This window comes from Triturus cristatus, chromosome 10 (genome assembly GCF_964204655.1).
Source record: "Triturus cristatus chromosome 10, aTriCri1.1, whole genome shotgun sequence".
In the NCBI taxonomy this organism is placed as follows: domain Eukaryota; kingdom Metazoa; phylum Chordata; class Amphibia; order Caudata; family Salamandridae; genus Triturus; species Triturus cristatus.
The window spans coordinates 988850619-988920871 of NC_140593.1; positions in this window are offsets into that span (position 1 = coordinate 988850619).

Sequence of the window (70253 nt, forward strand, 5' to 3'; positions counted from 1 at the left end):
CCTTGAAGGCTTCTCTCCCCTGGTTCATCACGCTTTGTAGCATGGGGAGGAACTGGCTCCTAGTCTGGATGGGGAGCAGTGTTTCGACGAGAAAATCTGCTTTCGGCCTCTCCTCGTCGAGCTTGACTCCGAAGGCCATTGCTGCGCTCTTCACCACCATATTGTACACCCCGATGTCGTCTGGTGGCGAAGGCCTCGAGGGGTACGTGTCCACGGCCTCCTCCGGGTTTTCGGTGTCGAGATCTTGCCATTCGACGTCGTTGCCGGTAGATGTCGCCGATTCGAAGAACGATTGTTGGTCTTCTTCCTCGGCTTCTTCCTCATAATAGGGCTCCTCTTCCTCTTCGAGGTCCCTTGTCAGCCCTTCGGCGTCGAACTCCTCCTCGACTTCGACGACGTCCGCCGCTGAAACCGTTGGAATCTTGAATTCCTTCATCCTGGCGTCGAACTCCTTCTTCCTTTGAAGGATGTTCTCCATTTCGGCCTCGAGCCGCCTCTTCTTTTTCTCCATTTCGGAGATGCTTTCGGCGTCGACCGCGGGCCTTTTCGATGAAACTTGCGTCGACGTCGAACGTTCTTTCTGCGTCGATCGGCCCGTTTCATGGGATGATTTCGACGACCCTTGCCTTTCGGCGTCTTTCTGCGCCAGGGAGTCCTTTTGTAAGGATCCGCTGGGCCTTTTGTCCGAAGTTCCCCCTTTGGACGTCGAAGTTTTCGGCGCCGGGGCTCCCTTCGTGGACCTTGACTCAGTTTTTCTCGAGTCACCCTCGTGTTTTCGAGGTGTTTTTTGATTTGCGCTCGACGATTCTCTTACCTCGTCTTCTTTCTTCTTGTCGGTCTCTACGACCGTGAAGTTTTCGGCTGCCTCGGCGACGTTGTCCTCGTCGTCCGTGTCGAGGCCCAGCGCGTAGAGTGTCGGGGGTTTTCCTTGGCCCTCCATGTTGGCGTTGGCTCTCCTCTGCCTCTCTCTCACCCTGAGTGTCTTCGGCGCGAAGACTGAGCAGGCGTTGCAGTCGATACTCTGATGATCCACCGGTAGGCAGAGGTTGCAGACCGGATGCAGGTCTTTCTGCGCGAACTTGTGGTGGCAGTTTGGGCAGAACTTGAATGGCGTCTTGTCCATTTCGCTCAGGGTCTCTGAGCGTGCATTCTCCAAGGTTGTCGAAGAAAAAGACTCGCTGGTCTTCTTTCTTCGCGTTCCTGTCGAAATCTGTTCTTTCCTGATGTCTTCTCTTGATTCTATCGATGAATCTCGCTTTTCTTCCTTCTTCCTCCGAGTGAACTTCTGGAGCTTCCCGATGACGATCCAGACCCAACGGCGGAAAAAAGAATCTGAAGATGGCGCCCCAAAGGTGGGACTTCCGCAGGAAGCACGACGACGTCACGGGAGGTGCACCAAATGGTGGACGTCGACGCCCACCTGGGCTACAAAAAAAAAAAAAAAAAAAACAAAGAAAAGACTACGAATCCGGACCCAACCACAAGATCACGGAATAATGCACAGCATAGTGAATCCAGAAAGATTCACGCTGCAAAACATAGCTACACTACAGATGCATAGGCTCATACATCATTAAATGAACAGACTCACAACCCCATGCAGGACCACAACCCGAAGCAGAAGACCTACCCCTACAAAGACATAAAGACACCCACTATAGATAGACCCAAGCACTTCCTATTGACAAGCAGTGCCTAACATGAAAGGTTTGAATAACATGTGTCTAACTTGGTCCTGACTGTAGCAGAGATACTGCCTGCAAAGATATCCACGGATATTCAAAAAGGTTGGAAGAAGCCACTTCTTTTTCTATTCTAAGGAAGGACATTCTACAAATGGATAAGAAATACAAATGTATGTTGCAGAAGGGGAAGGATTCTAAGGCAGTTTGGGATTAGGTGGTAATGATGTCCAGCATAGGTCCATGAGGGGAGGCCAGAATCCATGGCGACTTTCAAAATTTCCACTGACTATTCAAATTAGTTCCAATGAGATTAAATTGTATGTTTGTTTATTTTATGATAATTCAGAAAATCTAGCATGGGTTTGATCCAGTAGACTGTCACTCATAAATACACTGAAATTACGGAAATGTCACACTTCAATGAAAAATCGGCAGCTATGAGCACCACATCACCCAAAAGGCCTTCAAAATGCTGGGCTAAGTGTGTCGCTAAAAGAGCCAAAACAATAATTCTTACATTTTACACACAAACTAAGACAATGTCAAATATAAATACCCTGAAAATATGAAACTGTAATGCCTAAGCACACTGAAAACTTGGCAGCGCATCTCCCAAACACAAGCTCACCTTTCAGCACCTCAATGAGAAGGTCTATGCCCTCCTGGCAGCAAATCGGGGTCTCTTGGAACTTGGAGCCACCGTCTAACTCCACTTCTCTCTGTAGCACAGCCGACTGCTTCAACCCTGGCAGAGCCGCCATGGCTGGAACAGGAGAGAATCTGAGCCAAACGGGAGCCTGCACACCAGATTTGACAGCCCTCTCCAGTGCTACCCACGCAGGTAAGGCTTGTAAATACAAACTCACTATCCTGCATGAGCAATCGTCGCCACACTTTCGATTTCTTTGGACAGCCGCACCACAGGAGAAAGAGAAAATGTCCAACAAAACGGACAGAAGACAGGAGTTGCTGTGCCTCAGCCCATTTTATATTGTGTCTTATATTATTGTGGCAATTAGTACAGAGGCGCAACTAGAACCAAATTTCGGGGGGGGGGGGGGGGTCTTCCAGCAACAGGCAGAGTGGAGATGAAGGTGTGAAGAAACAACAAAGCCTCGTTAACACGTAAATGGTCTTCTAAAGACCTGTGAAGTACTCTGGTGCAGCTGCGATAACCTCTGTGTGTGCCTGGGAATCTGTCTCAGCCCTTTGTACACTATGCGCCTGAATTAGTAAAAAAAACATACATACATACTGGCAGACATTACGCTCTCAAAGATCCCGCTCCTTGTTCAAACCAGTTTCGTTCTCTTTCTACCGCCTCTTTCCCCTACTTCGTAAGCTTGCAGGGCAAAAGGTCAATTTTTCAGCGCTAGCTACACAGACATTAGCTGCTAGGAGAACACAAAAGCTGTTTTTGAAATCCTAGCCGGCAAGGAAAATAAATTGTGCATTCGTTCTGTATTCGGCATCCCATGCTATCACGCATGCTATGGCATTAATAAATCAAGTAAGAGAGACTTGTGAGCAGTCATAGGCAGACCATTGCTCTTGTGTGCACTCGTAATACACAAAAGCTATGCCTGCATACAGAAGCTAAAACCAATATGAGAAGAGAGGTTACATCTGACGGAACACTACCGGCCACACACCGAGCCGATAGCTGTGGGGGCGGGGCCAAGTAGAGACATCCCCGTTTACTTTGATTTAATGTCTAGTTGTCCGTGGGACAAAATAGACATTAAATCTTCTTGCCCCTGACAGAAATCAACGTGTCTCGGGCGTCGGGCGATATAAATTCCCCACCCCTGCTTAAGGTACGATGGAATGGTACAAGGAGGTCTGGACTCAGGGGTCCCCTCGATTCTAGTCTCTTGGTTTGGGAAAGGGGGTAGCGGGACAGTCTGGTTACCAATCTGGTAGATGCGTTGATGGATGGCTCACAATCCTCGAGCTCGGTGTTCGGGCTTGGACGGGCCGCGGCAGCGCCAGCAGGTCCCGGTGAAGGTGGTCGTTACACGGTCCGCGGCAGCGCCAGCAGGTCCCGATGAAGGTGGTCGTTACACGGTCCGCGGCAGCGCCAGCAGGTCCCGACGAAGGTGGTAGTTCCAACGGGCCGCGGCAGCGCCAGCAGGTCCCAACGAAGGTGGTAGTCACAACGGTCCGCGGCAGCGCCAGCAGGTCCCGACGAGGATGAAGGTTGCAGAAGGCCGCGGCAGCGCCAGCAGGCAGGACGATAGTTCACAAGGCAGGGCTACGGCAGCGCCGGTAGTCCGTCAAGGATGAGTTCTTCTCGGTGTCTCTCCACTCCAGGATACAACTGCCTTCCTGCTCTGAAGCTGCCCTAGTTATAGGTCTGGCGCCCTTTGATGTCCGGACCCTCGCACTTGGAGGTCGGGAGGTCCGGGATGAGGGAGTCCAGACACCCAGCAGGGGGGTGGAGCCAGCGCCCGGGGGAGCTGGAGGGCGATCGGCACCTGGCGGGGGAGAGCCATCGATACTTCTTTCTCCCATCGACCTGCCAAGTGGTCCGTTCACCTCCTGGGTGGATGGTGGTGCCGGGATGTCGGGGCCTGGCCAGGCCCAGGGTTAGGGTCGAGCTGAGGCCACGCGGCCTCGTGGTGCAGTGTCCAAGATGGCGGCCGGGCCGGGCGAGGGAGCCGGTAGTGGTTCGGCCCCATGATACAGAGAGGTCCGGGGGCAGGAGTCCCGTCTGGGGACGGGGTGCGGGTTGTTTCTGTGGGCAACACCTGGAGGGCCAGGGCTCGGGCCCTGTTATGCGGGGAGGGAGCAAGCCCTTCATGTGGCCTGTCCAACAGGGAAGCTTCAGGCTCTGGAAAGGGGCGCTTTAATGCAGAGGGAAGCTGCAGGCTCTGGAAAGGGGCACTTTCATGCGGCACGAAGCTGCAGGCTCTGGAAAGGGGCGCTTTCATGCAGTGGGAAGCTGTAGGCTCTGGAAAAGGGCGCTTTAATGCAGCGGGAAGCTGCAGGCTCTAGAAAGGGGCCCTTTAATGCAGCGGGAAGCTCAGGCTCTGGAAAAGAGCACTTTTATGCGGCGGGAAGCTGCAGGCTCTGGAAAGGGGCACTTTCATGCAGCAGGTAGCTGCAGGCTCTGGAAAGGGGTGCTTTCATGCAGCGGGAAGCTCAGGCTCTGGAAAGGGGCGCTTTCATGCATCAGGAAGCTGAAGGCTCTGGAAAGGGGCACTTTTATGAAGCGGGAAGCTGTAGGCTCTGAAAAGGGGTGTGCGCATGCAGCAGGAAGGTGAAAGCTCCAGAAAGGGGCACTTTCATGCAGCGGGAAGCTGCAGGAACTGGAAAGGGGCGCTTTCGTGCAGCGGGAAGCTGCAGGCTCTAGAAAGGGCCGCATTCATGCAGCGGGAAGCTGCAGGCTCTGGAAAGGGCCGCATTCATGCAATGGGAAGCTGCAGGCTCTAGAAAGGGGCACTTTCATGCAGCAGGAAGCTCAGGCTCTGGAAAGGGGCGCTTTCATGCAGTGGGAAGCTGCAGGCTCTGGAAAGGGGCGCTTTCATGCAGCGGGAAGCTGCAGGCTCTGGAAAGGGCGCTTTCATGCAGCTGGAAGCTGCAGGCTCTGGAAAGAGGTGCTTTAATGCAGCGGGAAGCTGCAGGCTCTGGAAAGGGGCGCCTTCATGCAGATACAGGCTTTAGAAAGAGGTTCTTTCATGTAGCAGGAAGTTGAAGGCTCTAGAAGGAGGCGCTTTTGTGCAGCGGAAGCTGCAGGCTCTGGAAAGGGGCACGTTCAAGCAGCAGGAAGGTGAAAGCTCTAGAAACGGGCACTTTCCTGCAGCGGGAAGCTGCAGGAACTGGAAAAGGGAGCTTTCGTGCAGCGGGAAGCTGCAAGCTCTGGAAAGGGCCACATTCATAAAGCAGGAAGCTGCATGCTCTGGAAAGGGCCGCATTCATGCAATGGGAAGCTGCAGGCTCTAGAAAGGGACACTTTCACGCAGTAGGAAGCTCAGGCTCTGGAAAGGGGCGCTTTCATGCAGTGGGAAGCTGCAGGCTCTGGAAAGGGACGCTTTCATGCAGCTGGAAGCTCCAGGCTCTGGAAAGAGGCGCTTTAATGCAGCGGGAAGCTGCAGGCTCTGGAAAGGGGCGCTGTTAGACGGACCGGGAGGGTCGGCCGAGGACAAGGGGAGAGGTCTCCGGGGAGAGCCGTCTCCAGCGATCGTACAGATAAATAACTTCACCCCACAGACAGACACCACACAAGGAGAAGATTTAGCGTTCTTTATAGGCAATTTCTTACGGTACGATGGAAGGTACAAGGAGGTCTGGACTCAGGGGTCCCCTCGATTCAAGTCTCTCAAGATGGGGAAAGGGGGTAGCGGGACAGTCTGGTTACCAGTCTGGTAGTTGAGGTGGTACGGTGGATAGCTCACAATCCTCGAGCTCGGTGTTCTAGCTGGGACGGGCCGCGGCAGCGCCAGCAGGTCCCGGTGGAGATGGTTGATACACGGTCCGCGGCAGCGCCAGCAGGTCCCGGAGAGATGGTCGATGCACGGTCCGCGGCAGCGCCAGCAGGTCCCGGTGAGGATGGTCGTTACAACGGGCCGCGGCAGCGCCAGCAGGTCCCGACGAGGATGGATGTTGCAGAAGGCCGCGGCAGCGCCAGCAGGCAGGACGATAGTTCACAAGATAGGGCTACGGCAGCGCCAGTAGTCCGTCAAAGCTGAGTTCTCTCGGTGTCTCTCGACTCCAGGATACAACTGCCGTCCTGCTCCGGAGCTGCCCTAGTTATAGGTCTGGCGCCCTTTGATGTCCGGACCCTCGCACTTGGAGGTCGGAGGGTCCGGGATGAAGGTGTCCAGACACCCAGCAGGGGGTGGAGCCAGCGCCTGGGGGAGCTGGAGGCGATCGGCACCTGGCGGGGGAGAGCCCTTGACGCTTCGTTCTCCCATTGACCTGCCAAGTGGTCCGCTCACCTCCTGGGTGGATGGTGGTGCCGGGATGCCGGGGCCGGCCAGGCCCAGGGTTAGGGTCGGGTGGAGGCCACGCGGCCTCGTGGCGCAGGGCCCAAGATGGCGGCTTGATCCGGCCGGGGGAGCCGGTGGTGGCTCGGTCCCGTGATACATGGAGGTCCGGGGGCAGGAGTTCCGTCGGGAGACGGAGTGCGGGTGATTCGTGTGGGTCACGCCTGGCGGGCCGGGGCTTAGGCCCTGTCATGCGGGGAGGGAGCAAGCCCTTCGTGTGGCCTGTCCAACATGCGTCCCCCCCAGCTGAAGGCGGGGAGAGTCACCCATCTTCCTGGGGACTCTCCTCGTCGAGGCGGAAGAAGCGTGACAGGCCATCTGCGTTGGCGTGGTCTTGGCCCGGTCGGTGTTCCACGGTGAAGTCCATTCCCTGCAGGGAGATGGACCAGCGCAATAGTTTTGGGTTCTCCCCCCGCATCTGCATCAGCCACTGCAGGGGTCGATGGTCGGTTTGTACCCGGAAGTGGGTACCGAAGAGATAGGGCCGGAGCTTTTTGAGGGCCCACACCACTGCGAAGGCCTCCCTCTCGATTGTGCTCCAGCGCTGTTCTCGGGCCAGGAGACGTCTGCTGATGAAGGCCACCGGCTGGTCATGGCCCTCGGGGTTCAGTTGGGAAAGAACCGCTCCGATGCCGTGGTCGGAGGCGTCTGTCTGTACAATGAATTCCCGACTGTAATCGGGGGCCTGGAGCACAGGGGCGGTGCACAGGGCGGCCTTTTCGAAGGCCGCTTGACAGTCGGTGGTCCAGTTAATCCGCTTCGGCTGGTTTTTGGACGTGAGACCCGTGAGGGGCCCCACAATGCTGCCGTAGTCCCTCACGAACCGCCGGTAGTAGCCGGTGAGTCCCAAGAAGGCTCGGACCTCGGTCTGGGTGACGGGGGGCTGCCAGGACTGGATGGCAGCAATTTTAGGTTGCAGCGGGGCCACCAGCCCGCTTCCCACCTGGTGCCCGAGGTAGGTCACGGACCCTTGACCAATTTGGCATTTGCCAGCCTTAATCGTGAGGCCGGCCCGCTGGAGGGCCTGCAGGACCTCTTGGAGGTGGAGGAGGTGGTCGGACCAGTGGCGGCTGTACACCGCGATATCGTCCAGGTAGGCAGCGCTGAACTCCTCGAGCCCAGCCAAGACCTGGTTCACTAGACGTTGAAAAGTAGCGGGGGCATTCTTCATGCCGAAGGGCATGACCTTGAAGTGGTAGTGGCCATCGGGGGTAGAGAAGGCAGACCGTTCCTGAGCCCGGGGTGTGAGACCGATCTGCCAGTAGCCCGCTGTTAGGTCGAAGATGCTGAGATAGCGGGCGGCCCCCAGCCGGTCGATCAATTCATCTGCTCGGGGGATAGGATGAGCGTCGGTCCGGGTGACAGCGTTCAAGCCCCGGTAGTCGACGCAGAATCTCAGTTCAGGCGTGGTGCCGGGGGCAGCGGCTTTGGGGACCAGTACAACTGGGCTGGCCCAGGGGCTGTCCGAGGGCTCGATGACCCCGATCGTGAGCATTTTGGCCACTTCCTCTTGGATGCAGGCCCGTACCCGATCTGGCACGCGGTAGGCCCGGTGTCGGACAGGGGGACTGTCCCCGGTGTCCACGTCGTGCAAGCACCAAGGGGTGATCCCGGGGGTGAGGGAGAACAGTGTAGCGAACCGCAGTAGGAGGTCCCGGCAGCCCTGGCGTTGCTCTGGGGTGAGGGCATCGGAGAGCCGGACCCCGTCCACGGAACCGTCGTTCTCCTGAGTCTTCAGGAGATCCGGGAGGGGTTCGGAGTCTTCCTCCGCCCCACTGTCCGTAGCCATCAGGAGGCTGAGTTCTGAGCGCACAAAGTGTGGTTTGAGTCTGTTGGTGTGGAGGACCCGAAGGGGGTTCCGGGGGTCCCCATGTCGATGAGGTAAGTGACGGGGCTTTTGCGCTCGACCACTTTGAAGGGCCCCGTCCACTTATCTTGCAAGGCACATGGTTCGGTGGGGGACATCACCCACACTTGTTGACCAGGTTCGAACTCGACGGAGGAGGCATTGTGATCGTACCATTTTTTCATGTCCTCCTGACTGGCCTCGAGGTTCGCTTTTGCCATCTCCCTGAAGCGTCGGGTCTGATTGCGGAGGGCCAGGAGGTACTTGAAGACGTCTGGAGGGGTCTTTAGGGGGGCCATCTCCCAACCTTCTTTGACTAGGCTGAGGGGCCCTCGCACAGGGTGCCCGTACAGGAGTTCGAAAGGGCTAAAGCCGAGGGACTTCTGGGGAACTTCTCGATAGGCGAAGAGGAGGCACGGGAGTAGTACATCCCACTGGCGACGGAGGGGCTCTTCCAATCCCCCAATCATCCCCTTGAGGGTGCGGTTGAATCGCTCCACTAGTCCGTTCCCTTGGGGGTGATAGGGGGTCGTGAATCGGTAGGTGACCCCGCACTGTTGCCAGAGGGACTTCATATATTTCGAGATAAAGTTCGTGCCTCGGTCGCTGACGACTTCTCGGGGGAAGCCCACTCGGGAGAAGATCCCCATTAGGGCCCGGCCAACCACCGGGGCTGTTACAGTTCGTAGGGGCACCGCCTCGGGGTAGCGGGTGGCGTGGTCCACCAGTACCAGGATGAACCTATGTCCTTGTGCCGTGCGGGGGTCCAGGGGCCCCACAATGTCTATTCCTACCCTCTCGAACGGGGTGGTGACCACTGGGAAGGGTTGCAGAGGGGCTTTCAGCTTACGGCCGCTCTTCCCACTGGCTTGGCACGTGGGGCAGGACCGGCAGTGGTTAAGGACGTCGTTCCGCATCTTCGGCCAGAAAAAGTGAGTCACTAGGCGACTGTAGGTTTTGTCCTGGCCCAGGTGTCCAGCCAGGGGGACATCGTGGGCCAGAGTTAGTAGGAAGTCTCTGAAGCGGAGAGGCACCACCAGCACTCGACTGGCCCCTAGTTCTGCGATTCTTTGTTCGCTGTATAGCAGGTCGTTATCCCAATAGACCCAATGAGTTCCGGTGGAGTCCCCTGCGCTCTGGGCGCTGGCTTGCTGGCGGAGCCCCTCGAGGGAGGGGCAGGTCTTTTGCTCCTGGCGGAACTGCTCTTGGGTGGGCCCCCCTTCTTGACGCCACTGAGCCAGGCCGGGAAGGTCCTGGGGTTGCGCGACCCCTTCGGCCGTTGGTTCTGGGGGGTTGGTCTCGTCGTGGTCCTCTACGGGGGCGACCGGGGGCGGAGGTGCAGGCCATTCTGGATCTTCTGATCGGGGGACGGCACGGGCGGCCATGGACCGGGTGGTTACGCAGGCCCAGTCCGGGAGGCCCAGCATCCCCAGGTGCTCTCTTCTTTCGACGGTGGCCCACGGGGAACTCTCAAGGTCATTCCCCAGGAGGCAGTCCACGGGTGCATCATCCCGGACCGTCACCTTCAACAGGCCGGAGACCCCTCTCCATTCGAAGGGGACGCAGGCCATTTGACACAGACTCTCGGAATTGTCGGCTGAGCGGACGGGGCAGAGAATGTTCGGCAGGATCTGCTCGGGCTTCACCAGGTGACAGCGGACGGCCGTCACACTGGCGCCTGTGTCACGTAAGGCCTCGGCCCGACGTCCATTAATGGTCACCCATTGGCCATATTTCCGGGTGTTGGCGGGTAGGGGGGCCCGCGGAACCATGTCCTTTCCCCCTAGGCATGCTAGAACCATGGCGGCCGGTTCCCACTCTTGCTGGGCCGGCTCATATTCTTCCTGTTCCTCTGATAGTCGTTCTTCCCCCAGGGCGGCGGCCGCTACCTGGCGGGGCTTTGGTGTTTGGTTCTGCGGGCAGCTCGGGTCATTGGCGTAGTGGCCGACTCGCTGGCATCGGTGGCACGTGACGTTGGCTCGGAACCCCGGGCGCATCGGGGGGTTGCCCCGCCCGGCCGGGGGCGGGGTGCTGGCCACGGGTGTTGCCGGGATGGTGTCTCTCCCTCGCCCCTGGCCTCCTCCTCCTCCCCGGGGACGGTGCTGGCCTTGGTTGTTTCGGTTTTGCTCGTGCGGTCCTCTCCGGCCCACTCGGGTGCTTTCCCATCGGTCAGCTTCGGCGGCGAGTTGCCGGGGGTCAGTCAATTTACTGTCGAGGAGGTGCTGCCTGAGCTCGACGAAACAGTTGTTCAACAGGTGCTCCCATACCATAAGGTTAAAGAGTTGCTCGTAGGTCGTTACATGGCTCCCCTGGATCCAACCCTCGAAGGCTCGGCTGAAATAGTTGACGTACTCCACCCAAGTTGTACCCGGGATCCGGGTGCAGTCTCTGAACCTCTGGCGGTACATCTCGGGCGTGAGGCCGTAGCGGGTGAGGAGGGCAGCCTTCATGTGGTCGTAGGACGACATCTGGTGATCTGGGAGCTGCAATAGGGCATCGCGGCCTTCGTTGACGAACCTCCCCCATAGTCCGGCTCCCCAATCACTCCGGTCGATCCGGTGGGAGGTCATGGCGATCTCGTAGGCTTTGAACCACTGTTGTATGTCGTCCTCTCGGACATATTCTCGGACAACATCCTTGGGGATGTGGACTTTTCTCTCGGTTGCTCCCGGGGTGTGCGGTCGCTCAGGCACCCCCGGTTCTTTATTCTGTTTCCGGAGTTCTATTTCCGCCAGTTTGCGCTCGTGTTCGAGTGTTATTCTTTTTTCCTCGAGCTCTCTCTGTCTCTGTTTTTCTTCTCGCTCTTCTCGGAGCCGCAGATGTTCTAGATTTAGTTTCTGCTCGGCTAACTTTAGTTCACCGTCCATCTTGAGTCGTGCCATTTCCACTCATGTAATCTGGTTCTTTCTCTTTCTTGGATCTCCTCCTGCGAGAGGCCCGTTCCCCGCTCCTCGGGAGCCGTGGCGTTCCCCTCTGGTGCGACACTGTTTTGGTCGGGGGATCCGGTGACCCCAGTTTCCGCCCACGACTCAAGGGCGCGCTTTAAATCGTCTTTGGTACTCAGGCCGGTGGTAGCAATGCCTAGTTCCATGCAGAATTGTTTAGGTTCGCGGTGGCTATATTCTTCCAACTTATCCATTTGGAACTTTTCAGTGGAACCGCTATCTTTGGCTGACATCGTGGTTTTGTCGTGGGGTGAGCTACTCTCTGTACGATTACGCGTTGATTCGGATCGCACCGCTGGCCACCAATGTTAGACGGACCGGGAGGGTCGGCCGAGGACAAGGGGAGAGGTCTCCGGGGAGAGCCGTCTCCAGCGATCGTACAGATAAATAACTTCCCCCCCACAGACAGACACCACACAAGGAGAAGATTTAGCGTTCTTTATAGGCAATTTCTTACGGTACGATGGAAGGTACAAGGAGGTCTGGACTCAGGGGTCCCCTCGATTCAAGTCTCTCAAGATGGGGAAAGGGGGTAGCGGGACAGTCTGGTTACCAGTCTGGTAGTTGAGGTGGTACGGTGGATAGCTCACAATCCTCGAGCTCGGTGTTCTAGCTGGGACGGGCCGCGGCAGCGCCAGCAGGTCCCGGTGGAGATGGTTGATACACGGTCCGCGGCAGCGCCAGCAGGTCCCGGAGAGATGGTCGATGCACGGTCCGCGGCAGCGCCAGCAGGTCCCGGTGAGGATGGTCGATACAACGGGCCGCGGCAGCGCCAGCAGGTCCCGACGAGGATGGATGTTGCAGAAGGCCGCGGCAGCGCCAGCAGGCAGGACGATAGTTCACAAGATAGGGCTACGGCAGCGCCAGTAGTCCGTCAAGGCTGAGTTCTCTCGGTGTCTCTCGACTCCAGGATACAACTGCCGTCCTGCTCCGGAGCTGCTCTAGTTATAGGTCTGGCGCCCTTTGATGTCCGGACCCTCGCACTTGGAGGTCGGAGGGTCCGGGATGAAGGTGTCCAGACACCCAGCAGGGGGTGGAGCCAGCGCCTGGGGGAGCTGGAGGCGATCGGCACCTGGCGGGGGAGAGCCCTTGACGCTTCGTTCTCCCATTGACCTGCCAAGTGGTCCGCTCACCTCCTGGGTGGATGGTGGTGCCGGGATGCCGGGGCCGGCCAGGCCCAGGGTTAGGGTCGGGTGGAGGCCACGCGGCCTCGTGGCGCAGGGCCCAAGATGGCGGCTTGATCCGGCCGGGGGAGCCGGTGGTGGCTCGGTCCCGTGATACATGGAGGTCCGGGGGCAGGAGTTCCGTCGGGAGACGGAGTGCGGGTGATTCGTGTGGGTCACGCCTGGCGGGCCGGGGCTTAGGCCCTGTCATGCGGGGAGGGAGCAAGCCCTTCGTGTGGCCTGTCCAACAGGCGCCTTCATGCAGGTGCAGGTTTTAGAAAGAGGTTCTTTCATGTAGCAGGAAGTTGAAGGCTCTAGAAGGAGGCGCTTTCGTGCAGCGGGAAGCTGCAGGATCTGGAAAGGGGCGCGTTCAAGCAGCAGGAAGGTGAAAGCTCTAGAGAGGGGCACTTTCATGCAGCGGGAAGCTGCAGGAACTGGAAAGGGCAGATTTCGTGCAGCGGGAAGCTGCAGGCTCTGGAAAGGGCCGCATTCATGCAGCGGGAAGCTGCAGGCTCTGGAAAGGGCCGCATGCATGCAATGGGAAGCTGCAGGCTCTAGAAAGGAGCACTTTCATGCAGCAGGAAGCTCAGGCTCTGGAAAGGGGCGCTCTCATGCAGTGGGAAGCTGCAGGCTCTGGAAAGGGACGCTTTCATGCAGCGGGAAGCTCAGGCTCTGGAAAGGGGCGCTTTCATGCAGCTGGAAGCTGCAGGCTCTGGAAAGAGGCGCTTTAATGCAGCGGGAAGCTGCAGGCTCTGGAAAGGGGCGCCTTCATGCAGGTGCAGGCTTTAGAAAGAGGTTCTTTCATGTAGCGGGAAGTTGAAAGCTCTAGAAGGAAGTGCCTTCGTGCAGCGGGAAGCTGTAGGCTCTGGAAAGGGCTGCATTCATGCAGCGGGAAGCTGCAGGCTCTGGAAAGGGCCGCATTCATGCAGCGGGAAGCTGCAGGCTCTGGAAAGGGGTGCTTTCATGCAGCGGGAAGCTCAGGCTCTGGAAAGGGGCGCTTTCATGCATCAGGAAGCTGAAGGCTCTGGAAAGGGGCACTTTTATGAAGCGGGAAGCTGTAGGCTCTGAAAAGGGGTGTGTGCATGCAGCAGGAAGGTGAAAGCTCCAGAAAGGGGCGCTTTCATGCAGCGGGAAGCTGCAGGCTCTGGAAAGGGCCGCATTCATGCAGCGGGAAGCTGCAGGCTCTGGAAAGGGCCGCATTCATGCAATGGGAAGCTGCAGGCTCTAGAAAGGGGCACTTTCATGCAGCAGGAAGCTCAGGCTCTGGAAAGGGGCGCTTTCATGCAGTGGGAAGCTGCAGGCTCTGGAAAGGGGCGCTTTCATGCAGCGGGAAGCTGCAGGCTCTGGAAAGGGCGCTTTCATGCAGCTGGAAGCTGCAGGCTCTGGAAAGAGGCGCTTTAATGCAGTGGGAAGCTGCAGGCTCTGGAAAGGGGCGCTTTCATGCAGCGGGAAGCTGCAGGCTATGGAAAGGGCGCTTTCATGCAGCTGGAAGCTGCAGGCTCTGGAAAGAGGCGCTTTAATGCAGCGGGAAGCTGCAGGCTCTGGAAAGGGGCGCCTTCATGCAGGTACAGGCTTTAGAAAGAGGTTCTTTCATGTAGCAGGAAGTTGAAGGCTCTAGAAGGAGGCACTTTTGTGCAGCGGGAAGCTGCAGGCTCTGGAAAGGGGCACGTTCAAGCAGCAGGAAGGTGAAAGCTCTAGAAAGGGGCACTTTCCTGCAGCGGGAAGCTGCAGGAACTGGAAAAGGGAGCTTTCGTGCAGCGGGAAGCTGCAAGCTCTGGAAAGGGCCACATTCATAAAGCAGGAAGCTGCATGCTCTGGAAAGGGCCGCATTCATGCAATGGGAAGCTGCAGGCTCTAGAAAGGGACACTTTCACGCAGCAGGAAGCTCAGGCTCTGGAAAGGGGCGCTTTCATGCAGTGGGAAGCTGCAGGCTCTGGAAAGGGACGCTTTCATGCAGCTGGAAGCTCCAGGCTCTGGAAAGAGGCGCTTTAATGCAGCGGGAAGCTGCAGGCTCTGGAAAGGGGCGCCTTCATGCAGGTGCAGGTTTTAGAAAGAGGTTCTTTCATGTAGCAGGAAGTTGAAGGCTCTAGAAGGAGGCGCTTTCATGCAGCGGGAAGCTGCAGGATCTGGAAAGGGGCGCGTTCAAGCAGCAGGAAGGTGAAAGCTCTAGAAAGGGGCACTTTCATGCAGCGGGAAGCTGCAGGCTCTGGAAAGGGCCGCATTCATGCAGCGGGAAGCTGCAGGCTCTGGAAAGGGCCGCATGCATGCAATGGGAAGCTGCAGGCTCTAGAAAGGGGCACTTTCATGCAGCAGGAAGCTCAGGCTCTGGAAAGGGGCGCTCTCATGCAGTGGGAAGCTGCAGGCTCTGGAAAGGGACGCTTTCATGTAGCGGGAAGCTCAGGCTCTGGAAAGGGGCGCTTTCATGCAGCTGGAAGCTGCAGGCTCTGGAAAGAGGCGCTTTAATGCAGCGGGAAGCTGCAGGCTCTGGAAAGAGGAGCTTTAATGCAGGGGGAAGCTGCAGGCTCTGGAAAGGGGCGCCTTCATGCAGGTGCAGGCTTTAGAAAGAGGTTCTTTCATGTAGCGGGAAGTTGAAAGCTCTAGAAGGAAGTGCCTTCGTGCAGCGGGAAGCTGTAGGCTCTGGAAAGGGCTGCATTCATGCAGCGGGAAGCTGCAGGCTCTGGAAAGGGCCGCATTCATGCAGCGGGAAGCTGCAGGCTCTAGAAAGGGCGCTTTCATGCAGCTGGAAGCTGCAGGCTCTGGAAAGAGGAGCTTTAATGCAGGGGGAAGCTGCAGGCTCTGGAAAGGGGCGCCTTCATGCAGGTGCAGGCTTTAGAAAGAGGTTCTTTCATGTAGCGGGAAGTTGAAGGCTCTAGAAGGAGGCGCTTTCGTGCAGCGGGAAGCTGCAGGCTCTGGAAAGGGGCGCGTTCAAGCAGCAGAAAGGTGAAAGCTCCAAAAAGGGGCACTTTCATGCAGCGGGAAGCTGCAGGAACTGGAAAGGGGCGCTTTCGTGCAGCAGGAAGCTCAGGCTCTGGAAAGGTGCACTTTCATGCAGTGGGAAGCTGCAGGCTCTGGAAAGGGACGCTTTTATGCAGTGGGAAGCTCAGGCTCTGGAAAGGGGCGCTTTCATGCAGCTGGAAGCTGCAGGCTCTGGAAAGGGCGCTTTCATGCAGCTGGAAGCTGCAGGCTCTGGAAAGAGGCGCTTTAATGCAGCGGGAAGCTGCAGGCTCTGGAAAGGGGCGCCTTCATGCAGGTGCAGGCTTTAGAAAGAGGTACTTTCATGTAACGGGAAGTTGAAGGCTCTAGAAGGAGGTTCTTTCATAGCAGGAAGTTGCAGGCTCTGGAAAGGGGCACTTTTATGCAGCGGGATGGTGTAGGCTCTGGAAATAGGTGCTTTCATGCAGGGGGACGCTGCATGCTCTGGAAAGGGGCGCTTTCATGCAGCAGGAAGCTGCAGGCTCTGGAAAGGGGTGCTTTAATGCAGTGAGAAGCTCAGGCTCTGGAAAGGGGGCACTTTCATGCAGCGGGAAGCTGCAGGCTCTGGTAAGGCGCGCTTTCATGCAGTGGGAAGCTGCAGGCTCTGGAAAGGGGCCCTTTAAAGCAGCCGGAAGCTGCAGGCTCTGGAAAGGGGCGCTTTCATGCAGTTGCAGCCTTTAGAAAGAGGTTCTTTCATGTAGCGGGAAGTTGAAGGCTCTAGAAGGAGGCGCTTTCGTGCAGCGGGAAGCTGCAGGCTCTGGAAAGGGGCGCCTTCATGCAGGTGCAGGTTTTAGAAAGAGGTTCTTTCATGTAGCGGGAAGTTGAAGGCTCTAGAAGGAGGCGCTTTCGTGCAGCGGGAAGCTGCAGGCTCTGGAAAGGGGCGCGTTCAAGCAGCAGAAAGGTGAAAGCTCTAAAAAGGGGCACTTTCATGCAGCGGGAAGCTGCAGGAACTGGAAAGGGGGGCTTTCGTGCAGCAGGAAGCTCAGGCTCTGGAAAGGTGCACTTTCATGCAGTGGGAAGCTGCAGGCTCTGGAAAGGGACGCTTTCATGCAGTGGGAAGCTCAGGCTCTGGAAAGGGGCGCTTTCATGCAGCTGGAAGCTGCAGGCTCTGGAAAGGGCGCTTTCATGCAGCTGGAAGCTGCAGGCTCTGGAAAGAGGTGCTTTAATGCAGCGGGAAGCTGCAGGCTCTGGAAAGGGGCGCCTTCATGCAGGTGCAGGCTTTAGAAAGAGGTACTTTCATGTAACGGAAAGTTGAAAGCTCTAGAAGGAGGTTCTTTCATAGCAGGAAGTTGCAGGCTCTGGAAAGGGGCCTTTTTATGCAGCGGGATGGTGTAGGCTCTGGAAATAGGTGCTTTCATGCAGGGGGACGCTGCATGCTCTGGAAAGGGGCGCTTTCATGCAGCGGGAAGCTGCAGGCTCTGGAAAGGGGTGCTTTAATGCAGTGAGAAGCTCAGGCTCTGGAAAGGGGGCACTTTCATGCAGCGGGAAGCTGCAGGCTCTGGTAAGGGGCGTTTTCATGCAGTGGGAAGCTGCAGGCTCTGGAAAGGGGCCCTTTAAAGCAGCCGGAAGCTGCAGGCTCTGGAAAGGGGCGCTTTCATGCAGTTGCAGCCTTTAGAAAGAGGTTCTTTCATGTATCGGGAAGTTGAAGGCTCTAGAAGGAGGTGCTCTCATAGCAGGAAATTGCAGGCTCTGGAAAGGGGCGCTTTTATGCAGCGGGATGTTGGAGGCTCTGGAAATAGGTGCTTTCATGCAGGGGGAAGCCGCAGGCTCTGGAAAGGGGTGCTTTCATGAAGCGGGAAGCTGCAGGCTCTGGAAAGGGGTGCTTTCATGAAGCGGGAAGTTGCAGGCTCTGGAAAGCGGTGCTTTCATGCAGCAGGAATTTGCAAGCTCTAGAAAAAGGTGCTTTCATGCAGCAGGAAGTTGCAAGCTCTAGAAAGAGGTGCTTTCATGCAGTGGGAAGGTGCAGTGTTAGAAAGGATAGACGGACCGGGAGGGTCGGCCGGGGTCAGGAGGAGAGGTCTCCGGGGAGAGCCGTCTCCAGCGATCGTACAGACAAGTAACTTCCCCCCCACAGACAGATACCACACACGGATAAGGTTCAGTGTTCTTTATAAGCACTTCTTAAGGTACGGTGGAATGGTACAAGGAGGTCTGGACTCAGGGGTCCCCTCGATTCAAGTCTCTCAAAGTAGGGTAAGGGGTAGCGGGACAGTCTGTCTACCAGTCAGGTAGTTTGGATGAGATGATGATTAGCTCACAATCCTCGAGCTTAGTTGGTGCGGGCCGCGGCAGCGCCAGCCGGTCCCGGAAAGATGGTCGATGGACGGTCCGCGGCAGCGCCAGCAGGTCCCGGTGAGGATGGTCGTTACAACGGGCCGCGGCAGCGCCAGCAGGTCCCGGAAAGATGGTCGATGTACGGTCCGCGGCAGCGCCAGCAGGTCCCGGTGAGGATGGTCGTTACAACGGGCCGCGGCAGCGCCAGCAGGTCCCGACGAGGATGGATGTTGTAGAAGGCCGCGGCAGCGCCAGCAGGCAGGATGATGGTTCACAAGAGCGGGCTACGGCAGCGCCAGTAGTCCGTCAAGGCTGAGTTCTCTCGGTGTCTCTCGACTCCAGGATACAACTGCCTTCCTGCTCCGGAGTTGCCCCAGTTATAGGGCAGGCGCTCTTTGATGTCCGGACCCTCGCTCTTGGAGGTCGGAGGGCCCGGGATGAAGGTGTCCAGACACCCAGCAGGGGGTGGAGCCAGCGCCTGGGGGAGTTGGAGGCGATCGGCACCTGGCGGGGGAAGAGCTCTTGACACTTCGTCCTCCCATTGACCTGCCAAGTGGTCCGCTCACCTCCCGGGTGGATGGTGGTGCCGGGACCGGTCAGGCCCGGGGTTAGGGTTGGGGCGAGGCCACGCGGCCTCGTGGTGCAGGGCCCAAGATGGCGGCTTGAACCGGCCGGGGGAGCCGGTGGGGCTGGGCCCCGTGATGAGTAGAGGTCCGAGGGCAGAAGATCCGTCGGGAGACGGGGTACGGGTGCTTTTCGTGGGTTATGCCTGGTGGGCCGGAGCTCGGGCCCTGTCGTGCGGGGAGGGAGCAAGCCCTTCGTGTGGCCTGTCCAACATGCGTCCCCCCCAGCTGAAGGCGGGGAGAGTCACCCATCTCCTTGGGGACTCTCTTCGTCGAGGCGGAAAAAGCGGGACAGGCCATCCGCGTTGGCGTGGTCTTGGCCTGGTCGGTGCTCCACAGTGAAGTCCATTCCCTGCAGGGAAATGGACCAGCGCAAGAGTTTTGGGTTCTCCCCCCGCATCTGCATCAGCCACTGCAGGGGTCGATGGTCGGTTTGTACCCGGAAGTGGGTACCGAAGAGATAGGGCCGGAGCTTTCTGAGGGCCCACACCACTGCGAAGGCCTCCCTCTCGATGGTGCTCCAGCGCTGTTCTCGGGCCAGGAGACGTCGACTGATGAAGGCCACCGGCTGGTCATGACCTTCGGGGTTTAACTGAGAAAGGACGGCTCCGATGCCGTGGTCGGAGGCGTCGGTCTGTACCATGAATTCCCGACTGTAATCGGGGGCCTGGAGCACAGGGGCGGTGCATAGAGCGGCCTTCAGCTTCTCAAAGGCCGCTTGACAATCGGGGGTCCAGTTAATCCGCTTCGGCTGGTTCTTGGACGTGAGACCCGTGAGGGGCCCCACGATGCTGCCGTAGTCCTTCACGAACCGCCGGTAGTAGCCGGTGAGCCCCAAGAAGGCTCGGACCTCGGTCTGGGTGACGGGGGGCTGCCAGGACTGGATGGCAGCAATCTTAAGTTGTAGCGGGGCCACCAGCCCGCTTCCCACTTGGTGCCCAAGGTAGGTCACAGACCCTTGGCCAATTTGGCACTTGCCGGCCTTAATTATGAGGCCGGCCCGCTGGAGGGCCTGTAGGACCTCTCGGAGGTGACGGAGGTGGTCGGGCCAGTGGTGGCTGTATACAGCGATATCGTCCAGGTAGGCAGCGCTGAACTCTTCGAGCCCCGCCAAGACCTGGTTCACGAGGCGTTGAAACGTGGCGGGGGCATTCTTCATGCCGAAGGGCATGACCTTGAATTGGTAGTGGCCATCGGGGGTAGAGAAGGCTGACCGTTCCTGAGCCCTGGGTGTGAGGCCGATCTGCCAGTAGCCCGCTGTTAGGTCGAAGATACTGAGGTAGCGGGCGGCCCCCAGCCGGTCGATCAGCTCGTCTGCTCGGGGGATCGGATGAGCGTCGGTCCGGGTGACAGCGTTCAAGCCCCGGTAGTCGACGCAGAATCTCAGTTCAGGTGCGGTGCCGGGGGCAGCGGCTTTGGGGACCAATACAACCGGACTGGCCCAGGGACTGTCCGAGGGCTCGATGACCCCGATTGTGAGCATCTTGGCCACCTCCTCCTGTATGCAGGCCCGTACCCGATCTGGTACGCGGTAGGCCCGGTGTCGGACAGGGGGACTGTCCCCGGTGTCCACGTCGTGCAAACACCAAGGGGTGACCCCGGGGGTGAGGGAGAACAGGGTAGCGAACTGCAGCAGGAGGTTCCGGCAGCCCTGGCGTTGCTCCGAAGTGAGGGCGTCAGAGAGCCGGACCCCGTCCACGGAGCCGTCATTCTCCTGAGTCTTCAGAAGATCCGGGAGGGGTTCGGAGTCTTCCTCTGCCCCACTGTCCGTAGCCATCAGGAGGCTGAGTTCTGAGCGCACAAAGTGTGGTTTGAGTCGGTTGGTGTGGAGGACCCGAAGGGGGTTCCGGGAGGTCCCCAGGTCGATGAGGTAAGTGACGGGGCTTTTGCGCTCGACCACTTTGAAGGGCCCCGTCCACTTATCTTGCAAGGCACATGGTTCGGTGGGGGACATCACCCATACTTGTTGTCCAGGCTCGAACTCAACGGAGGAGGCATTGTGATCATACCACTTCTTCATGTCCTCCTGGCTGGCCTCGAGGTTCGCCTTGGCCATCTCCCTGAAGCGCCGGGTCTGATTGCGTAGGGCCAGGAGGTATTTGAAGACGTCTGGAGGGGTCTTTAGGGGGGCCATCTCCCAACCTTCTTTTACTAGGCTGAGGGGCCCTCGCACAGGGTGCCCGTACAGGAGTTCGAAAGGGCTAAAACCGAGGGACTTCTGGGGAACTTCGCGGTAGGCGAAGAGGAGGCACGGGAGTAGTACATCCCACTGGCGACGGAGGGGCTCTTCCAATCCCCCAATCATCCCCTTGAGGGTGCGGTTAAAACGCTCCACTAGTCCGTTCCCTTGGGGGTGATAGGGGGTCGTGAATCTGTAGGTGACCCCGCATTGTTGCCAGAGGGACTTCATGTATTTGGATATAAAGTTTGTGCCTCGGTCGCTGACGACTTCTCGGGGGAAGCCTACCCGGGAGAAGATCCCCATTAGGGCCCGGCCAACCACCGGAGCTGTCACGGTCCGTAGGGGCACCGCCTCGGGGTAGCGGGTGGCATGGTCCACCAGTACTAAGATGAACCTGTGTCCTTGTGCCGTGCGGGGGTCCAGAGGCCCCACGATGTCTATCCCCACCCTCTCGAACGGGGTGGTGACCACAGGGAAGGGTTGCAGAGGGGCTTTCAGCTTCCGACCACTCTTCCCGCTGGCTTGGCATGTGGGGCAAGATCGGCAGTGGTTCAGGACATCGTTCCTCATCTTCGGCCAGAAAAAGTGGGTCACTAGGCGGCTGTACGTTTTATCTTGGTCCAGGTGTCCAGCCAGGGGGACATCGTGGGCCAGGTTGAGCAGAAAGTCTCTGAAGCGGAGAGGTACCACCAGTACTCGACCGGCCCCCAGCTCGGCGATTCTTTGCTCGCTGTATAGCAGGTCGTTATCCCAGTAGACCCAGTGAGTTCCGGTGGAGTCCCCTGCGTTCTGGGCGCTGGCTTGTTGGCGGAGTCCCTCGAGGGAGGGACAGGTCTTTTGTTCCTGGCGGAACTGTGCTTGGGTGGGCCCCCCCTCTTGACGCCACTGAGCCAGGTCAGGAAGGTCCTGGGGTTGCGCGTCCCCTTCGGCCGTCGGGTCTGGGAGGCTGGCCTCGTCGTTGTCTTCTACTGGGGCGACTGGGGGCGGAGGTGCTGGCCATTCTGGTTCTTCTGCTCGAGGGACGGCACGGGCGGCCATGGACCGGGTGGTTACGCAGGCCCAGTCCGGGAGGCCCAGCATCCCCAGGTGCTCTCTTCTCTCAACGGTGGCCCACGGGGAACTCTCGAGGTCATTCCCCAGGAGGCAGTCCACGGGGGCATCGTCCCGGACCGTCACCTTCAACAGGCCGGAGACCCCTCCCCATTCGAATGGAACGCAGGCCATTTGACACATACTTTCAGAGTTGTCTGCCGAGCGGACGGGGCAGAGAATGTTCGGCAGGATCTGCTCGGGCTTCACCAGGTGACAGCGGACGGCCGTCACACTGGCGCCTGTGTCACGCAAGGCCTCGGCTCGCTGTCCATTAATGGTCACCCACTGACCGTATTTCCTGGTGTTAGCGGGTAGGGGAGCCCGCGGGACCATGTCTCTTCCCCCTAAGCACGCCAGGACCATGGCGGCCGGTTCCCACTCTTGCTGGGCCGGCTCATACTCCTCTGGTTCCTCCAATGATCGCTCTTCCCCCAGGGCGGCGGCAGCTACCTGGCGGGGCTTGGGTGTTTGGTTCTGTGGGCAGCTTGGGTCATTGGCGTAGTGGCCGACTCGCTGGCATCGGTGGCACGTGACGTGACCCCAGGACGCCACGGGGTTGCCCCGACCGGCCGGAGCCGGGGTGCTGGCCACGGGTGTTGCGGGCAAGGCGTCTCTCCCTCGCCCCTGGCCCCCTCCTCCTCCCCGAGGACGGTGCTGGCCTTGGTTGTTTCTGTTCTGTTCGTGTGGCCCCCTCCGGCCCACTCGGGTGCTTTCCCATCGGTCAGCTTCGGCGGCGAGCTGCCGGGGGTCAGTCAGCTTACTGTCGAGGAGGTGCTGCCTGAGCTCGACGAAGCAGTTGTTCGACAGGTGCTCCCATACCATCAGGTTAAAGAGTTGTTCGTAGGTGGTGACCTGGCTCCCCTTTATCCAACCCTCGAAGGCACGGCTGAAATAGTTCACGTATTCTACCCAAGTTGTACCTGGGATCCGGGTGCAATCTCTGAACCTCTGGCGGTACATCTCGGGTGTGAGGCCGTAGCGGGTGAGGAGGGCAGCCTTCATGTGGTCGTAGGACGACATTTGGTGATCTGGGAGCTGCAGTAGGGCATCGCGCCCCCCGTTGATAAACCTCCCCCAGAGTCCGGCTCCCCAATCACTCCGGTCGATCCGGTGGGAGGTCATGGCGATCTCGTAGGCTTTAAACCACTGTTGTATGTCGTCTTCTCGGACATACTCGCGGACAACATCCTTGGGGATGTGGACTTTTTTCTCGATTGGCCCCGGGGTGTGTGGTCGCTCAGGCACCCCCAGTTCTTTATTCTGTTTCCGAAGTTCTATTTCGGCCAGTTTGCGCTCGTGCTCGAGCGTTATTTTTTTCTCCTCCAGCTCTCTCTGTCTCTGCTTCTCTTCTCGTTCATCTCGGAGCCGCATGTGCTCGAGGTTGAGTTTCTGTTCGGCTAACTTGAGTTCCCCATCCATCTTGAGTCGTGCCATTTCCAACTCGTGCAATCTGGTTCTTTCTCTTTCTCGGATCTCCTCCTGCGAGAGGCCCGTTCCCCGCTCCTCGGGAGCCGTGGCGTTCCCCTCTGGTGTGATGCTGCTTTGGTCGGAGGGTCCGGCGACCCCAGTTTCTGTCCACGACTCTAGGGCGTGCTTTAGATCATCTTTGGTACTCAGGCCGGTGGTAGCAATGCCAAGTTCTATGCAGAATTGTCTCAGTTCGCGGTGGTTGTATTCTTCTAATTTATCCATTTGGAATTTCTCGGTGGAGTTGCTATCTTTGGCTGACATCGTGTTGTTGTCGTGGGGTGAGCTACTCTCTGTACGATTACGCGTTGATTCGGATCGCGCCGCTGGCCACCAATGTTAGAAAGGATAGACGGACCGGGAGGGTCGGCCGGGGTCAGGAGGAGAGGTCTCCGGGGAGAGCCGTCTCCAGCGATCGTACAGACAAGTAACTTCCCCCCCACAGACAGATACCACACACGGATAAGGTTCAGTGTTCTTTATAAGCACTTCTTAAGGTACGGTTGAATGGTACAAGGAGGTCTGGACTCAGGGGTCCCCTCGATTCAAGTCTCTCAAAGTAGGGTAAGGGGTAGCGGGACAGTCTGTCTACCAGTCAGGTAGTTTGGATGAGATGATGATTAGCTCACAATCCTCGAGCTTAGTTGGTGCGGGCCGCGGCAGCGCCAGCCGGTCCCGGAAAGATGGTCGATGGACGGTCCGCGGCAGCGCCAGCAGGTCCCGGTGAGGTTGGTCGTTACAACGGGCCGCGGCAGCGCCAGCAGGTCCCGGAAAGATGGTCGATGTACGGTCCGCGGCAGCGCCAGCAGGTCCCGGTGAGGATGGTCGTTACAACGGGCCGCGGCAGCGCCAGCAGGTCCCGACGAGGATGGATGTTGTAGAAGGCCGCGGCAGCGCCAGCAGGCAGGATGATGGTTCACAAGAGCGGGCTACGGCAGCGCCAGTAGTCCGTCAAGGCTGAGTTCTCTCGGTGTCTCTCGACTCCAGGATACAACTGCCTTCCTGCTCCGGAGTTGCCCCAGTTATAGGGCAGGCGCTCTTTGATGTCCGGACCCTCGCACTTGGAGGTCGGAGGGCCCGGGATGAAGGTGTCCAGACACCCAGCAGGGGGTGGAGCCAGCGCCTGGGGGAGTTGGAGGCGATCGGCACCTGGCGGGGGAAGAGCTCTTGACACTTCGTCCTCCCATTGACCTGCCAAGTGGTCCGCTCACCTCCCGGGTGGATGGTGGTGCCGGGATGTCGGGGCCGGTCAGGCCCGGGGTTAGGGTTGGGGCGAGGCCACGCGGCCTCGTGGTGCAGGGCCCAAGATGGCGGCTTGAACCGGCCGGGGGAGCCGGTGGGGCTGGGCCCCGTGATGAGTAGAGGTCCGAGGGCAGAAGATCCGTCGGGAGACGGGGTACGGGTGCTTTTCGTGGGTTATGCCTGGTGGGCCGGAGCTCGGGCCCTGTCGTGCGGGGAGGGAGCAAGCCCTTCGTGTGGCCTGTCCAACATGCAGGCTCTGGAAAGAGGTGATTTCATGCAGTGGGAAGGCACAGTCTGTAGAATGAGGTGGCATCATTCAGTGGTGAATGCAGACTTTAGATATTGGAAGTGCTAATGGTGGTGTGCAGTAAGGTGCTTGCTCTAGAATCAAGTGTGGTCATGCAGAAGGGGGAATGAGCCTCTGGAATAAGGTGGGGTTAAGCATTGGTGGCAGCAAGTTCTAAAATGAGGTGATTTAAATCAGTGGCAGGGAGAAGACTCTACAACAAGGTGCTGCCATTCCGTTGTAAGATCATTCTACAGAATGAGGTTCCTTCCTCTGGGGGCGGGGGTGCAGCCTCTAGAATATATTGTGTTATTCAGTGGGAATGAAGGCTCTAAAAGGAGGTGTTGTATTTTAGGGGTTGGTCACAGTTGGGGTAGTGACTCTACAATGGGGTTCTGTCATGGAGTGGCGAGGTACATCGTCAGTGGTCGGATGGATGTTCTACAATGAAGTACTGTCATGCCAGGTGCAGGCTCTATAATGCTGCCATGCCAGGCGCTAAATCTAGAGTGAAATGCTGTCACACAACTGTCGGGTTGCAGGATCTAGAGAAAAATGCTGCCAGATGCAGACTCTAGAATGAAGTGCTGTTGTGCAAAAGCTGAGGTGCAGGCTCAGTGCTTTCATTCCAATTGCAGGTTCTCGAATGCTGTCATGTCAGGTGCAGGCTCTGGAATGAAGTGCTATCACACATTGGCCGGGGTGCAGGCAGGGCCAGCTTTAGGACAGTGCGCCCAAATGAAATGTTTGCGAGAGAGGGGCTATGCAGAGATGAGGGGCCCTTTTTGCGTGTAGTAGTGAGGGAATCTGAGGAGGAGGACATGAGGGGTGGGGCACTAGAATAGATTGTCGCACCGGGCACCACCAGCGCTAAAGCTGGCCCTGGGTGCAGGCTCTAGAATTAAGTGCTGTCAGGTGCAGGCTCTGGAATGAAGTGCTGTGACACAATGGCCAGGGTGCAGGCTCTAGAACGAAGGGCTTTCTTTCCAAGTGCCGGATCTCAAATGCTGTCATGTCAGGTGCAGGATCAAGAGTGAAGTGCGAAGTGCTGTCACACAATGGCCAAGTTATAGGCTCTAAAATGAAGTGCTGGCAGGCTTTAGAAAGAGGTTCTTTCATGTAGCGGGAAGTTGAAAGCTCTAGAAGGAAGTGCCTTCGTGCAGCGGGAAGCTGTAGGCTCTGGAAAGGGCTGCATTCATGCAGCGGGAAGCTGCAGGCTCTGGAAAGGGCCGCATTCATGCAGCGGGAAGCTGCAGGCTCTGGAAAGGGGTCTTTCATGCAGCGGGAAGCTCAGGCTCTGGAAAGGGGCGCTTTCATGCATCAGGAAGCTGAAGGCTCTGGAAAGGGGCACTTGTTGGAAAGGCGTCCGCCGGAAGGGGGTTCGAACACGTCTTGCCCACCCCTTTGACCCACCTCTCCCAAGTAAGCCGAACCAGGCGCGCACACCCTGAGCTGCACTGGGAACAGAGGGACACCACACGTATTCTTTGTAGGACGATAAGTTCTTTTATCGATGATTTCAGGGATCTTTATGACCCAAAAGGCAAATAGTACAGCAGTGGCACAACGTGCCGCAAATCAGTCGTGGGGAATGGGGGTAGCGGGACAGTCTTTCAAGATAGTGTCTCTGCGAAATACCCTGCGGAAGCTCACAATCCTCGAGCTGGAGGGTGTCGTGTCTCTGGGCGATCTCTTATCGAGTCGTCCTCAAGGGGAGCGCCGCGAGTCTCTCAGCAGGCACAGGTGGTCGGAGTTCAGGAGCCGCGATTCCGTCAGCAGGCTCAGATGGTTCAATGCTGGGGGCCGCGAGTCGCTCAGCAGGCCTAGGTGGTTCAGTGTTCGGGAGCCGCGACCTCGTCCGCAGGGCTCAGATGGTTCAATAGCAAGAGGCCGCGAGTCACTCAGCAGGCCCAGGTGACTTCAGCGTTCAGGAGCCGCGACAGCGTCAGCAGGCTCAGATGGTTCCAGGTCTTCTCTCTCCTTGTTCCTCCGGCACCCCTTGTTATACTCCGCTGGTTCTTTGAAGTCCGGAGTGCTCGCAGAGGGGGGACTGGGATGACGGAGGGGGTTCGGCGGGATTTCCTGCCGCTCACTTCTTTGGTCTTTTCAGGTGGGTCTGGGAGGGACCCCAGACGCTCGGTAGGGGAGGCGCCTGCTCCCCAGGGGCCTGGTGGCCGATTGAGTCCTCCCGGGGAAGGCGACCCGAGGTGTGACTGGGCTGGCGCCTCTGGGTCTGGCTCGAGGGTTCCCGCTCCCTCGGTTGGGCATGCGTGGTAGGGTGTTGAGTCTGTCAGGTCTCTGGCCGGCCCGTGGATCGGGGGTGGCTGGGGCGGCCGGAGTCGGGGATGTCGTGTCTTGAGGGTGGTTGCAGGTTGGCGGAATGATGGAGAGGGCAACGCCGTGAGGCCGGTCTCACACGCGTCCCCCCCAGCTGAAAGGCGTGGAGAACTACCCATCCACTGGGGGGTTCTCCTCGCCGAAGCGGAAGAACCGGGACAGGCCGTCGGCGTTGGCATGATCCGTCCCGGGGCGATGTTCGACAGTGAAATCCATCCCTTGGAGAGAGATGGACCATCGTAGTAGCTTGGGGTTCTCCCCCCTCATCCGCATTAGCCACTGCAAGGGCCGGTGGTCCGTCTGTACTCGAAAATGGGTTCCGAACAAGTAGGGCCGCAGTTTCTTGAGGGCCCAGACTACGGCAAAGGCCTCTCGCTCTATAGTGCTCCAACGCTGCTCTCTCGGCAGCAGCCTTCGGCTGATGAAGGCTATGGGCTGATCAATGCCCTTGTCGTCGAACTGCGAGAGCACGGCCCCGATGCCATGTTCGGATGCATCGGTCTGGACCACGAACTCTCGGGAGTAGTCGGGGCCTTGAGTACGGGAGCGGTGCACATGGCGGTTTTCAAGGCGTCGAACGCCTGCTGGCACTGGGGGGTCCACTGCACCTTCTGCGGAAGCTTTTTGGAGGTCAACTCTGTGAGGGGCCCTGCGATACTACCATAATTTTTAATGAACCTCCGGTAGTACCCCGTAAGGCCCAGGAAGGCCCGAACTTCTGTCTGCGTGGTGGGGGGCTCCCAGGACTTGATGGCATCAATCTTCGGCTGGAGAGGGGCGACCTGGCCGCTGCCCACCTGATGCCCCAGGTAGACCACGGAGCCTTGTCCGAGCTGGCATTTGCTGGCTTTCACTATCAGGCCCGCTTGGCGCAGGGCCATTAGTACTTGTCGGAGGTGCTGGAGATGCTCGTGCCATTGAGAGCTGAATACGGCGATGTCGTCAAGGTACGCTGCGCTGAACTCCTCGAGTCCGGCCAGGACCTTGTTCACCAACCGCTGGAACGTGGCTGGGGCGTTTTTCATCCCGAACGGCATGACCCTGAAGCGGTAGTGGCCATCTGGCGTGGAGAAGGCAGAGCGCTCTCTCGCCCCTTCCGTGAGAGCGATCTGCCAGTACCCGCAGGTCAGGTCGAAAGTGCTGAGGAACTGGGCGGCCCCCAGGCGGTCGATGAGCTTGTCGGCTTGGGGAATAGGGTGAGCGTCTGCGCGGGTGACCGCATTGAGCCCCCGATAGTCTACGCAGAATCTTAGTTCGGGGGCGACCCCTGGGGAGGCAGCCTTCGGGACCAGAACCACCGGGCTGGCCCAGGGGCTGTCGGAGGGCTCGATGACCCCTAGGTTGAGCATTTTCTGTACCTCGGTCTTGATGCAGGTGCGGACCCGGTCAGGCACCCGGTAGGCTCTGTGTCTCACAGGCGGGCAGTCGCCGGTGTCTACGTCGTGGACACACCAGTCGGTCACCCTTGGAATGAGGGAGAAAAGGTCTGCGAATTGTCCGAGCAGCTGGCGGCAGTCGTCGGCCTGCTGGGGAGTGAGGGTGTCCGACAGTTTCACCCCCTCCACGGAACCGTCCAGTTCTTTTGTGTACAGGAGATCGGGCAGGGGTTCAGTGTCCTCTTCTGCCCCCTCATCGGTGGCCAGTAGCAAACTCAGTTCTGTCCTTACGAAGTGGGGCTTGAGACGGTTTACGTGGAGGACCCGGAGGGGGTTCCGTGGGGATTGTACGTCGACCAGATACGTGACCTGGCTCTTCCGTTCGACCACCTTGAATGGACCAGTCCATTTGTCTTGTAGGGCGCAGGGTCTCACCGGAGCCATGACCCAAACCTGCTGGCCCGGCTGGAACTCGACCAAGGTTGCGTTCTGGTCATCCCAGCGCTTCATTTCTTCTTGGCTGGCCTCGAGGTTAGCCTCTGCAAGTTCCCTAAACTTCCTCGTCTGGTTGCGGAGCGCCAGGATGTAGCGGAACACATCTGGGGGTGTCCCCCGAGGGCTTGTCTCACAGCCCTCTTTGACCAGGCTTAGGGGCCCTCGAACGGGATGTCCGTACAGCAGTTCGAAGGGGCTGAACCCCAGAGACTTTTGGGGAACCTCCCGGTACGCGAACAGGAGGCAAGGGAGGAGGACGTCCCATTTCCGGCGCAGGGGCTCTTCGAGGCCCAGGATCATCCCCTTCAGAGTTCGGTTGAAGCGTTCCACCAGGCCGTTGCCCTGGGGGTGGTAGGGGGTCGTGAATTTATACGTGACTCCGCACTGCTGCCACAGGGACTTCATGTAGCGGGATATAAAGTTCGTGCCGCGATCACTCACAACCTCGCGGGGAAATCCGACCCGGGAGAAGATCCCCATGAGAGCCCGGCCCACCACGGGAGCCGTCACGGTGCGGAGGGGGATGGCCTCGGGGTAGCGGGTGGCATGGTCCACCAGGACGAGGATGAATCTGTGGCCCTGGGCGGTCTTCGGATCCAGGGGTCCCACGATGTCGATGCCGACCCGCTCGAACGGTGTACTTACAACGGGGAACGGTTGTAAGGGAGCTTTGCGTTTTCCGCCACTCTTCCCACTGCCCTGGCACGTGAGGCAGGACTTGCAGTGTGTTTCTACATTCGCTCGCATCTTGGGCCAATAGAAGTGGGTCACCAATCGCTGGTATGTCTTGTCTTGGCCTAAGTGTCCCGCCAAGGGTACATCGTGGGCCAGGCCCAGGAGGAGGCTCCGGAACCGCAGGGGTACCACCAGTACTCGTGCTGCGCCTAGCTCGGCTGACTTTTGCTCGCTGTAGAGGAGGCCATTGTCCCAATAAACCCAATGGGTTCCGGTTTGATCACCGGCGACCTGGGCTTCGACTTGTTGTCTAAGTCCCTCGAGGGAGGGGCAAGTGGTCTGTTCCTGGCAGAACTCTTCGCGGGAGGGCCCCCCTTCGCGGTGCCACTGGGCCAACTCGGGCAGTTCTTCGGGTTCCATCGGGGCCTCTGGGGCGGAAGGTTCCGGTCCTTCCCCTGGGTTAGTGTTTCCTACTTCCTCGGAAGGAGGGTTGTCCGCTTCTGGTAGGGGGTTCCTGTTCTCGGGGAAAGTGTTCGGTAAGAGGGCTTCACCGCCCTTGGAGGGGGCCACTCGTGCGGTCATGGAGCGCGTGGTGGCGCAGACCCATTCCGGTAGGCCCATCATCTCTAGGTGGGCTCTTCGTTCTACCTGCCCCCACGGGGAATTTTCCAGGTCGTTGCCCAGGAGGCAGTCTACGGGCTGCGAGGTCCGGACCGCTACCTTCAGTTCTCCGGAGACCCCTCCCCACTCGAAGGGCACCAGGGCCATCTGGCAGAGGCTCTCAGAATTGTCGGAGGATACGACCGGACAGAGGGCCCCGGCTAGGATCTGGTCTTCGGAAATTAGGCTGCGGTGGACCGCGGTGACACTCGCCCCGGTGTCGCGAAGGCCCTCGACTCGGTGGCCGTTGATAGTCACCTGCTGTCGGTATTTCTCTGTGTTGGCGGGCAAGGGTGTCCCGGGGACCATTTCTCGATCCCCAAGGGAGACCAGGGCCATGGCCGCCGGTTCCCATTCCTCGGAGTCTTCCATTTCTTCCCCCAGAGCCACGGAGGCCATCTGCCGGGTCGTGGGGTTGGTCGTTGTGGTTCGCTGATACTGGGGACACTGGGGGTCATTGGCGTAGTGTCCGGGCTGCTGGCAGCGGAAGCAGGTGATCCTAGCTCGTGGACCTGGTCGTCCTGGGGCTCCGGTGCTGGCTGGAGACTGGGCCGAACCCGCCGTTGGTGGGCTGCTGGGGGGGCTGGTGGAGGACCCCCCGGCAAAGTCTCTTGGTCGGCCGTGGTTCCCTCCGCCCCTCTGGCGGGGGGGACCCTGACTGTTGCGGCCGTAGTCCCCCACGGGGCCCCGGGTGGCCCGGGTGTTCACCCAACGATCAGCCTCAGCGGCCAGCTTCCGAGGGTCGGTGAGTTTACTGTCTAGGAGATGCTGGCGCAGTTCTATAAAGCAATTGGCCGCTAAATGTTCCCAGGCGATCAGATCGAACAGTTCTTCGAAGGTGGAGACCTTGCTGCCCTTGATCCACCCGTCCAGAGCTCGGCTGTAAAAGTTCACGTATTCGACCCACGTGGTGCCCGGTATCTTTTTGCAATCTCGGAACCGTTGTCGGTACATTTCGGGGGTGAGTCCGTACCGGCCCACGAGGGCTTCCTTCATGTGGCTGTAGGAGTTCATGACCGCGGAGGGCAGATCGAGCAGAGTGTCCCTTCCTTCGCTTAAGAACCGGCCCCATAGGCCAGCCCCCCAATCCTTCTGCGGGACTCGGTGAGAGGTCATGGCGACTTCGTAGGCTTTAAACCACTGCTGGATATCATCGTTCTTATAATACTCCTTGACCACATCCTTGGGGATGTGAACTTTGGTTTCCCCGGCGGGAGCGGGCTGGGGATTCCCGGGCGGCTGTGACTTTTCGTGTCTAGCCCGCCACTCAATTTCCTTCAGGCCGCGTTCATGTTCTAGCTGGAGTTTCTTTTCGTCGTGCTCCCTTTGGAGTCTCTTCTCTTCGAGTTCCCCTTGTAGCCGTAACTGCTCGACGGCTAACTTCTTCTCTGCCAGTTTTATCTCTCCCTCGATTTTTAGTTTTGCCAGTTCCAGTTCGTGGTTGCGGCTTCTCTCTCGGTCCGCTAGTTCCTCGGAGGACAGGTTCCCCTCTGGCCCGTTGTTTCTCGCCGGGGTGCTTGTTTGTTCATGGGTAGTGTTGGACAGGCCACACGAAGGGCTTGCTCCCTCCCCGCACGACAGGGCCCGAGCTCCGGCCCACCAGGCATAACCCACGAAAAGCACCTGTACCCCGTCTCACGACGGATCTTCTGCCCTTGGACCTCTACTCATCACGGGGCCCAGCCCCACCGGCTCCCCCGGCCGGTTCAAGCCGCCATCTTGGGCCCTGCACCACGAGGCCGCGTGGCCTCGCCCCGACCCTAACCCCGGGCCTGGCCGGCCCCGACATCCCGGCACCACCATCCACCCGGGAGGTGAGCGGACCACTTGGCAGGTCAATGGGAGGACGAAGTGTCAAGAGCTCTTCCCCCGCCAGGTGCCGATCGCCTCCAGCTCCCCCAGGCGCTGGCTCCACCCCCTGCTGGGTGTCTGGACACCTTCATCCCGGGCCCTCCGACCTCCAAGTGCGAGGGTCCGGACATCAAAGGGCGCCTGCCCTATAACTGGGGCAACTCCGGAGCAGGAAGGCAGTTGTATCCTGGAGTCGAGAGACACCGAGAGAACTCAGCCTTGACGGACTACTGGCGCTGCCGTAGCCCGCTCTTGTGAACCATCGTCCTGCCTGCTGGCGCTGCCGCGGCCTTCTACAACATCCATCCTCGTCGGGACCTGCTGGCGCTGCCGCGGCCCGTTGTAACGACCATCCTCACCGGGACCTGCTGGCGCTGCCGCGGACCGTACATCGACCATCTTTCCGGGACCTGCTGGCGCTGCCGCGGCCCGTACCAACCAAGCTCGAGGATTGTGAGCTAATCATCATCTCATCCAAACTACCTGACTGGTAGACAGACTGTCCCGCTACCCCTTACCCTGCTTTGAGAGACTTGAATCGAGGGGACCCCTGAGTCCAGACCTCCTTGTACCATTCAACCGTACCCTAAGAAGTGCTTATAAAGAACCCTGAACCTTATCCGTGTGTGGTATCTGTCTGTGGGGGGGGAAGTTACTTGTCTGTACGATCGCTGGAGACGGCTCTCCCCGGAGACCTCTCCTCCTGACCCCGGCCGACCCTCCCGGTCCGTCTACCCCTTTCTAACAGGTAGAGTCTCTTTCCGTTTGGGTCGGGGGCGCCCCCGTCTCGACCCAGGCTTTCAGTACTTTCTGGTAGTCTTCCTTTGTGCTCAGTCCGGTGGTAGCGATGCCAAGGTCTTTGCAAAACTGTTTTAGTTCTCTATGCGTGTAATAGTCCAATTGATCTTCTCGGAACGGTGAGCTTATTTCGGTACCTGTGGCACCCAGGGAGGTTTCTCCTTCCATTTCTGTTTGGTAGTGCGTCAGTCGTTTACTGCACGCTCTCCTTCGGTGTCGGCTCGGATCCCGTCGTCTGCCACCAAATGTTGGAAAGGCGTCCGCCGGAAGGGGGTTCGAACACGTCTTGCCCACCCCTTTGACCCACCTCTCCCAAGTAAGCCGAACCAGGCGCGCACACCCTGAGCTGCACTGGGAACAGAGGGACACCACACGTATTCTTTGTAGGACGATAAGTTCTTTTATCGATGATTTCAGGGATCTTTATGACCCAAAAGGCAAATAGTACAGCAGTGGCACAACGTGCCGCAAATCAGTCGTGGGGAATGGGGGTAGCGGGACAGTCTTTCAAGATAGTGTCTCTGCGAAATACCCTGCGGAAGCTCACAATCCTCGAGCTGGAGGGTGTCGTGTCTCTGGGCGATCTCTTATCGAGTCGTCCTCAAGGGGAGCGCCGCGAGTCTCTCAGCAGGCACAGGTGGTCGGAGTTCAGGAGCCGTGATTCCGTCAGCAGGCTCAGATGGTTCAATGCTGGGGGCCGCGAGTCGCTCAGCAGGCCTAGGTGGTTCAGTGTTCGGGAGCCGCGACCTCGTCCGCAGGGCTCAGATGGTTCAATAGCAAGAGGCCGCGAGTCACTCAGCAGGCCCAGGTGACTTCAGCGTTCAGGAGCCGCGACAGCGTCAGCAGGCTCAGATGGTTCCAGGTCTTCTCTCTCCTTGTTCCTCCGGCACCCCTTGTTATACTCCGCTGGTTCTTTGAAGTCCGGAGTGCTCGCAGAGGGGGGACTGGGATGACGGAGGGGGTTCGGCGGGATTTCCTGCCGCTCACTTCTTTGGTCTTTTCAGGTGGGTCTGGGAGGGACCCCAGACGCTCGGTAGGGGAGGCGCCTGCTCCCCAGGGGCCTGGTGGCCGATTGAGTCCTCCCGGGGAAGGCGACCCGAGTTGTGACTGGGCTGGCGCCTCTGGGTCTGGCTCGAGGGTTCCCGCTCCCTCGGTTGGGCATGCGTGGTAGGGTGTTGAGTCTGTCAGGTCTCTGGCCGGCCCGTGGATCGGGGGTGGCTGGGGCGGCCGGAGTCGGGGATGTCGTGTCTTGAGGGTGGTTGCAGGTTGGCGGAATGATGGAGAGGGCAACGCCGTGAGGCCGGTCTCACAGCACTTTTATGAAGCGGGAAGCTGTAGGCTCTGAAAAGGGGTGTGCGCAGGCAGCAGGAAGGTGAAAGCTCCAGAAAGGGGCACTTTCATGCAGCGGGAAGCTGCAGGAACTGGAAAGGGGCGCTTTCGTGCAGCGGGAAGCTGCAGGCTCTGGAAAGGGCCGCATTCATGCAGCGGGAAGCTGCAGGCTCTGGAAAGGGCCGCATTCATGCAATGGGAAGCTGCAGGCTCTAGAAAGGGGCACTTTCATGCAGCAGGAAGCTCAGGCTCTGGAAAGGGGCGCTTTCATGCAGTGGGAAGCTGCAGGCTCTGGAAAAGGGCGCTTTCATGCAGCGGGAAGCTGCAGGCTCTGGAAAGGGCGCTTTCATGCAGCTGGAAGCTGCAGGCTCTGGAAAGAGGCGCTTTAATGCAGCGGGAAGCTGCAGGCTCTGGAAAGGGGCGCCTTCATGCAGGTACAGGCTTTAGAAAAAGGTTCTTTCATGTAGCAGGAAGTTGAAGGCTCTAGAAGGAGGCGCTTTTGTGCAGCGGGAAGCTGCAGGCTCTGGAAAGGGGCACGTTCAAGCAGCAGGAAGGTGAAAGCTCTAGAAAGGGGCACTTTCCTGCAGCGGGAAGCTGCAGGAACTGGAAAAGGGAGCTTTCGTGCAGCGGGAAGCTGCAAGCTCTGGAAAGGGCCACATTCATAAAGCAGGAAGCTGCATGCTCTGGAAAGGGCCGCATTCATGCAATGGCAAGCTGCAGGCTCTAGAAAGGGACACTTTCACGCAGCAGGAAGCTCAGGCTCTGGAAAGGGGCGCTTTCATGCAGTGGGAAGCTGCAGGCTCTGGAAAGGGACGCTTTCATGCAGCTGGAAGCTCCAGGCTCTGGAAAGAGGCGCTTTAATGCAGCGGGAAGCTGCAGGCTCTGGAAAGGGGCGCCTTCATGCAGGTGCAGGTTTTAGAAAGAGGTTCTTTCATGTAGCAGGAAGTTGAAGGCTCTAGAAGGAGGCGCTTTCGTGCAGCGGGAAGCTGCAGGATCTGGAAAGGGGCGCGTTCAAGCAGCAGGAAGGTGAAAGCTCTAGAAGGGGCACTTTCATGCAGCGGGAAGCTGCAGGAACTGGAAAGGGGAGATTTCGTGCAGCGGGAAGCTGCAGGCTCTGGAATGGGCCGCATTCATGCAGCGGGAAGCTGCAGGCTCTGGAAAGGGCCGCATGCATGCAATGGGAAGCTGCAGGCTCTAGAAAGGAGCACTTTCATGCAGCAGGAAGCTCAGGCTCTGGAAAGGGGCGCTCTCATGCAGTGGGAAGCTGCAGGCTCTGGAAAGGGACGCTTTCATGCAGCGGGAAGCTCAGGCTCTGGAAAGGGGCGCTTTCATGCAGGTGCAGGCTTTAGAAAGAGGTTCTTTCATGTAGCGGGAAGTTGAAAGCTCTAGAAGGAAGTGCCTTCGTGCAGCGGGAAGCTGTAGGCTCTGGAAAGGGCTGCATTCATGCAGCGGGAAGCTGCAGGCTCTGGAAAGGGCCGCATTCATGCAGCGGGAAGCTGCAGGCTCTGGAAAGGGGTGCTTTCATGCAGCGGGAAGCTCAGGCTCTGGAAAGGGGCGCTTTCATGCATCAGGAAGCTGAAGGCTCTGGAAAGGGGCACTTTTATGAAGTGGGAAGCTGTAGGCTCTGAAAAGGGGTGTGCGCATGCAGCAGGAAGGTGAAAGCTCCAGAAAGGGGCACTTTCATGCAGCGGGAAGCTGCAGGAACTGGAAAGGGGAGATTTCGTGCAGCGGGAAGCTGCAGGCTCTGGAAAGGGCCGCATTCATGCAGCGGGAAGCTGCAGGCTCTGGAAAGGGCCGCATGCATGCAATGGGAAGCTGCAGGCTCTAGAAAGGGGCACTTTCATGCAGCAGGAAGCTCAGGCTCTGGAAAGGGGCGCTCTCATGCAGTGGGAAGCTGCAGGCTCTGGAAAGGGACGCTTTCATGCAGCGGGAAGCTCAGGCTCTGGAAAGGGGCGCTTTCATGCAGCTGGAAGCTGCAGGCTCTGGAAAGAGGCGCTTTAATGCAGTGGGAAGCTGCAGGCTCTGGAAAGGGGCGCCTTCATGCAGGTGCAGGCTTTAGAAAGAGGTTCTTTCATGTAGCGGGAAGTTGAAAGCTCTAGAAGGAAGTGCCTTCGTGCAGCGGGAAGCTGTAGGCTCTGGAAAGGGCTGCATTCATGCAGCGGGAAGCTGCAGGCTCTGGAAAGGGCCGCATTCATGCAGCGGGAAGCTGCAGGCTCTGGAAAGGGCGCTTTCATGCAGCTGGAAGCTGCAGGCTCTGGAAAGAGGAGCTTTAATGCAGGGGGAAGCTGCAGGCTCTGGAAAGGGGCGCCTTCATGCAGGTGCAGGCTTTAGAAAGAGGTTCTTTCATGTAGCGGGAAGTTGAAGGCTCTAGAAGGAGGCGCTTTCGTGCAGCGGGAAGCTGCAGGCTCTGGAAAGGGGCGCGTTCAAGCAGCAGAAAGGTGAAAGCTCTAAAAAGGGGCACTTTCATGCAGCGGGAAGCTGCAGGAACTGGAAAGGGGCGCTTTCGTGCAGCAGGAAGCTCAGGCTCTGGAAAGGTGCACTTTCATGCAGTGGGAAGCTGCAGGCTCTGGAAAGGGACGCTTTTATGCAGTGGGAAGCTCAGGCTCTGGAAAGGGGCGCTTTCATGCAGCTGGAAGCTGCAGGCTCTGGAAAGGGCGCTTTCATGCAGCTGGAAGCTGCAGGCTCTGGAAAGAGGCGCTTTAATGCAGCGAGAAGCTGCAGGCTCTGGAAAGGGGCGCCTTCATGCAGGTGCAGGCTTTAGAAAGAGGTACTTTCATGTAACGGGAAGTTGAAGGCTCTAGAAGGAGGTTCTTTCATAGCAGGAAGTTGCAGGCTCTGGAAAGGGGCACTTTTATGCAGCGGGATGGTGTAGGCTCTGGAAATAGGTGCTTTCATGCAGGGGGACGCTGCATGCTCTGGAAAGGGGCGCTTTCATGCAGCAGGAAGCTGCAGGCTCTGGAAAGGGGTGCTTTAATGCAGTGAGAAGCTCAGGCTCTGGAAAGGGGGCACTTTCATGCAGCGGGAAGCTGCAGGCTCTGGTAAGGGGCGCTTTCATGCAGTGGGAAGCTGCAGGCTCTGGAAAGGGGCCCTTTGAAGCAGCCGGAAGCTGCAGGCTCTGGAAAGGGGCGCTTTCATGCAGTTGCAGCCTTTAGAAAGAGGTTCTTTCATGTAGCGGGAAGTTGAAGGCTCTAGAAGGAGGCGCTTTCGTGCAGCGGGAAGCTGCAGGCTCTGGAAAGGGGCGCCTTCATGCAGGTGCAGGTTTTAGAAAGAGGTTCTTTCATGTAGCGGGAAGTTGAAGGCTCTAGAAGGAGGCGCTTTCGTGCAGCGGGAAGCTGCAGGCTCTGGAAAGGGGCGCGTTCAAGCAGCAGAAAGGTGAAAGCTCTAAAAAGGGGCACTTTCATGCAGCGGGAAGCTGCAGAAACTGGAAAGGGGCGCTTTCGTGCAGCAGGAAGCTCAGGCTCTGGAAAGGTGCACTTTCATGCAGTGGGAAGCTGCAGGCTCTGGAAAGGGACGCTTTCAAGCAGTGGGAAGCTCAGGCTCTGGAAAGGGGCGCTTTCATGCAGCTGGAAGCTGCAGGCTCTGGAAAGGGCGCTTTCATGCAGCTGGAAGCTGCAGGCTCTGGAAAGAGGTGCTTTAATGCAGCGGGAAGCTGCAGGCTCTGGAAAGGGGCGCCTTCATGCAGGTGCAGGCTTTAGAAAGAGGTACTTTCATGTAACGGGAAGTTGAAGGCTCTAGAAGGAGGTTCTTTCATAGCAGGAAGTTGCAGGCTCTGGAAAGGGGCCTTTTTATGCAGCGGGATGGTGTAGGCTCTGGAAATAGGTGCTTTCATGCAGGGGGACGCTGCATGCTCTGGAAAGGGGCGCTTTCATGCAGCGGGAAGCTGCAGGCTCTGGAAAGGGGTGCTTTAATGCAGTGAGAAGCTCAGGCTCTGGAAAGGGGGCACTTTCATGCAGCGGGAAGCTGCAGGCTCTGGTAAGGGGCGTTTTCATGCAGTGGGAAGCTGCAGTCTCTGGAAAGGGGCCCTTTAAAGCAGCCGGAAGCTGCAGGCTCTGGAAAGGGGCGCTTTCATGCAGTTGCAGCCTTTAGAAAGAGGTTCTTTCATGTAGCGGGAAGTTGAAGGCTCTAGAAGGAGGTGCTCTCATAGCAGGAAATTGCAGGCTCTGGAAAGGGGCGCTTTTATGCAGCGGGATGTTGGAGGCTCTGGAAATAGGTGCTTTCATGCAGGGGGAAGCCGCAGGCTCTGGAAAGGGGTGCTTTCATGAAGCGGGAAGCTGCAGGCTCTGGAAAGGGGTGCTTTCATGAAGCGGGAAGTTGCAGGCTCTGGAAAGGGGTGCTTTCATGCAGCAGGAATTTGCAAGCTCTAGAAAAAGGTGCTTTCATGCAGCAGGAAGTTGCAAGCTCTAGAAAGAGGTGCTTTCATGCAGTGGGAAGGTGCAGGCTCTGGAAAGAGGTGATTTCATGCAGTGGGAAGGCACAGTCTGTAGAATGAGGTGGCATCATTCAGTGGTGAATGCAGACTTTAGATATTGGAAGTGCTAATGGTGGTGTGCAGTAAGGTGCTTGCTCTAGAATCAAGTGTGGTCATGCAGAAGGGGGAATGAGCCTCTGGAATAAGGTGGGGTTAAGCATTGGTGGCAGCAAGTTCTAAAATGAGGTGATTTAAATCAGTGGCAGGGAGAAGACTCTACAACAAGGTGCTGCCATTCCGTTGTAAGATCATTCTACAGAATGAGGTTCCTTCCTCTGGGGGCGGGGGTGCAGCCTCTAGAATATATTGTGTTATTCAGTGGGAATGAAGGCTCTAAAAGGAGGTGTTGTATTTTAGGGGTTGGTCACAGTTGGGGTAGTGACTCTACAATGGGGTTCTGTCATGGAGTGGCGAGGTACATCGTCAGTGGTCGGATGGATGTTCTACAATGAAGTACTGTCATGCCAGGTGCAGGCTCTATAATGCTGCCATGCCAGGCGCTAAATCTAGAGTGAAATGCTGTCACACAACTGTCGGGTTGCAGGATCTAGAGAAAAATGCTGCCAGATGCAGACTCTAGAATGAAGTGCTGTTGTGCAAAAGCTGAGGTGCAGGCTCAGTGCTTTCATTCCAATTGCAGGTTCTCGAATGCTGTCATGTCAGGTGCAGGCTCTGGAATGAAGTGCTATCACACATTGGCCGGGGTGCAGGCAGGGCCAGCTTTAAGACAGTGCGCCCAAATGAAATGTTTGCGAGAGAGGGGCTATGCAGAGATGAGGGGCCCTTTTTGCGTGTAGTAGTGAGGGAATCTGAGGAGGAGGACATGAGGGGTGGGGCACTAGAATAGATTGTCGCACCGGGCACCACCAGCGCTAAAGCTGGCCCTGGGTGCAGGCTCTAGAATTAAGTGCTGTCAGGTGCAGGCTCTGGAATGAAGTGCTGTGACACAATGGCCAGGGTGCAGGCTCTAGAACGAAGTGCTTTCTTTCCAAGTGCCGGATCTCAAATGCTGTCATGTCAGGTGCAGTGTGAGACCGGCCTCACGGCGTGGCCCTCTCCATCATCCAGCCAACCTGCAACCACCCTCAAGACCCGACATCCCCGACTCCGGCCGCCCCAGCCACCCCCGATCCGCGGGCCGGCCAGAGGCCTGACCAACTCACCACCCTACCACGCATGTCCAACCAAGGAAGCGGGAGCCTCAACACAGACCCAGAGGCGCCAGCCCAGTCACACCTCGGGTCGCCTTCCCCGGGAGGACTCAATCGGCCACCAGGCCCCTGGGGAGCAGGCGCCTCCCCTACCGAGCGTCTGGGGTCCCTCCCAGGCCCACCTGAAAAGACCAAAGAAGTGAGCGGCAGGAAATCCCGCCGAACCCCCTCCGTCACCCCAGTCCCCCCTCTGCGAGCACTCCGGACTTCAAAGAACCAGCGGAGTATAACAAGGGGTGCCGGAGAAACAAGGACAGAGAAGACCTGGAACCATCTGAGCCTGCAGACGCTGTCACGGCTCCTGAACGCTGAAGTCACCTGGGCCTGCTGAGTGACTCGCGGCCTCTTGCTATTGAACCATCTGAGCCCTGCGGACTAGGTCGCGGCTCCCAAACACTGAACCACCTAGGCCTGCTGAGTGACTCGCGGCCCCCAGCTATTGAACCATCTGAGCCCTGCTGACGAAATCGCGGCTCCTGAACTCCGACCACCTGTGCCTGCTGAGAGACTCGCGGCGCTCCCCTTGAGGACGACTCGGGAAGAGATCGCCCAGAGACACGACACCCTCCGGCTCGAGGATTGTGAGCTTCCGCAGGGTATTTCGCAGAGACACTATCTTGCAAGACTGTCCCGCTACCCCCATTCCCCACGACTGACTTGTGGTACGTTGTGCCACTGCTGTACTATTCGCCTTTTGGGTCATAAAGATCCCTTGAAATCATCAATAAAAGAACTTATCGTCCTACAAAGAATACGTGTGGTGTCCCTCTGTTCACAGTGCAGTTCAGGGTGTGCGCGCCTGGTTCGGCTTATTTGGGAGAGGTGGGTCAAAGGGGTGGGCAGGACGTGTATCGAGCCCCCTTCCGGCGAACGCCTTTCCAACATTTGGTGGCAGACGACGGGATCCGAGCCGACACCGAAAGAGAGCGTGCAGTGAACGACTGACGCACTACCAAACAGAGATGGAAGGAGAAACCCCCCTGGGTGCCGCAGGTACCGAAATAAGCTCACCGTTCCGAGAGGATCAATTGGACTATTACACGCATAGAGAACTCAAACAGTTTTGCAAAGACCTTGGCATCGCTACCACCGGACTAAGCACAAAGGAAGACTTCCAGAAAGTACTGAAAGCCTGGGTCGAGACGGGGGCGCCCCCGACCCAAACGGAAGAAGACTCTACCCATGAACAAACAAGCACCCCGGCGAGAAACAACGGGCCAGAGGGGAACCTGTCCTCCGAGGAACTAGCGGACCGAGAGAGAAGCCGCAACCACGAACTGGAACTGGCAAAACTAAAAATCGAGGGAGAGATAAAACTGGCAGAGAAGAAGTTAGCCGTCGAGCAGTTACGGCTACAAGGGGAACTCGAAGAGAAGAGACTCCAAAGGGAGCACGACGAAAAGAAGCTCCAGCTAGAACATGAACGCGGCCTGAAGGAGATTGAGTGGCGGGCTAGACACGAAAAGTCACAGCCGCACGGGAATCCACAGCCCGCTCCCGCCGGGGAAACCAAAGTTCACATCCCCAAGGATGTGGTCAAGGAGTATTATAAGAACGATGATATCCAGCAGTGGTTTAAGGCCTACGAAGTCGCCATGACCTCTCACCGAGTCCCGCAGAAGGATTGGGGGGCTGGCCTATGGGGCCGGTTCTTAAGCGAAGGAAGGGACACTCTGCTCGATCTGCCCTCCGCGGTCATGAACTCCTACAGCCACATGAAGGAAGCCCTCGTGGGCCGGTACGGACTCACCCCCGAAATGTACCGACAACGGTTCCGAGATTGCAAAAAGATACCTGGCACCACGTGGGTCGAATACGTGAACTTTTACAGCTGAGCCTTGGACGGGTGGATCAAGGGCAGCAAGGTCTCCACCTTCGAAGAACTGTTCGATCTGATCGCCTGGGAACATTTAGCGGCCAATTGCTTTATAGAACTGCGCCAGCATCTCCTAGACAGTAAACTCACCGACCCTCGGAAGCTGGCCGCTGAGGCTGATCGTTGGGTGAACACCCGGGCCACCCGGGGCCCCGTGGGGGACTACGGCCGCCACAGTCAGGGTCCCCCCCGCCAGAGGGGCGGAGGGAACCACGGCCGACCAAGAGACTTTGCCGAGGGGTCCTCCACCAGCCCCCCCAGCAGCCCACCAGCGGCGGGTTCGGCCCAGTCTCCAGCCAGCACCGGAGCCCCAGGACGACCAGGTCCACGAGCTAGGATCACCTGCTTCCGCTGCCAGCAGCCCGGACACTACGCCAATGACCCCCAGTGTCCCCAGTATCAGCGAACCACCACGACCAACCCCCCGACCCGGCAGATGGCCTCCGTGGCTCTGGGGGAAGAAATGGAAGACTCCGAGGAATGGGAACCAGCGGCCATGGCCCTGGTCTCCCTTGGTGATCGAGAAATGGTCCCCGGGACACCCTTGCCCGCCAACACAGAAAAGTAACGACAGCGGGTGACCATCAACGGCCACCGAGTCGAGGGCCTTCGCGACACCGGGGCGAGTGTCACTGCGGTCCACCGCAGCCTAATTTCCGAAGACCAGATCCTAGCCGGAGCCCTCTGTCTGGTCGTATCCTCCGACAATTCTGAGAGCCTCTGCCAGATGGCCCTGGTGCCCTTCGAGTGGGGAGGGGTCTCCGGAGAACTGAAGGTAGCAGTCCGGACCTCGCAGCCCGTAGACTGCCTCCTGGGCAACGACCTGGAGAGTTCCCCGTGGGGGCAGGTAGAACGAAGAGCCCACCTGGAGATGATGGGCCTACCAGAATGGGTCTGCGCCACCACGCGCTCCATGACCGCATGAGTGGCCCCCTCCAAGGGCGGTGAAGCCCTCTTACCGAACACTTTCCCCGAGAGCAGGGACCCCCTACCAGAAGCAGACAACCCTCCTTCCGAGGAAGAAGGAGACACTAACCCAGGGGAAGGACCGGAACCTTCCGCCCCAGAGGCCCCGATGAAACTCGAAGAACTGCCCGAGTTGGCCCAGTGGCACTGCGAAGGGGGGCCCTCCCGCGAAGAGTTCTGCCAGGAACAGACCACTTGCCCCTCCCTCGAGGGACTTAGACAACAAGCCGAAGCCCAGGTCGCCGGTGACCAAACCGGAACCCATTGGGTCTATTGGGACAATGGCCTCCTCTACAGCGAGCAAAAGTCCGCCGAGCTCGGCGCAGCACGAGTACTGGTGGTACCCCTGCGGTTCCGGAGCCTCCTCCTGGGCCTGGGCCACGATGTACCCTTGGCAGGCCACTTAGGCCAAGACAAGACATATCAGCGATTGGTTACCCACTTCTCTTGGCCCAAGATGCGAGCGAATGTAGAAGCACACTGCAAATCATGCCTCACGTGCCAGGGCAGTGGGAAGAGTGGCGGAAAACGCAAAGCTCCCTTACAACCGTTCCCCGTTGTGAGTACCCCGTTCGAGCGGGTCGGCATCGACATCGTGGGACCCCTGGATCCGAAGACCGCCCAGGGCCACAGATTCATCCTTGTCCTGGTGGACCATGCCACCCGCTACCCCGAGGCCATCCCCCTCCGCACCGTGACGGCTCCCGTGGTGGGCCGGTCTCTCATGGGGATCTTCTCCCGTGTCGGATTTCCCCGCGAGGTTGTGAGTGATCGCGGCACGAACTTTATATCCCGCTACATGAAGTCCCTGTGGCAGCAGTGCGGAGTCACGTATAAGTTCACGACCCCCTACCACCCCCAGGGCAACGGCCTGGTGGAACGCTTCAACCGAACTCTGAAGGGAATGATCCTGGGCCTCGAAGAGCCCCTGCGCCGGAAATGGGACGTCCTCCTCCCTTGCCTCCTATTCGCGTACCGGGAGGTTCCCCAAAAGTCTCTGGGGTTCAGCCCCTTCGAACTGCTGTACGGACATCCCGTTCGAGGGCCCCTGAGCCTGGTCAAAGAGGGCTGGGAGACAAGCCCCCGGGGGACACCCCCGGATGTGTTCCGCTACATCCTGGCGCTTCGCAACCAGACAAGGAAGTTTAGAGAACTTACAGAGGCTAACCTCGAGGCCAGCCAAGAAGAAATGAAGCGCTGGTATGACCAGAACGCAACCCTGGTCGAGTTCCAGCCGGGCCAGCAGGTTTGGGTCATGGCTCCGGTGAAACCCTGCGCCCTACAAGACAAATGGACTGGCCCATTCAAGGTGGTCGAACGGAAGAGCCAGGTCACGTATCTGGTCGACGTACAGTCCCCACGGAACCCCCTCCGGGTCCTCCACGTAAACCGTCTCAAGCCCCACTTCGTAAGGACAGAATTGAGTTTGCTACTGGCCACCGATGAGGGGGCAGAAGAAGACACTGAACCCCTGCCCGACCTCCTGTGCACGAAAGAACGGGACGGTTCCGTGGAGGGTGTGACACTGTCGGCCACCCTCACTCCCCAGCAGGCCGACGACTGCCGCCAGCTGCTCGGACAATTCGCAGACCTCTTCTCCCTCATTCCAAGGGTGACCGACTGGTGTGTCCACGACGTGGACACCGGCGACTGCCCGCCTGTGAGACACCGAGCCTACCGGGTGCCTGACCGGGTCCGCACCTGCATCAAGACCGAGGTACAGAAAATGCTCAACCTAGGGGTCATCGAGCCCTCCGACAGCCCCTGGGCCAGCCCGGTGGTTCTGGTCCCGAAGGCGGCCTCCCCAGGGGTCGCCCCTGTAGGAGAGTAGGGTCTGCAATCCTATGATCACCCAGATTTTTTGCTTTTGCTTCATTGGTTTACGACTTTCTCCGGCTGTGGGCCTGCCAATCAGACCCACAGCCTAGCTGTTCTCTCTCGAAATTAACACACATGTACATTAGGTGCATCCACTAATTGGAACTGGGCCGCCTTGTCAGTCCCTGTCTCAGCATACCACAGGTATCCAGGGCATCGGTGTACCCAGGGCCTACCAGGGGCTGAAGCATGTATTATGCCACCCCCGGAATGGCCGCCCAAATCTGACACAACTGGCTGCACGACAGCTGGGGCCACGTGGTGTAATCACCCGTTGCTGTAGGTGTAGTATTCCTACACCTAAACCCTAAAATGGACACATGGATTCCTATCAGTCACTCCTATAGCAGGCCTTAACAATCCTGAAGGCAGAGTGCAGGGAATCATGTGGGACGGTGCTCTGGCGCGAGCTGAGCCCGTCGACGGCTTGCGGAACCAAGTCCTAATAGCCGTTCCATGGTGACGCGGGCCAACTACTTTTAATGCATTATAATCCTTGCGGTTATTTGCTAACTTTGGCATCGCATCACCTATACATGTCGAGTAAGGTGTCATACGAATGGGAATACGAACCCCTCGCCAGTCCTGGTGACGGGGTTAGCATTCCCCCCTTTTAGAGGGACACGACATGGAAGTAACCTTGAACCCCGGTTAAAGTTGACTCAAGCCTCAGCATCACAAAATGGATGCTGCCACCAGACACAAGTCTGACCTCCTGCTGCTGGGAGACCTTCCAGCGAAGGGAGCTTGGACAAAGGGTTTCCTGTCGAGGGCGGTGTTAGCACCATCCCAGACAGGGTTTGTGTATCCCAGGTAGGCAGGGCTGAAAGGAAGGTGATTGCCAGTGGCACCCCGGTGCTCACTGTGCATAGCCCGGCTCAAACCAGTTTCGGGGGCACACCAGCCCCTGAGCTGGCGCGAAGCCGGACAAAGGATAGGGGTGTAACCACCCCCCTCCTGGCTCCACCCATAGGTAGAACCTAGTCACGGGCCAGACCCTTTTTCTTAGAATAAAGGTAGGAGCGAGTCCCCTTCCCAAATTGGATAATCAGATAATCGGATAACTCCGAATCACGAACTACTTTCCACGAAAGGAACTCTTGACTATTTCTGAAGACTCTCCCTTGTGGCTAAGGAGTAGCCACCCTGCACCAGCAGGCACCATCTAAGCGCTTGCGGTTTGCTGTAAGTCTCTCCTACGGATCAAGACTGCCCAGCTCGACGAGACCCGAGTTCCCTGCCATCTCTGACCTTTTACCTCCCTCATCAGCTCAGCTGAGAGTCGTAGGTGTGACGAGACCTGCGGGACCGGCTATCTTCAGAACCTGCACGACGCTTATCTAGCACGCCCACCGAGGGACCCTCGAGTGAGTGCACCTAGGGTTTGAGAAGCCCTAACCCTGAGCAGCTCCAGCATCGAAGTCTGCCTCCCCAGCATCCCCGAGATCTGCGTGGGGGCCCTTCCGCTCCTTGTTGTTCACCGCGTTGTTCGACCACTTGCCGACCGGCTTGTGGCCCTCTTCACGACGCACCACGATTGTTTCATCACTAGTCTGGTTGCTCCAGACTGGCTCTTGCTCCCCTTCAACAGAGGAGTACCACGGACCCTCCTGGTCCACTCCCGACGCCATCTTGACTCCCCCGCTTGGGTGGCCACTGCCAAGATCCGCTGCCCCTTCCTGGGCCCAGCATCATCGACAGCAGACACCTTCGTGGGACAGCTCGCCCTCCATCCTGGTCGCCGCCGCGCCTCCTGGTCCGAGGAACAGCCGAGTCCGACGTCACCCACTCACCTGGTCGAGGTGACTTCAGCCGGTACCCTCCTGGTACCCACACGATCGCTGGCTAGCGGTTGAGAACTGAGTCCCCTCTGCTTTCAGGTTTCCTTCATCACCGATCCAGGCTTGGATCGCTCCGAACATCGTCACTGGTCGCCTGCCAGCAACTTCTTCTTTCAGGCTCCTGAGACTACACGAGGACTCCCGACATCTTGCCGAACTTCACGCAGCCGCAGCCTCCGGGCTAGGTAACTCGAGCATCTCGGTGCTCCATCGCAGGTTCGCTCTACAAGTGTCCAGCTCCTTTTTCGTTTAGTCCCACTGATCGGATCACTCCGGAATCAGTATCTCCAGACTCTAACCATTCGCATTTCACTGTTAGTGTAGATGGTTTCTCGTGCCCCTCGGGCATTTGTGTAAATTGTGCAACTGAAGTATTTTCCTAAGAGTTTTGTAGTGTGCTTAGCTCCCTGACTCATAAAGAGCCAGGGTAGTCTTGTTATAAATAAATATCCTTTTATTTTCATAACAACTTGTGTGGTGTCCTTTCACTTGGTGTTCAAGGGGTATATGTGATGGTAAACAGCTGGCTTAACACGCCCTCTAGAGTTTAGCCTAAAGACTGCTCGTATCCACGCTACTAGGATAGCTGGTCTAAAAGGTTGACTTACAACCAATCATCAATAAGGGTCGTTTGGAATGATACACAGTGATCACTAGAATAGTGAGCACTACATATCAGGCCAACTTCTCACATTGGTGAGCAGCGGTTGGGATTTGAGCTTGCTGTTGTTTTACCACACACGTATCCTAAGAATATCGCAGTGAAAGATCACATAAGTACCCAGGTACATATAACTTAACTTAGAATACTCCGAGTTCTACTGAACCGGCTGTTGTAGTGTAACAGGGCTTAGCACACCCTGACTACAACTCTTAGCAAGGGATCAGTAGGTAAACCCATAGTGTAGGTAGGTGCAACACTTACACCTCACTAGAAAAGCATGTCGGTCCACGGAGAGTCTGCAGGGACTCCCTTAGTGGTCAGTGACCCTCCACAGGTCGTGTCACGATATGCAACTCTTAGCTTCAAGGAGATGCGACAACTGTGTGCCTCCAGGAAGCTAAACCAGGGTTCTAACCCTACCATCGCAATACTGATAGGTCTCTTAGAGGCGTACGATGCTAGGAGGTCCTCTAACCCAGGTCCCCCCAGTGCAGATGGGAACATGCCTCCCTTAGAGGGAACCCTCGGTGACCCAGACCTCGACCTCCACACAGAGGAGGAGGACGAGGACGAGTTATCGGGAGACGAGGCAGACAAAGGTCCAGTGGTAGTCGGCAGGCTTACAAGGACCAACTTAAGCAGGCATGAGAATGGAACTGGGGGAGCCCCGGGCCCACGCTCAAGCAGGCTTAACCTTGGGAACGGACGAGCTAGGTCTCTCTCCAGAGGCTCTGGCAGATCGGTTCATACACATGTCTCTCAGGCACCTTCTCAGAGAGGAATGACTTCCCCTCAGAGGAGGGAGCATGAAGCGAAGATGCGGGAGGTCAATCTGAGGATCGAGCGGGAAGAACTTGCCCTCGCCAAAGAAAGACTTGCCTTAGCCCGAGAGCAGAAATTAAGTGGGTTAGATCCCACTGGTGGCAGCATTCTCAATAGAGAGAAAGACAGGGGTATAGACACTAGACACCTGAGTAAAATAGTGCCCCCCTTTAAACAAGGGGACGACATCCACAAGTGGATAACTGCCTTGGAGAGGGCCTGCACTGTCCAGTGCGTCCCCCCAAGCCAGTGGGCAGCTATACTGTGGCTTTCCTTTGAAGGTAAAGGAAGGGACAAGCTCCTCACTACAAGAGCTGAGGATGCTAACAACTACCAAGTCCTGAAGAACACACTGATTGATGGGTTCGGCTTAACCACGGAACAGTACCGGGTGCTGTTCCGGGACACCCAGAAAATTCAGTCTCAGGATTGGGCTGACTTTGTCGATTGTGCCACTAAGGCTTTGGAAGGCTGGTTGCTGGGTAGCAAGGTTACTGATTACACAGGATTGTACAATCTTATCATGCGAGAACAGATTTTAAACAACTGTCAGAACCAATTGTTGCATCAGCACCTTGTCGACTCGGATCTGACCTCTCCCCAAGAATTGGGAAAGAAGGCAGACAGATGGGTCAGAACAAGGGTCAAGCAGAACCAGAATCAGAACCAGGGTGGTCAGAAGAAAGCAGACCAAAAGGGTAACAAGAACGAACAAAATGACCAGAAGTCTTCGACAGGTCCCCAACAAACCAAAGAGGGTGGGGGTCAGGCTTCACAGAAGAAGAAGACTCAAGAAGGCCAGTCAAAAAGGTGGTGCCAATACTGTAAAAGTAAGACTCACTGGTTTAGTGAGTGCACCAAGAAAGGAGGGCAAACTCCTACCACTGCAGCCCCTAAGGCACCTGCGCCCCCTAGTACAGTCAGCAGTGGTAGTGCGCCTCCCAAGGCATTAGTTGGGTTAACCTTGGGAACCGAGGGGAGTGACGACTTAGTCGGCACGCTCACTCAGGCCGTCCTTGTCTGTACAGGGGATATGGATATGTCCCCTGATGCCAGTCCCAATACTTTGGGCAAATACAGGCAGACACCTTTGATAAATGGAAAAGTGGCTCAGGCCTACAGGGACACGTGTGCCAGTGTCACCATGGTGACGCCTAACTTCGTGGACCCTGGACAGATCATGCTAGGTACCAGTTACCTAGTGACCAATGCCAGCAACGTCACTACCAATCACAGTATGGCAGTTGTTGATTTCTCCTGGGGAGGGGTAAGTGGCCCGAAAAAGGTTGTGGTTAGTTCAGACCTCCCCGTAGAATGTCTGTTGGGCAATGATTTGGAAACGTCACAATGGTCAGAAGTGGAGCAGAGGACTCACATGGAAATGTTAGGTTTGCCAGCACATGTCCTTGCTGTGACCAGGTCACAGGCCAAGAGATGCCCCACTGAACAGGTGCTGGATCCTGGAAGAACGGACCAGACACCTTCCAAGAAAAGGAGCAGTAAGGGTAAGGCTTCGCCTTCCCCCTTGCCCCAGGTCGTGGATCAAGTCTCCGAGGAGGCTGACCTTAAAGAACTGAGGGAAACTGAGCCGCAAGAGCTTGAACCTGGTCAGGTTGAGTTTCTGGGCTCAGGGGGACCCTCCAGGGAAGACCTGGGGAAGGCACAGTTAGACTGCCCCTCACTTGAACCCCTCAGACAGCAGGCCGCTGCTGAGGCTGCAGGGAACGCCACAGGTACCCACAAAGTGTACTGGGACGATGGACTCCTGTACTCTGAGGCAAGAGACCCCAAACCTGGTGCGACCAGGAGGCTGGTCATCCCCTTGTCTCTGAGAGGTTTCCTTCTCACCTTGGCCCACGAGATTCCCCTTGCAGGTCACTTAGGCCAGAATAAGACTTGGGACAGAATTGTTCCACACTTTCACTGGCCCCACATGTCCGAAGATACGAAGGAGTTTTGCCGCTCCTGTGTCACTTGCCAAGCCAGTGGTAAGTCAGGTGGCACAACAAAGGCCCCCCTCATACCACTACCCGTGGTGGGGGTACCCTTTGAACGAGTGGGGATCGACATTGTCGGACCAATGGAACCCCAGACAGCATCAGGGCACAAGTTTATACTGGTGGTGGTGGACCACGCCACCAGGTATCCTGAAGCTATTCCCCTTAGGACCACTACAGCACCTGTGGTGGCACGGGCCCTACTTGGAGTGTTCTCCAGAGTGGGCTTCCCTAAGGAGGTCGTCTCAGACAGAGGTGCAAACTTCATGTCGGGATATCTGACTGCTATGTGGAAGGAATGTGGTGTCAACTACAAGTTCACCACACCCTATCACCCACAATGCAATGGGCTGGTTGAGAGATTCAACCGGACCCTAAAAGGGATGATTCACGGACTACCTGAAAAGCTTCGGCGGAGATGGGATGTCCTGATACCCTGCCTCTTGTTCGCCTACAGAGAGGTCCCGCAGAAGGGGGTTGGCTACAGCCCTTTTGAGCTTCTGTTCGGACATCCTGTAAGGGGACCCCTTTGTTTGGTAAAGGAAGGATGGGAGAGACCTCTCAGAAAGCCGGCATCAAACATTGTGGACTATGTGCTCGGTCTCCGCTCGCGGATGGCGGAGTACATGGAGAAGGCGTCTAAAAACCTTGAGGCGAGCCAAGAATTACAGAAAGCTTGGCACGACCAAAAGGCTGTCCTAACTGTGTATCAGCCTGGACAGAAGGTGTGGGTGCTGGAGCCAGTGGCCCCAGCAGCACTCAAAGACAAATGGTCTGGGCCCCACACGATCATTGAGCAAAAGGGAGAGGTCACCTACTTGGTAGACCTGGGAACTCCCCGGAGCCCCCACAGGGTGCTCCATGTAAACAGGCTCAAGGCATATGTCGACAGGGAGGGCATGGGCTTGCTCATGGCCACAGATGAGGGACAGGAGGAGGAGAGTGACCCTCTCCCAGACCTGCTCTCTCAGAACCCTGACGATGGATCAGTAGATGGTGTTGTCTTTTGTGGCAGCCTCTCTGGACATCAACAAGAGGATTGTAAAGAGGTTCTTCAATCCTTTCGACATATGTTCTCTCTGACACCCAGTCAGACCAAGTGGTGTACCCACGAGGTCGACACTGGGGACAGTCTGCCCGTAAAGAGTAAAATCTATCGGCAACCTGATCATGTCAGAGACTGCATCAAGACAGAGGTGCAGAAAATGTTGGAGCTGGGAGTCATTGAACCCTCGGACAGCCCCTGGGCTAGTCCCGTAGTGCTCGTGCCGAAACCTCACACCCAGGGCGGTAAGAAAGAGATGAGGTTTTGCGTGGACTACAGAGGTCTCAATGCGGTCACTAAGACCGACGCCCACCCGATACCCAGAGCAGACGAACTTATCGACCGGTTGGCCTCGGCCAACTACTTAAGTACGTTTGACCTGACAGCTGGGTATTGGCAAATCAGGTTAGCTGAGGAGGCCAAGCCCAAAACAGCATTTTCTACCCCGGGTGGGCATTATCAGTTCGTGGTAATGCCCTTTGGTTTGAAAAATGCACCTGCCACCTTCCAAAGGCTGGTGAATCGAGTTCTCACTGGGTTGGACGACTTCTGTGCGGCGTATCTGGACGATATCGCTGTCTTTAGCTCCACCTGGGAGGATCACCTGGTCCACCTGAGGAAAGTGTTAGAGGCCCTGCAGAAGGCAGGCCTCACTATCAAGGCCGCCAAGTGCCAGATAGGGCAGACACAGGTTGTATACCTGGGCCACCTTGTAGGTGGAGGCCAGGTTCAACCATTGGAGAGCAAAATACAGGCCATCCAGGACTGGGCTCCTCCAACCACCCAGACTCAGGTTCGAGCTTTCTTGGGCCTGACTGGTTATTACCGGAAATTTGTCAGAAATTATGGATCCATTGTGACCCCGCTAAACGACCTGACAAGTAAAAAGATGCCAAAAAAAGTTCAGTGGACAGCAAGCTGTCAGAAGGCATTCGATGACCTAAAGCAGGCCATGTGCACAGCACCTATCCTAAAGAGTCCAGACTACTCCAAACCATTCATTGTCCAAACAGACGCTTCGGAGCTGGGTGTGGGAGCTGTTCTATCGCAACTGAATTTTGATGGTCATGACCAGCCCATAGCTTTTATTAGCAGGAGGCTGACCCCCAGAGAGAAGAATTGGTCAGCTATTGAGAGGGAGGCCTTTGCTGTGGTTTGGGCCCTGAAGAAGTTGAGGCCATACTTGTTTGGCACTCACTTCAAGATTCAGACCGACCATAAGCCCCTCTTGTGGCTAAATCAAATGAAGGGTGAAAACCCCAAACTACTTAGGTGGTCCATTTCCCTACAGGGGATGGACTTCACAGTGGAGCATAGACCTGGCACTGATCATGGCAATGCAGATGGGCTCTCCAGGTATTTCCACTTAGAGCAAGAAGACTCACCTGGTCAAGGTTAGCTTATTGTCCCAAAGTTTGGGGGGGGGTCATGTAGGAGAGTAGGGTCTGCAATCCTATGATCACCCAGATTTTTTGCTTTTGCTTCATTGGTTTACGACTTTCTCCGGCTGTGGGCCTGCCAATCAGACCCACAGCCTAGCTGTTCTCTCTCGAAATTAACACACATGTACATTAGGTGCATCCACTAATTGGAACTGGGCCGCCTTGTCAGTCCCTGTCTCAGCATACCACAGGTATCCAGGGCATCGGTGTACCCAGGGCCTACCAGGGGCTGAAGCATGTATTATGCCACCCCCGGAATGGCCGCCCAAATCTGACACAACTGGCTGCACGACAGCTGGGGCCACGTGGTGTAATCACCCGTTGCTGTAGGTGTAGTATTCCTACACCTAAACCCTAAAATGGACACATGGATTCCTATCAGTCACTCCTATAGCAGGCCTTAACAATCCTGAAGGCAGAGTGCAGGGAATCATGTGGGACGGTGCTCTGGCGCGAGCTGAGCCCGTCGACGGCTTGCGGAACCAAGTCCTAATAGCCGTTCCATGGTGACGCGGGCCAACTACTTTTAATGCATTATAATCCTTGCGGTTATTTGCTAACTTTGGCATCGCATCACCTATACATGTCGAGTAAGGTGTCATACGAATGGGAATACGAACCCCTCGCCAGTCCTGGTGACGGGGTTAGCATTCCCCCCTTTTAGAGGGACACGACATGGAAGTAACCTTGAACCCCGGTTAAAGTTGACTCAAGCCTCAGCATCACAAAATGGATGCTGCCACCAGACACAAGTCTGACCTCCTGCTGCTGGGAGACCTTCCAGCGAAGGGAGCTTGGACAAAGGGTTTCCTGTCGAGGGCGGTGTTAGCACCATCCCAGACAGGGTTTGTGTATCCCAGGTAGGCAGGGCTGAAAGGAAGGTGATTGCCAGTGGCACCCCGGTGCTCACTGTGCATAGCCCGGCTCAAACCAGTTTCGGGGGCACACCAGCCCCTGAGCTGGCGCGAAGCCGGACAAAGGATAGGGGTGTAACCACCCCCCTCCTGGCTCCACCCATAGGTAGAACCTAGTCACGGGCCAGCCCCTTTTTCTTAGAATAAAGGTAGGAGCGAGTCCCCTTCCCAAATTGGATAATCAGATAATCGGATAACTCCGAATCACGAACTACTTTCCACGAAAGGAACTCTTGACTATTTCTGAAGACTCTCCCTTGTGGCTAAGGAGTAGCCACCCTGCACCAGCAGGCACCATCTAAGCGCTTGCGGTTTGCTGTAAGTCTCTCCTACGGATCAAGACTGCCCAGCTCGACGAGACCCGAGTTCCCTGCCATCTCTGACCTTTTACCTCCCTCATCAGCTCAGCTGAGAGTCGTAGGTGTGACGAGACCTGCGGGACCGGCTATCTTCAGAACCTGCACGACGCTTATCTAGCACGCCCACCGAGGGACCCTCGAGTGAGTGCACCTAGGGTTTGAGAAGCCCTAACCCTGAGCAGCTCCAGCATCGAAGTCTGCCTCCCCAGCATCCCCGAGATCTGCGTGGGGGCCCTTCCGCTCCTTGTTGTTCACCGCGTTGTTCGACCACTTGCCGACCGGCTTGTGGCCCTCTTCACGACGCACCACGATTGTTTCATCACTAGTCTGGTTGCTCCAGACTGGCTCTTGCTCCCCTTCAACAGAGGAGTACCACGGACCCTCCTGGTCCACTCCCGACGCCATCTTGACTCCCCCGCTTGGGTGGCCACTGCCAAGATCCGCTGCCCCTTCCTGGGCCCAGCATCATCGACAGCAGACACCTTCGTGGGACAGCTCGCCCTCCATCCTGGTCGCCGCCGCGCCTCCTGGTCCTAGGAACAGCCGAGTCCGACGTCACCCACTCACCTGGTCGAGGTGACTTCAGCCGGTACCCTCCTGGTACCCACACGATCGCTGGCTAGCGGTTGAGAACTGAGTCCCCTCTGCTTTCAGGTTTCCTTCATCACCGATCCAGGCTTGGATCGCTCCGAACATCGTCACTGGTCGCCTGCCAGCAACTTCTTCTTTCAGGCTCCTGAGACTACACGAGGACTCCCGACATCTTGCCGAACTTCACGCAGCCGCAGCCTCCGGGCTAGGTAACTCGAGCATCTCGGTGCTCCATCGCAGGTTCGCTCTACAAGTGTCCAGCTCCTTTTTCGTTTAGTCCCACTGATCGGATCACTCCGGAATCAGTATCTCCAGACTCTAACCATTCGCATTTCACTGTTAGTGTAGATGGTTTCTCGTGCCCCTCGGGCATTTGTGTAAATTGTGCAACTGAAGTATTTTCCTAAGAGTTTTGTAGTGTGCTTAGCTCCCTGACTCATAAAGAGCCAGGGTAGTCTTGTTATAAATAAATATCCTTTTATTTTCATAACAACTTGTGTGGTGTCCTTTCACTTGGTGTTCAAGGGGTATATGTGATGGTAAACAGCTGGCTTAACACGCCCTCTAGAGTTTAGCCTAAAGACTGCTCGTATCCACGCTACTAGGATAGCTGGTCTAAAAGGTTGACTTACAACCAATCATCAATAAGGGTCGTTTGGAATGATACACAGTGATCACTAGAATAGTGAGCACTACATATCAGGCCAACTTCTCACAGCCCCCGAACTAAGATTCTGTGTAGACTATCGGGGGCTCAACGCGGTCACCCGGGCAGACGCTCACCCTATTCCCCGAGCCGACGAGCTCATCGACCGCCTGGGGGCCGCCCAGTTCCTCAGCACTTTCGACCTGACCTGCGGGTACTGGCAGATCGCTCTCACGGAAGGGGCGAAAGAGCGCTCTGCCTTCTCCACGCCAGATGGCCACTACCGCTTCAGGGTCATGCCGTTCGGAATGAAAAACGCCCCAGCCACGTTCCAGCGGTTGGTGAACAAGGTCCTGGCCGGACTCGAGGAGTTCAGCGCAGCGTACCTTGACGACATCGCCGTATTCAGCTCTCAATGGCCCGAGCATCTCCAGCACCTCCGACAAGTACTAATGGCCCTGCGCCGAGCAGGCCTGACAGTGAAAGCCAGCAAATGCCAGCTCGGACAAGGCTCCGTGGTCTACCTGGGGCATCAGGTGGGCAGCGGCCAGGTCGCCCCTCTCCAGCCGAAGATCGATGCCATCAAGTCCTGGGAGCCCCCCACCACGCAGACAGAGGTTCGGGCCTTCCTGGGCCTTACGGGGTACTACCGGAGGTTCATTAAAAATGATGGTAGTATCGCAGGGCCCCTCACAGAATTGACCTCCAAGAAGCTTCCGCAGAAGGTGCAGTGGACCCCCCAGTGCCAGCAGGCGTTCGACGCCTTGAAAACCGCCATGTGCACCGCTCCCGTACTCAAGGCCCCCGACTACTCCCAAGAGTTCGTGGTCCAGACCGACGCATCCGAACATGGCATCGGGGCCGTGCTCTCGCAGTTCGATGACAAGGGCATTGATCAGCCCATAGCTTTCATCAGCCGAAGGCTGCTGCCGAGAGAGCAGCGTTGGAGTACTATAGAGCGAGAGGCCTTTGCCGTAGTCTGGGCCCTCAAGAAACTGCGGCCCTACTTGTTCGGAACCCATTTTCGAGTACAGACGGACCACCGGCCCTTGCAATGGCTAATGCGGATGAGGGGGGAGAACCCCAAGCTACTACGATGGTCCATCTCCCTCCAAGGGATGGATTTCACTGTCGAACATCGCCCCGGGACGGATCATGCCAACGCCGACGGCCTGTCCCGGTTCTTCCGCTTCGGCGAGGAGAACCCCCCAGCGGATGGGTAGTTCTCCACGCCTTTCAGCTGGGGGGGACGCGTGTGAGACCGGCCTCACGGCGTGGCCCTCTCCATCATCCAGCCAACCTGCAACCACCCTCAAGACCCGACATCCCCGACTCCGGCCGCCCCAGCCACCCCCGATCCACGGGCCGGCCAGAGGCCTGACCAACTCACCACCCTACCACGCATGTCCAACCAAGGAAGCGGGAGCCTCAACACAGACCCAGAGGCGCCAGCCCAGTCACACCTCGGGTCGCCTTCCCCGGGAGGACTCAATCGGCCACCAGGCCCCTGGGGAGCAGGCGCCTCCCCTACCGAGCGTCTGGGGTCCCTCCCAGGCCCACCTGAAAAGACCAAAGAAGTGAGCGGCAGGAAATCCCGCCGAACCCCCTCCGTCACCCCAGTCCCCCCTCTGCGAGCACTCCGGACTTCAAAGAACCAGCGGAGTATAACAAGGGGTGCCGGAGAAACAAGGACAGAGAAGACCTGGAACCATCTGAGCCTGCAGACGCTGTCGCGGCTCCTGAACGCTGAAGTCACCTGGGCCTGCTGAGTGACTCGCGGCCTCTTGCTATTGAACCATCTGAGCCCTGCGGACTAGGTCGCGGCTCCCGAACACTGAACCACCTAGGCCTGCTGAGTGACTCGCGGCCCCCAGCTATTGAACCATCTGAGCCCTGCTGACGAAATCGCGGCTCCTGAACTCCGACCACCTGTGCCTGCTGAGAGACTCGCGGCGCTCCCCTTGAGGACGACTCGGGAAGAGATCGCCCAGAGACACGACACCCTCCGGCTCAAGGATTGTGAGCTTCCGCAGGGTATTTCGCAGAGACACTATCTTGCAAGACTGTCCTGCTACCCCCATTCCCCACGACTGACTTGTGGTACGTTGTGCCACTGCTGTATGTTAGACGGACCGGGAGGGTCGGCCGAGGACAAGGGGAGAGGTCTCCGGGGAGAGCCGTCTCCAGCGATCGTACAGATAAATAACTTCCCCCCCACAGACAGACACCACACAAGGAGAAGATTTAGCGTTCTTTATAGGCAATTCTTTACGGTACGATGGAAGGTACAAGGAGGTCTGGACTCAGGGGTCCCCTCGATTCAAGTCTCTCAAGATGGGGAAAGGGGGTAGCGGGACAGTCTGGTTACCAGTCTTGGTAGTTGAGGTGGTATGGTGGATAGCTCACAATCCTCGAGCTCGGTGTTCTAGCTGGGACGGGCCGCGGCAGCGCCAGCAGGTCCCGGTGAAGATGGTTGATACACGGTCCGCGGCAGCGCCAGCAGGTCCCGGAGAGATGGTCGATGTACGGTCCGCGGCAGCGCCAGCAGGTCCGGTGAGGATGGTCGTTACAACGGGCCGCGGCAGCGCCAGCAGGTCCCGACGAGGATGGATGTTGCAGAAGGCCGCGGCAGCGCCAGCAGGCAGGACGATAGTTCACAAGATAGGGCTACGGCAGCGCCAGTAGTCCGTCAAGGCTGAGTTCTCTCGGTGTCTCTCGACTCCAGGATACAACTACCCTCCTGCTCCGGAGCTGCCCTAGTTATAGGTCTGGCGCCCTTTGATGTCCGGACCCTCGCACTTGGAGGTCGGAGGGTCCGGGATGAAGGTGTCCAGACACCCAGCAGGGGGTGGAGCCAGCGCCTGGGGGAGCTGGAGGCGATCGGCACCTGGCGGGGGAGAGCCCTTGACGCTTCGTTCTCCCATTGACCTGCCAAGTGGTCCGCTCACCTCCTGGGTGGAAGGTGGTGCCGGGATGCAGGGGCCGGCCAGGCCCAGGGTTAGGGTCGGGTGGAGGCCACGCGGCCTCGTGGCGCAGGTCCCAAGATGGCGGCTTGATCCGGCCGGGGGAGCCGGTGGTGGCTCGGTCCCGTGATACATGGAGGTCCGGGGGCAGGAGTTCCGTCGGGAGACGGGGTGCGGGTGATTCGTGTGGGTCACGCCTGGCGGGCCGGGGCTTAGGCCCTGTCATGCGGGGAGGGAGCAAGCCCTTCGGGTGGCCTGTCCAACATGCGTCCCCCCCAGCTGAAGGCGGGGAGAGTCACCCATCTTCCTGGGGACTCTCCTCGTCGAGGCGGAAGAAGCGTGACAGGCCATCTGCGTTGGCGTGGTCTTGGCCCGGTCGGTGTTCCACGGTGAAGTCCATTCCCTGCAGGGAGATGGACCAGCGCAGTAGTTTTGGGTTCTCCCCTCGCATCTGCATCAGCCACTGCAGGGGTCGATGGTCGGTTTGTACCCGGAAGTGGGTACCGAAGAGATAGGGCCGGAGCTTTTTGAGGGCCCACACCACTGCGAAGGCCTCCCTCTCGATTGTGCTCCAGCGCTGTTCTCGGGCCAGGAGGCGTCTGCTGATGAAGGCCACCGGCTGGTCATGGCCCTCGGGGTTCAGTTGGGAAAGAACCGCTCCAATGCCGTGGTCGGAGGCGTCTGTCTGTACAATGAATTCCCGACTGTAATCGGGGGCCTGGAGCACAGGGGCGGTGCACAGGGCGGCCTTCAGCTTTTCGAAGGCCGCTTGACAGTCGGTGGTCCAATTAATCCGCTTCGGCTGGTTTTTGGACGTGAGACCCGTGAGGGGCCCCACAATGCTGCCGTAGTCCCTCACGAACCGCCGGTAGTAGCCGGTGAGTCCCAAGAAGGCTCGGACCTTGGTCTGGGTGACGGGGGGCTGCCAGGACTGGATGGCAGCAATTTTAGGTTGCAGCGGGGCCACCAGTCCGCTTCCCACCTGGTGCCCGAGGTAGGTCACGGACCCTTGACCAATTTGGCATTTGCCAGCCTTAATCGTGAGGCCGGCCCGCTGGAGGGCCTGCAGGACCTCTTGGAGGTGGAGGAGGTGGTCGGACCAGTGGCGGCTGTACACCGCGATATCGTCCAGGTAGGCAGCGCTGAACTCCTCGAGCCCCGCCAAGACCTGGTTCACTAGACGTTGAAAAGTAGCGGGGGCATTCTTCATGCCGAAGGGCATGACCTTGAAGTGGTAGTGGCCATCGGGGGTAGAGAAGGCAGACCGTTCCTGAGCCCGGGGTGTGAGACCGATCTGCCAGTATCCCGCTGTTAGGTCGAAGATGCTGAGATAGCGGGCGGCCCCCAGCCGGTCGATCAATTCATCTGCTCGGGGGATAGGATGGGCGTCGGTCCGGGTGACAGCGTTCAAGCCCCGGTAGTCGACGCAGAATCTCAGTTCAGGCGTGGTGCCGGGGGCAGCGGCTTTGGGGACCAGTACAACTGGGCTGGCCCAGGGGCTGTCCGAGGGCTCGATGACCCCGATCGTGAGCATTTTGGCCACTTCCTCTTGGATGCAGGCCCGTACCCGATCTGGCACGCGGTAGGCCCGGTGTCGGACAGGGGGACTGTCCCCGGTGTCCACGTCGTGCAAGCACCAAGGGGTGATCCCGGGGGTGAGGGAGAACAGTGTAGCGAACCGCAGTAGGAGGTCCCGGCAGCTCTGGCGTTGCTCTGGGGTGAGGGCCCCGGAGAGCCGGACCCCGTCCACGGAACCGTCGTTCTCCTGAGTCTTCAGGAGATCCGGGAGGGGTTCGGAGTCTTCCTCCGCCCCACTGTCCGTAGCCATCAGGAGGCTGAGTTCTGAGCGCACAAAGTGTGGTTTGAGTCTGTTGGTGTGGAGGACCCGAAGGGGGTTCCGGGGGGTCCCCATGTCGATGAGGTAAGTGACGGGGCTTTTGCGCTCGACCACTTTGAAGGGCCCCGTCCACTTATCTTGCAGGGCACATGGTTTGGTGGGGGACATCACCCACACTTGTTGACCAGGTTCGAACTCGACGGAGGAGGCATTGTGATCGTACCATTTTTTCATGTCCTCCTGACTGGCCTCGAGGTTCGCTTTTGCCATCTCCCTGAAGCGTCGGGTCTGATTGCGGAGGGCCAGGAGGTACTTGAAGACGTCTGGAGGGGTCTTTAGGGGGGCCATCTCCCAACCTTCTTTGACTAGGCTGAGGGGCCCTCGCACAGGGTGCCCGTACAGGAGTTCGAAAGGGCTAAAGCCGAGGGACTTCTGGGGAACTTCTCGATAGGCGAAGAGGAGGCACGGGAGTAGTACATCCCACTGGCGACGGAGGGGCTCTTCCAATCCCCCAATCATCCCCTTGAGGGTGCGGTTGAATCGCTCCACTAGTCCGTTCCCTTGGGGGTGATAGGGGGCCGTGAATCGGTAGGTGACCCCGCACTGTTGCCAGAGGGACTTCATATATTTCGAGATAAAGTTCGTGCCTCGGTCGCTGACGACTTCTCGGGGGAAGCCCACTCGGGAGAAGATCCCCATTAGGGCCCGGCCAACCACCGGGGCTGTTACAGTTCGTAGGGGCACCGCCTCGGGGTAGCGGGTGGCGTGGTCCACCAGTACCAGGATGAACCTATGTCCTTGTGCCGTGCGGGGGTCCAGGGGCCCCACAATGTCTATTCCTACCCTCTCGAACGGGGTGGAGACCACTGGGAAGGGTTGCAGAGGGGCTTTCAGCTTACGGCCGCTCTTCCCACTGGCTTGGCACGTGGGGCAGGACCGGCAGTGGTTAAGGACGTCGTTCCGCATCTTTGGCCAGAAAAAGTGAGTCACTAGGCGACTGTAGGTTTTGTCCTGGCCCAGGTGTCCAGCCAGGGGGACATCGTGGGCCAGAGTTAGTAGGAAGTCTCTGAAGCGGAGAGGCACCACCAGCACTCGACTGGCCCCTAGTTCTGCGATTCTTTGTTCGCTGTATAGCAGGTCGTTATCCCAATAGACCCAATGAGTTCCGGTGGAGTCCCCTGCGCTCTGGGCGCTGGCTTGCTGGCGGAGCCCCTCGAGGGAGGGGCAGGTCTTTTGCTCCTGGCGGAACTGCTCTTGGGTGGGCCCCCCTTCTTGACGCCACTGAGCCAGGCCGGGAAGGTCCTGGGGTTGCGCGACCCCTTCGGCCGTTGGTTCTGGGGGGTTGGTCTCGTCGTGGTCCTCTACTGGGGCGACCGGGGGCGGAGGTGCTGGCCATTCTGGATCTTCTGATCGGGGGACGGCCCGGGCGGCCATGGACCGGGTGGTTACGCAGGCCCAGTCCGGGAGGCCCAGCATCCCCAGGTGCTCTCTTCTTTCGACGTGGCCCACGGGGAACTCTCAAGGTCGTTCCCCAGGAGGCAGTCCACGGGTGCATCATCCCGGACCGTCACCTTCAACAGGCCGGAGACCCCTCCCCATTCGAAGGGGACGCAGGCCATTTGACACAGACTCTCGGAATTGTCGGCTGAGCGGACGGGGCAGAGAACGTTCGGCAGGATCTGCTCGGGCTTCACCAGGTGACAGCGGACGGCCGTCACACTGGCGCCTGTGTCACGTAAGGCCTCGGCCCGACGTCCATTAATGGTCACCCATTGGCCATATTTCCGGGTGTTGGCGGGTAGGGGGGCCCGCGGAACCATGTCCTTTCCCCCTAGGCATGCTAGAACCATGGCGGCCGGTTCCCACTCTTGCTGGGCCGGCTCATATTCTTCCTGTTCCTCTGATAGTCGTTTTTCCCCCAGGGCGGCGGCCGCTACCTGGCGGGGCTTTGGTGTTTGGTTCTGCGGGCAGCTCGGGTCATTGGCGTAGTGGCCGACTCGCTGGCATCGGTGGCACGTGACGTTGGCTCGGAACCCCGGGCGCATCGGGGGGTTGCCCACGGGTGTTGCCGGGATGGTGTCTCTCCCTCGCCCCTGGCCTCCTCCTCCTTCCCGGGGACGGTGCTGGTCTTGGTTGTTTCGGTTTTGCTCGTGCGGTCCTCTCCGGCCCACTCGGGTGCTTTCCCATCGGTCAGCTTCGGCGGCGAGTTGCCGGGGGTCAGTCAGTTTACTGTCGAGGAGGTGCTGCCTGAGCTCGACGAAGCAGTTGTTCGACAGGTGCTCCCATACCATAAGGTTAAAGAGTTGCTCGTAGGTCGTTACATGGCTCCCCTTGATCCAACCCTCGAAGGCTCGGCTGAAATAGTTGACGTACTCCACCCAAGTTGTACCCGGGATCCGGGTGCAGTCTCTGAACCTCTGGCGGTACATCTCGGGCGTGAGGCCGTAGCGGGTGAGGAGGGCAGCCTTCATGTGGTCGTAGGACGACATCTGGTGATCTGGGAGCTGCAATAGGGCATCGCGGCCTTCGTTGACGAACCTCCCCCATAGTCCGGCTCCCCAATCACTCCGGTCGATCCGGTGGGAGGTCATGGCGATCTCGTAGGCCTTGAACCATTGTTGTATGTCGTCCTCTCGGACATATTCTCGGACAACATCCTTGGGGATGTGGACTTTTTTCTCGGTTGCTCCCGGGGTGTGGGGTCGCTCAGGCACCCCCGGTTCTTTGTTCTGTTTCCGGAGTTCTATCTCCGCCAGTTTGCGCTCGTGTTCGAGTGTTATTCTTTTTTTCTCGAGCTCCCTCTGTCTCTGTTTTTCTTCTCGCTCTTCTCGGAGCCGCAGATGTTCTAGATTTAGTTTCTGCTCGGCTAACTTTAGTTCTCCGTCCATCTTGAGTCGTGCCATTTCCAACTCATGTAATCTGGTTCTTTCTCTTTCTTGGATCTCCTCCTGCGAGAGGCCCGTTCCCCGCTCCTCGGGAGCCGTGGCGTTCCCCTCTGGTGCGACACTGTTTTGGTCGGGGGATCCGGTGACCCCAGTTTCCGCCCACGACTCAAGGGCGCGCTTTAAATCGTCTTTGGTACTCAGGCCGGTGGTAGCAATGCCTAGTTCCATGCAGAATTGTTTAAGTTCGCGGTGGTTATATTCTTCCAACTTATCCATTTGGAACTTTTCAGTGGAACCGCTATCTTTGGCTGACATCGTGGTTTTGTCGTGGGGTGAGCTACTCTCTGTACGATTACGCGTTGATTCGGATCGCGCCGCTGGCCACCAATGTTAGACGGACCGGGAGGGTCGGCCGAGGACAAGGGGAGAGGTCTCCGGGGAGAGCCGTCTCCAGCGATCGTACGGATAAATAACTTCCCCCCCACAGACAGACACCACACAAGGAGAAGATTTAGCGTTCTTTATAGGCAATTCTTTACGGTACGATGGAAGGTACAAGGAGGTCTGGACTCAGGGGTCCCCTCGATTCAAGTCTCTCAAGATGGGGAAAGGGGGTAGCGGGACAGTCTGGTTACCAGTCTTGGTAGTTGAGGTGGTATGGTGGATAGCTCACAATCCTCGAGCTCGGTGTTCTAGCTGGGACGGGCCGCGGCAGCGCCAGCAGGTCCCGGTGAAGATGGTTGATACACGGTCCGCGGCAGCGCCAGCAGGTCCCGGAGAGATGGTCGATGTACGGTCCGCGGCAGCGCCAGCAGGTCCGGTGAGGATGGTCGTTACAACGGGCCGCGGCAGCGCCAGCAGGTCCCGACGAGGATGGATGTTGCAGAAGGCCGCGGCAGCGCCAGCAGGCAGGACGATAGTTCACAAGATAGGGCTACGGCAGCGCCAGTAGTCCGTCAAGGCTGAGTTCTCTCGGTGTCTCTCGACTCCAGGATACAACTACCCTCCTGCTCCGGAGCTGCCCTAGTTATAGGTCTGGCGCCCTTTGATGTCCGGACCCTCGCACTTGGAGGTCGGAGGGTCCGGGATGAAGGTGTCCGGACACCCAGCAGGGGGTGGAGCCAGCGCCTGGGGGAGCTGGAGGCGATCGGCACCTGGCGGGGGAGAGCCCTTGACGCTTCGTTCTCCCATTGACCTGCCAAGTGGTCCGCTCACCTCCTGGGTGGAAGGTGGTGCCGGGATGCCGGGGCCGGCCAGGCCCAGGGTTAGGGTCGGGTGGAGGCCACGCGGCCTCGTGGCGCAGGTCCCAAGATGGCGGCTTGATCCGGCCGGGGGAGCCGGTGGTGGCTCGGTCCCGTGATACATGGAGGTCCGGGGGCAGGAGTTCCGTCGGGAGACGGGGTGCGGGTGATTCGTGTGGGTCACGCCTGGCGGGCCGGGGCTTAGGCCCTGTCATGCGGGGAGGGAGCAAGCCCTTCGGGTGGCCTGTCCAACACTGTACTATTCGCCTTTTGGGTCATAAAGATCCCTTGAAATCATCGATAAAAGAACTTATCGTCCTACAAAGAATACGTGTGGTGTCCCTCTGTTCACAGTGCAGTTCAGGGTGTGCGCGCCTGGTTCGGCTTATTTGGGAGAGGTGGGTCAAAGGGGTGGGCAGGACGTGTATCGAGCCCCCTTCCGGCGAACGCCTTTCCAACATGCAGGATCAAGAGTGAAGTGCGAAGTGCTGTCACACAATGGCCAAGTTATAGGCTCTAAAATGAAGTGCTGTCATGCTATTTGCAGGCTCTGGAACGCTGTCTTGCCCGGTGCAGGCTCTGGAATGAAGTGCTGTCACACAATGGCCGGGGTTCAGGCTCTAGAATGAAGAGCTGTCAAACAATGGGAGGGGTGCAGGCACTAGAACTCTGCCCTGTCAGGTGCAAGCTCTGGAATGAAGTGCTGTCACACAATGGGAGGGGTGCAGGCTCTAGAACTCTGTCCTGTCAGGTGCAAGCTCTGGAATGAAGTGCTGTTATACAATGGCCGGGGTGCAGGCTCTAGAATGAAGTGCGACCATGCCATTTGCAGGCTTTATAATGTTGACATGCTAGGAGTGAAGTGCTTTCACACAATAACCAAGTTCTTTTGTTCTAGAATGAAGTGCTGTCATGCCAGGTGCAGTCTGTTGAATGCTGTCATGCCAGGTGCAGGCTCTGGAATGAAGTGCTGCCCCACAATGGCCGGGGGGCAGGCTCTACAATGAAGTGCTGAGCCACAATGGCCGGGGTGCAGGCTCTAGAACTCGGTCATGCCACACAATGGCTGGGGTGCAGGCTCTAGAACACTGTCATTCCAGTGGCAGGCTCTAGAATGAAGTGCTGTCATGCCAGGTGTTGGCTGTAGAATGCTGTCATACCATGTGCAGGCTCTGGAATGAAGTGCCGTCACACTTGGAGCCTCTACAATTGAGTTCTGTCATGCCAGGTGCAGGCTCTAGAATTAAGTGTTGTAACACCAGTTGCAGGCTCCAGAATGCCCGGGTGAGGGGAGTAGAGAGTCCCATCTCTGTGAATATGCCGCTGTCCTGCTCCCTCCCTGTCACGCAGCGCAGTGCAGCCTCTTTGGGTGCTGCTCTGCATTGCCTGTCAGCTTTCAGAATCAGGGGACTAGTGCCAGCAGTAAAAGCGCTATAGCATACTGTCAGTCATAAACGCGTACGCATGGTGCAGGCGGTAAAAGTGTTCTAGCTCGGGGTCAGTGATAAACGCGCTGAAGCATGGTGCCGGCGGCAAAGGTGTTCTAGCTTGGGGTGACTGATAAACGCGCTGGAGCATGGTGCTGGCGGTATAGGTGTTCTAGCTTGGGGTGAGTGATAAACGCGCTGGAGCATGGTGCTGGCGGTATAAGTTTTCTAGCTTGGGGTGAGTGATAAACGCGCTGAAGCATGGTGCCGGCGGTAAAAGTGTTCTAGCTTGGTGTGAGTGATAAACGCGCTGAAGCATGGTGCCGGCGGTAAAGGTGTTGTAGCTTGGGGTGAGTGATAAACGCGCTGAAGTATGGTGCCGGCGGTAAAGGTGTTCTAGCTTGGGGTTAGTGATAAACGCGCTGAAGCATGGTGCCGGCAGTAAAGGTGTTTTACCTTGGGGTGAGTGATAAACGCGCTGAAGCATGGTGCCGGTGGTAAAGGTGTTCTAGTTTGGGGTGAGTGATAAACACACTGAAGCATGGTGCCGGCGGTAAAAGTGTTGTAGCTTGGGGTGAGTGATAAACGCTCTGAAGCATGGTGTCGGTGGTAAAAGTGTTGTAGCTTGGGGTGAGTGATAAACACGCTGAAACATGGTGCCGGCGGTAAAAGTTTTGCAGCATGTGGTGAGTGATCAACGCACTGAAGCATGATGCCGGCGGTAAAAGTGTTGTAGCTTGGGGTGAGTGATCAATGCGCTGAAGCAGTGTGCCGTCGGTAAAGGTTTTCTAGCTTGGGGTGAGTGATCAACGGGCTGAAGCATGGTGCCGGCGGTAAAGATGTTCTAGCTTGGTGTGAGTGATAAACGCGCTGAAGCATGGTGCCGGCGGTAAAGGTGTTGTAGCTTGGGGTGAGTGATAAACCCACTGAAGCATGGTGCCGGCAGTAGAAGTGTTCTAGCTTGGGGCGAGTGAAAACGCACTGAAGCATGCTGCCGGCGGTAAAAGTGTTCTAGCTTGGGGTGAGTGATAAACGCGCTGAAGCATGGTGCCGGCGGTAAAAGTGTTCTAGCTTGGGGTGAGTGATAAACGCGCTGAAGCATGGTGCCGGCGGTAAAGGTGTTGTAGCTTGGGGTGAGTTATAAACGCGCTGAAGTATGGTGCCGCCGGTAAAGGTGTTCTAGCGTAGGGTGAGTGATAAACGCGCTGAAGCATGGTGCCAGCGGTAAAGGTGCTCTAGCTTGGGGTGAGTGATAAACGCGCTGAAGCATGGTGCTGGTGGTAAAAGTGTTGTAGCATAGGGTGAGTGATCAACGCACTGGAGCATGCTGCCGGCGGTAAAAGTGTTCTAGCTTGGGGTGAGTGATAAACGCGCTGAAGCATGGTGCCGGCGGTAAAAGTGTTCTAGCTTGGGGTGAGTGATAAACGCGCTGAAGCATGGTGCCGGCGGTAAAGGTGTTGTAGCTTGGGGTGAGTTATAAACGCGCTGAAGTATGGTGCCGCCGGTAAAGGTGTTTTAGCGTAGGGTGAGTGATAAACGCGCTGAAGCATGGTGCCAGCGGTAAAGGTGCTCTAGCTTGGGGTGAGTGATAAACGCGCTGAAGCATGGTGCTGGTGGTAAAAGTGTTGTAGCATAGGGTGAGTGATCAACGCACTGAAGCATGGTGCCGGCGGTAAAAGTGTTGTAGCTTGGGGTGAGTGATCAACGCGCTGAAGCATGGTGCCGGCGGTAAAAGTGTTCTAGCTTGGAGTGAGTGATCAACGCGCTGAAGCATGGTGCCAGCGGTAAAGGTGTTCTAGCTTGGGGTGAGTGATAAATGCGCTGAAGCATGGTGCCGGCGGTAAAGGTGTTCTAGCTTGGGGTAAGTGATAAATGCGCTGAAGCATGGTGCCGGCGGTAAAGGTGTTCTAGCTTGGGGTGAGTGATAAATGCGCTGAAGCATGGTGCCGGCGGTAAAGGTGTTCTAGCTTGGGGTGAGTGATAAATGCGCTGAAGCATGGTGCCGGTAGTAAAGGTGTTCTAGCTTGGGGTGAGTGATAAATGCGCTGAAGCATGGTGCTGGTGGTAAAGGTGTTCTAGCTTGGGGTGAGTGATAAATGCGCTGAAGCATGGTGCGGGCGGTAAAAGTGTTCTAGCTTGAGGTGAGGGATAAACATGCTGAAGCATGGTGCTGGCAGTAAAGGTGTTCTAGCTTGGGGTGAGTGATAAACGCGCTAAAACATGATGCCGGCGGTAACAGTGTTCTAGCTTGCGATGAGTGATAAACGCGCTGAAGCATGGTGTCTGCGATAAAAGCACAGAAGAACGGTGTCACTGCTAAAAGGGCTGTACTGCGTTGCTGACTTTTAATCCCACCTCGAACACATGATGCATTGTGTGATCGTGGACATATGTGCCAACTTCCGCGCTACAGGCACGTCCATTCAAATTAAGATAAAAAACTGCCCAACAAACAGGTTCCGGGAGAAGCTGCCGCTGATCTGAGAAGGTAAACTGGGAGGAAAAGACTGGTAAAGCATGTCAATACCACCAGGCAGGCATGGATGAGGGACATTGAGATGGAGAAATGGGCAGGGTGGATACACAGACTTTTCCCCTTCCACGCATCCAGCCAAAGTAACACTTTTTCTGTTTTTGGTTTTCTGAAAAAAATGCGAGTTGTGATTTGTTGTTTGCTTATAAATTCTTAGGATTGTGTGACTAATATTCAGAGGTCTTATGGGAACAGATCCCTGTAAGGAGGGGGCTCACCGACCTACGTAGGGAGCGCTCACAGGGCTTGACTCACCCCCCTCGCCAGCCTGTTCTTGTTTGAAGATGATGAAATCGCCACATAATCTCTAAAGTCAATAAAACAGGTAAGCACTTTCCTTGAGTCAGGGCTGTAAAATTCCGGCTTTCCTCTCCCTGGTGTCAACAGAAGAGGCAGGCAGAGTGTGTAACGTGTGTATTGTGTTATTGCCCCTCAGGGCAGTGGAAGAAACAAAAACGTGACTGGGAATCACAATCAGGTATACAGCTTCCGCCATATATTCTTGGGCAGGAAGGGAGCAATCCAAGCTGGTGGGGGCGCGTGGGGACACGTGTAAGTTCGATAAGGAGAATAAATGGCTTGATTTATTAGTGCATATTCACTTTTGAAACATCATTCTGACTGAGCTTGTAAATAGATTTGCTGACACATAGTATTACTCATTACTGCGCATGCGTTGGAGTAAGTATGCTCCCAAGGGCGGGAAGTGGGCGTCCCACAGCGAAGATGCGCTTTCCCACAAGCTTGGAAAATTTGGGGTATTCACAGGTTTTACTCTCTACCCTTTCCCTTTCCCTCCTACATAGGAAGTAGTCCGAGATTGACACCTGCCTAAGGAAGGCGTAAATACCTCTCCATCGTGGGAATGGGAAGGGAGCACACCCAAAATTGGTGGAGGGAAAGCTACCTGGGGTTCTTCATGGAGAAAAATATTTGACATGTGGAAGAAAAATGAATACATAAATGAAAGTGAATTTGCAAGAAACAATACTATTTTCACCATGGCAATTTAGCACTATATACAATCACGCAAGCGGAAATGACCTCATGAGCTGCGATGAGAATTCATAAAAGTTATTTTTGGTGAGCTGCTCCTGTCACAGTTTTCCAGGACAAGCCTTAGAAACCTTTGTGAATCGTAAGTGAAACCTATGAGTGTAGACTTCAATTATCGCCGCTTTTTGCCTTAGCGCCTTTCCCGTAACGCCCACGTTTGCATCTCTAATGAGATGCAAAGTGGGTGTTCCGTCCCAAAATAACTGGAGAAATGTCGCTAACCGACATTTCTCCAATTATCAATGGGCACGCTAACAAGCATAGCGATAAGAAAAGTAGCGCTAACCTTGGGTACCGCTACTTTCCTTACGCCTGCTTTTCCTTTGACTAAACAATGTTAGTCAATGGGTGGTGGATTATAGGGCTGAGACCAACCAGCCCTATCAACAAGGATATCGCCGTTTTCCATGGAACATCGCTGAAAAAACAGCGATGTTCCATGGAAAACATTGCTATCAGAGGAATAATTATCTCCATTGCGCTATGCGTTGGTAATACAGCACTAGCATGGCGATAATTATCTGCGATAGCCGGCGATAAAATTCCTCACGCTAAATGCGGCCAGCGATAATTATCGCTGCCGCTTGTTGATATGCCCCAAAGTTCTTCCTTTCAGGACACTTTTTCGATTAATAGAGGTAGTTAGAGATACTGTTGTATCCAACATTTTTACATTTTGGCATATGTTTGCGTCATTGCTGTGAAGCCTTTGAGAGTGGTGTAGGGGACGACCAATGGAATTAAGGTATGAGATAAATCACATTTTGCACCTACATACACAGACTGATGGTTGATGCAGTCTTACCTATGGCAGGAAACAGAGCGGACTAATATCCTTTTCTAATTTTTTTTATTTTATTTATTGTTCAATTCATAGTATATAGATCAAATTCGATCACTTAAACAATCAGATCGCTTAAACAATCAAATAAAACATGTAATTCCACAATATAGAAATTAATTATATTCAAACAGTTATCTCCATATGATCGAGCATAGGACCCCAAATCTGAATCCCCAATTTTTTCCTCTTCCATGATTTTAAACGGTACAGACTATATTTAAAAGTAAAAATATTGAAGAACTTCGGTCGCCACATCTCGAACGATGGGGCATCGGGTTGAAGCCATACTGAAGCAACACATAATCGTGCTACTGTAACTGCTATAAATACTAAGAGGCCTATTAGGATGGCGGGCGGACTTTAGTCCGCCCGCCACCCTATTGGTGCAGGGACCGGCTGCCAGTGGTGCGGCGGTCCCGCACCGGCAATTAGGATGCCACCGTGGCTTCCTCTATTCCCA